This window comes from Blennius ocellaris (genome assembly GCF_963422515.1).
Source record: "Blennius ocellaris genome assembly, chromosome: 1".
In the NCBI taxonomy this organism is placed as follows: domain Eukaryota; kingdom Metazoa; phylum Chordata; class Actinopteri; order Blenniiformes; family Blenniidae; genus Blennius; species Blennius ocellaris.
The window spans coordinates 28006609-28078697 of record NC_137650.1 but is presented as its reverse complement, the minus strand read 5'-3'; the positions used below and the strand labels follow the sequence as shown (position 1 = coordinate 28078697).

The 72089-nt window shown below is 40.4% G+C and overlaps 1 protein-coding gene across 2 annotated transcripts; it reads right to left on the bottom strand.

Moving 5' to 3' along the window:
• Positions 1-17906: 17906 nt before the first annotated feature.
• On the bottom strand, positions 17907-71008 carry pcdh17 (protocadherin 17; the record flags this gene model as incomplete). 2 transcript variants are annotated; one of them, XM_080501417.1, is made up of 4 exons in its annotated part: positions 17907-18601; positions 47812-48008; positions 48638-48696; positions 68513-71008. In XM_080501417.1, 4 exons carry the CDS (start codon positions 71006-71008, stop codon positions 17907-17909), a joined length of 3447 nt encoding a protein of 1148 aa, XP_080357543.1. The 2 variants fall into 2 exon arrangements, with proteins under 2 accessions (XP_080357543.1, XP_080357544.1); XM_080501418.1 differs by having other exon boundaries at positions 47836-48008.
• Positions 71009-72089: the final 1081 nt, after the last annotated feature.

The following is a 72089-nucleotide window of genomic DNA, read 5'->3' as shown; positions in this document are numbered from 1 at the left end:
GGGAAATTCCTATTCTATTTCTAGAGTGCTGGGTCAACCACAGTGGTGACCTGTCTACAGTGGCGATCAAACCTGTGAACATCTGATCCCAAGTCCTCCGCTTTAACCTTGAGGCCTATTCTGTGCATATTATGTGAGGTACTGCATTTTCAATGTAAGCGCAATGGTTAGGAGTCAGCAATTGTCTCTTCAAGTCGTCGGCAATAGAGGAAAAAATAATTCTCATAGACACCTTTCAAGGAATTTGCAAAATTTGCTCCAGTTGACATGAAATAGGAGAAATGCCAAAGTTTTTTTTTTTTTTTTTATATCAGTATTGTCTAGTTTGCCAGAATGTCTAAAATCACTGTCACCTTTTCACAGCTCTTCTATTCTTGTGATTTCAATGGAATCTTGCTGCTGAGAGGCTCTCTTGGAGATGCCATGCTCTTTGAGCATGGCACTGTACCAACAAAGACATTATAAGTTGGATTTCTGTGTCTTGTAGTCACAGGGTCCTAAAACTGGGTCCTCTAGTTGAAGGGTGGTGTCCGGGCAAATGCCAGTGTTCTCCCTATTTAAAGTGATCTACTGACAAGGACGGCAGCGGTGTTCTGAGTTTGTCATGTTTGTGGGCCCATTCCCGACCAGCCGTAGCTCTGTAGTATGTGACATTATCATGCTATAAAAATGAACGATGGATTCATTACTGCTGTTAAGGAATGCACTAGCATGGCAGTGATCGCCACAGACCCTGCATACCCATGCAGTCACTTTACTGAGTCGTGTCCATCGTTAGTTGAGAAACAATGAGCTATTTTCAGTAGCGCCACTTTTCCTCTATTCTTCCTCTAATGAACAAATACACTGACAGAGTCGTGATAAAACTGTATTCATCCATTTCAAGATGATTTTAGAATAAGTAGTTATGAGAAAAATCTCAACCTATTTATATAAATGGCCATCATCAACTTCTATATTTATTCCAAGGTATACATTCATTGTCTGTTACAGGAAGAATATTCTAAGCCATCCTTGTCTCACCAGAACCCATTTCCCGTGGAGTTTACTGTGGCTATTGTTTTCTTGAAGCAGGAAATACATTGCTTCTATTAATGGAAACATGAAAACAGGTTGAAGAGAAAGACTAGTACCATAAAAAATAAATAAAAATACATTGTTTGCTTTCCCTTGACATTTCAGTGTCTAATAGTTGAATTTATTGAAGGAATGTATTGCTTTTTATATCATCGTGTACAGTTAAGAGCAACAATGAAACAAAGGTTTGAAGACACTGCGGTGAAAACCAGTATTGTTGAAACCTTTGAAACCACAGATGGCTTGTTGTGGCATCAATGATAAAATAACCGAACGACAGCCTCTAGGCAAAAGCTGTCTTGCATAGGCTCACTGTTTGTAGAAGATGTTGCTGTCAAGAAAATCAGAAAATAAAATTTAAAAAAACAAACAAACAAAACAGAGGGGGAAAAAAAACTAATTAGATCAAACAAAAATACAGTGCCAGAAAACTGATATGTATTACAAGAGGTTTTCTACTCCAGCAGTGGATGACCTAATCTGGCATTTCTCAGCATCCAGCCTCTGAACAAAGTGAAAGATTTTCAAACAGGCTTTGTTGGTTTTCTAGGAGTGTACACACTTGACTCCAGTAGTACCCCGGAGGTTGGAGGGAAAACGGCATTCTGACTGAAAATATGCCAGATCTGGGCTCACTACAAAAAGCTCAGTGAATATCACTCTTAGCCTCAACATCTACTATCAAAGTGCAGTTGAGCAAGGCACTGAACCATCAGTGGTTCCAGAGGTGCTGCAATACTGCCAACAGAAAAAAAATAATAATAATAAACCATTGTAGTAGGCAAGAGTGGGAGGAAAAAACCCTGAGTGGGTATATCAAGCGTTCAGTTGCTACATCCACTCGCCTTCTATGGTCAACATAAGAAAATCAGATGGAAACAGCCAAAAGTGAGCTCCTCTTGGATACTATACAGTAATACTGTAACTATGAAAGTATTTTATTATTCATTACATCACCTCTCTGGATTTTCTTATATCATTGTGAGACTGGAAGCGGATGTGAACAGAATACTGATTTGTGCCCATTCTGCATGTGAAAGTCATGGCGATTTGTGTTATTACTGCTCTGTCAAGCTGATGGAGGTGGGATTGATGGGACTGCTGAGCTGTTGCCGAACGCTCGCATGAGAATGGAGGTTACAGTCTTTTTCTCATCAGCACCTATGACACTGTGATGAGTGGAGGCTTGTAGTTTTGACTGACAGTGAAATGTGTAGGCCTGCCACGTACTTAGGAGGCAACATGTGACTGGAAATTTACAGGAAAACACATCAATTCATGAAGCACAAGACCTGAGTACAGAGGTGAAGAGGAGGGGCACAAAGATAGAGAGAAGTCAAGAAGAAGAGCTAAAGATTTAATGAAAAATGGTTTAAAGTCAAGGTTGAGCAGAGAGAAAAATAAATAGAAAAAAAAGGAGTGAAACTATAGGACAGGTTCAGAGCAGCAGCACTGTGGCACATGTGTAATGTGTGACTATTATACTTGAGAAGAGGTGGAAAGTGAGACAATCAGCTCGACAGCCAAATAAGTCACATCTATTACATCTGTAAGAACACAATGTGCTCATGAATTCGGAAAGTTTTAAAAATGCCTTTACACTCCACAATTAATATTTGGCTTGGGGGGGAAAAAAATAAAAATAAATCTTTGTCAAGTTCACTGAATCATTTACTTTTCAGAGATTACTATTCTTAAAACTTGAATAAACCAGAAAGCCTTAGTAGTTTTTTTTAGTAAATGCCCCACAACAAGGCAGTGAATTCAACGAATCTGAGCAGCCATGTAATATATTTTCACATAAATGGTGAATGTGGTGTTTAACAATAAACACAACAAAACAATAGTAATAATGATGTTAATACAATGGTGCAAATCACATTAAATGTGAAAATAGGCCACATTCTTCAGACCCAGACAGTCCTAAAAAGAAAATAAATAGGATATATATTTTTAATTATTCAAATCTGGGACCAACAACCAGTGGCAAACTACTTTCTTTTCTATCTTGCACGATTAGTAGGAGCCACAGAGGAGGGTAGTGGTTATCATGGATACCTGAAAGGAGAACTAAGTTGGCCAGACACCGTTGATGTGGTTAACGTTCATTTTATTAGACGTGAGTATTGAAATATCTAAAAATCCCAGGAACACCTAAAACTCGCAAAATGTGTAGATCACACTTAGACACTGAGACACAGGGAAGCAACTCACACAGAAACAGAGCGAATGAGGAGGTGAGAGAAGGAGCCCTGTAGATGATGAGTGAAACAGATGAATATTCATTCATTAATAGTATAATCATCAAATGTCAAAACAATACCTCACAATACCCTGTCTTTCCAACACTGAAAGCTGGAGAATGCTCAAGAAACTCCTGAGCTCTCCCACGGGAGCTCGGCCATTCAATTGACCCTCATGAAAAGAAGACGAGAACAAAACCAGGTGGGGGAAATATTTTTATTAGTGCGAACTGAGAAGTGATGACTGGCACAGCAGTGAGTGCCACGTTTCAAAAATTGAACTTCAGCAGCACAAAGGGGAGCCAGCTATGGTCCAGGTACAAATCCAGAAATACTTTTTTCATGTTTTTCCTCTTCCAGGAGCTGAGAAAACAAGTACTATGGTTAGAAACCACATTACCTTACGATAACAGCAATAGTATTTAGTTATCTTGGTCAGGAGCCATGGCCTTTTCTAAGGGAGCCAACAAAGATGGATGTTTTCAAAGTCACAATGTTCATCTGCTCGAGCATCTGTGCAAGTACAAAACAGCAAAAAGGAGAACAAGAATTGGGACTTGTGAAAAAAAAAAACATGTTGATTATCTGCCATCTCTGTCTCTCTGCCTCTTTTGTTTACATGTTGGGTTTTCTGATGACCTCTATGATTTAGTTGGAATGAGCCAGTAAGCCAGCTAATCAAAAGGAGAGATGCAAAGGTCACGCAAAAAGCCAAGAGAACATGTGGTCAACATGATCCTGCCAACCATCTCTCCCCTTTAATCTATTTGTTGATCTCTCTGTTGAGTGCAGTCTTTTTGCATGAGTGGCTGAATCACAGCTCCCAGTACCTTCTATGGCAGACAGCAGTGGGTAGTTTATCTAACTCCACAGCCCTCTTTCATCACATCAGACATCCAGCTGTCATTCTGGACATCCTTCCTGCCACCACACTGAGGGGAGAAGAGGTTAAGTCCAACAGAGCTGCTCGGGTTCCTCTCCAACATATCAAGCCCTCCTAGGAAGTAGGAAGCTGAAGCAAAGGGAGCCTTTCCTCTTTCCTGTGGTTCACAGTGTGCAAAGATAGTTATTATCAGGAGGAGGGGGTGAGCGCACATCTTATGAGGCGATAAGGTGCCGAATGAATGGATGTCTTTCTTCTGAGTCTTTCTTTCTTCTCGTTTTCTTGTGCCTGCCCTGCAGTGTATTTCTCTTTCACCTTTCCTCTCCCCATGCCTCCTCTGATTCTCCAATTCGACACAGCAGCTGACACCAACACAGGTAATTCTGAGTAATGTGACAAATAAACTCTTCTAATCTCAACAAAGCGGCTGCTGCTTTCTCCTGTGCATTCATCTGTGTTAAATCAAAGGTTTTATGCAAAAAAAAAAAAGCGGGTTTTATGGGGTACTTTTCATCCAAATAAGCAGCTATATCAAGTTGTAAGCTGGACAGCTTTGAATTTACCGTGTAAACAAGTGTCAGGCTTCATGCTGAAATGCAAACCTCTCCAACATTTGCCTGTCAAAAGCAGACTTTTCCCAAATCACACCCTTTCCAATGAGAAATGTCTCCCACAGCGAGGTTTAGGTTTTTAATCAGGTGTGTTTGGTGTGTGATTCACCTTCTCTGCTATTTGAAACTGCTGTGACCTTAAAGAGCTTAGCATAACATCACCACTTCCACCACAGAGCCTCACTGCATATGCAAAGCTTTATGCTGTCAGCTGTGCAAACTAGATAAATAATGTCGGTAAATTCTGCTATTCCACAAGTAAAGACGTCAGATTTGTGCAGCCTGATCAGTCATATTTCAAGTTACATCTCCAAATGCTGCATGCACCTTATTTATTTTTTCATTTTTATCTCTCAGGCTGGTGGGAAACTACATTAGTGTGTGTGTGTGTGTGTGTGTGTGTGTGTGTGTGTGTGTGTGTGTGTGTGTGTGTGTGTGTGTGTGTGTGTGTGTGTGTGTGTGTGTGTGTGTGTGTGTGTGTGTTTTCCATTGGCATGGCAGTAAAAGCATTTAAACATTAACAACAATGCATCAGAATATATGGGAGCTGTCAGGCTGTATGCCGTGTATAGCTGGGAAGCACATTGCCAGAGCACAGCTGTCTTGTAAGCGAGGGTAGGTTCAGTGCAGCAGAAAGACAAAGCGTCACCCTGCAGTATTTATTAACAGTTTTTAGGGGGAGGTGCTGAGTGCTCTCCTTTGTACTCGCCAGTCTACATATCCTGGCCTACATAACCTACGTGTGACAACAAGCAGCCGTCTGTTGAGCGTCGTCTTCTCTCCGAGGGGAAGTCTTGTGTTTTCTTCAATCTTTGGCAGCATCCTGTCTTCTATTTAATGTGCCAAACAACAGATTCATTGGAATACAGGTGTACAAGGAAAGCCTCAAGTAATGTCAGTTGGTCCAGATCAAAAATAGGCAAAATTTCCCCACCCTTTCCAAGTTACACTGAGTGAAGCACATAGTTTAAGTTTTAACTGCCAAAACAGTGTCTGTCAGTGAGGATTATGCTGCAAACACAAAACAATGCAGGTCAGTGGAATTGTTTTGTGCTATAAACATTAACTATTTACATTTTAAAAATTAAACAACTACACGGCTTTCCAGAGTAGTTTATTCAGGATAGTTTTTTCCCTGGAAGTAGCAGGGTGCATCTGACTCTGATATTTATGTGTGGTTTTTAGGTCTTATACTGACACACACACACACACACACACACACACACACACACACACACACACACACACACACACACACACACACACACACACACACACACACACACACACACACACACACACACACACACACACACACACACACACACACACACACACACACACACACACATAGCTATGTTAGGAAAGAGATGTGTTGCTACTGTTGCTTATTTTCTGAAACAAGCACCAGAAGCAACTCTGAGCCTCCCGCCCCAGTCATGTTCAGCAGCCATGTAAGTTTCTAATAAAGGCAGCAACATGAGGAGATCCCCAATCTTATCCTCTTGCAAGAGCAAAAACTGTTAACAAAAACAAACTTAAAGGCTTTCAATCATCTAAAAGTGTACACCTAAGCTGGGCAGGAAAAAAAGCATCTAACTAGCATGACTTGTGTTATCCTTTCAATTGTTTGTGGTTCCTTGCAGCTATTAATAATAATAATAATATAACATAATGTGAATATAGGATGAGGGTGGGTGAGGGATGAGGGTTTTTTTTAATATCAGTTTTTGAGTGGATGAACATCCCTGCAAAAGGTAATACAACACACACACACACACATGAATGCACAAAAACACATTTTATGAATATTAATGATCAAAATGTATGATATAAGAATCATTTTTGTCTTTAACGGTTTTAAGTTACCCCCTCAATCATCACTGGGCTTCAGTCTGTCCCCCTGTGGTTCTACATGATGCCATCAGGAATGGATGTGGTCTAGATACCACACAGGCCTCTCAGTGCCATGCCAGCTGCAGCTTTGCCACCCATGGCACCTTCTCAACCTTTTGGAATTTAACGGTTCATGTACGTCATGGCTGAACCATCTGGCTCTCTAAAGAGTTTTTGCATGTCAAAATGACTTTGGAGGTGATGAATGGACTATCTGATCAGTGCAAATCATGGCAGTTTCTTTTTCTTTTACATTAAATAGTTTCTTTTTCTCACACCATGAAATGTTTCTTTATTACTAATTAGTCACATCAATCACTTAAGGCAAGTTTTCCTACTAATTTCATCATGGTAATTTAAATATTTCAAAATCTTAACATTCAGAACACAATATTTATTTTAAAATTCTCGTTACACTTTCATCACTTTATGTGTATTCCCAAGAATTTATTATTTTGTTCACGGAAAAAATCTCTCATTATAGTATTATCTGATTTTCCATATATCAAAAGAACTACCTGCCGTCATGTTTGACTTTGCCAAAGCTGCTTCAGTCCTAGTTTATCCTTAAAATTAAATGTGAATCTATATTCTCCAGGAATATGTGCAAATATTGATATAAAATATTGACTATTGGCTAATGTTTATCAGCCACCATGTTGGCATATGAAGATGAAGGTGGATCAATAGTTTTGCCACCAACACATTCTATTCAGCATTTAGTTAATAAGCAAAATGGTACATCAGTCAATAAGTTAGAAAGCTCCTGCACTTGATATTTGGAATTAAAAATATATGTTTTTCACCTGATTCATTTGGTTTGGATCCTCTGATATGCAATGAGACCCTTGATTGTAAACTGATGTCAGGCCCATTGTGCCACACAGCGGATCTGAGGCAGCAATGTCACTGTCCTTCTGTCACTCACCTGACACCTGAAAAGAGGGTGTTCAGATGTGCAATGGGCTGTGATCTGAGCTGTAATACTATCTCCCATCCACAACACATGCCCAGTTACACCGCTTGCTGTGATAGCCTGGGTGGTCTGGAGGAAAGGAGACACAAAGAGAGGAAGAAAAAGAGCAGTATATCTGAAAGGTGAAACATTAGAAGGGCTCTCTAATGCTTTCCATTAAGGTAACAGAGATGTGATGGCAGAGATGTTTGACCAGATAAGAACTGAAGCAGACATGAATGGAAATGGATCACAGCTTTATTTTCCTGTTCACTTGATGAAAATGTGACTCCAAATCTCATAGCAATGTTTGCTTTTAAGATATAGTTGTATTAATCCCCCATGACCACCACCACCACCACCACACTAGCAAAATGTATGTCATGCATAATGCATTTTGTTCCACAATATTTAATTTAGTACACGTGGTACGGATTTGTGCAGTGGCACCCCAAATAGAGGAAGGCAGATGGGAGCGCTTACCAGTGTTGAGCCAAATTGAGAATCTTTAAAGACAATTTCCCTGCAGTTGGTTAAGTAAATGTCAGATAGCATTCAAACAAATCAAACACCCAAACCAGGGAGTCTTTGTGCTATGTGGCACACATCTCTAGGGAGTGTCTGTTATTTACACCCTCTCATCCTGTCTAGGTTGGTGCTGTGTGGAGGCATCACATTCTCACTTTGTTGTAGATCAGCTTTAGACTACTTTAACTGTCAGCCGCAGCCCTTTAAATCCCTCAAGGCCCATTCTATTTGCACTAGCCATTAGCCGAGGAAAAGGCCTCTGTCTGTCGCCCCGCTTATTTAGAAAACTCTTTGTTTGTTTTTCCCTTGCTGATTTGTATTTGATGGTTTGGTGTCTCACCCCTCATTGATGCGGACTGCACATTCATTTTTTTCTTTTTTGCTTGTGTTTCAGTCTATAAGTTTCAGAGAATAGATGCGGGTGGGGGTGGGAGTTCAAAGCTCTAAAGGATGGCCTAATCATATGCAGGCATGCTGTCAGAGACTTTAATCGCCTTTGTCAGCCGAGTCTTTGAGTTCAGAGAGGGGCCAGCATCCCTCCGTGATACCCACTGCTCTGTTCATACTGGAGATACATAAACTTTGAAAACAATAGAAGTAAGGGAGAGGCACAGGGCTTTGATCCCACTAAATTCTCCAGTTGCCATTGTAGTACATGCTATACCACACTGAAGCCTGTACTTTTGAAAAGGTTCCAGCAGACAAATGTCTCGCAGATCTTCACTGGACAATCAACTCTCAAGGCCATCAAAGTGAAGGATGAGCATTCATCATGCAAGTGGTCTCGCACTGTGCTGCCACGACTTCACTATTGTTGCCCAGGATTTACACTGAAGTAGCATCTCTGTTGAGTATATTGCACATTGAAAAACATTTTTGCATGTACAATTGTATCCCTTTGCAAGTAGGAGCACAATCCACCAACATATGTCCATAAGAATATTAAATAATCTCTGCTATTGTGATGTGAATTCCCTCTTCCATGGCAGACATGAACTGCTTGAGGATCAAAGTACTGATGAGAAACACCAAACACTGAAAACTCCTGCAATGAATCATATAATTGTTTGGAAATGTCATTTATGTTGGTATTTTAACAAAGAAAGCTAATGCGGCAGATAAAGAGCAAAAGCCATTAAGGTAAATTTAATTATCTGCCCCACTAATTTATTTTCCTATCATTAAATTCGTCATGCAGCAAAAGTAACTGGTGGGAGTGTGGGTGTACATGTCATTATACGTGTGTGTTTATAATGACTCAAACTCGACTTATAAATTGTACCTTTTTGGTTTATTGGGCTATGTTGACCTCGGATCAAATTATAACTCAAACCTCTTTTTATTCTACCGGCGACCTAACCCTGGATGTAATTATAGAAAGATGACACTTCCATAGGCCTCAATTTCAAAAGACAAGTTTAAATATAGAGTAGATGAAATGGATTGCTCAGGATATCTCCTAAAGAACATTGTCAAAATGACATTGTGGTAAAGCTCAGTTAATGAAGGCATGGCTAATTGATATTAGAGCAAAGAATCAATGGTGCAGCACTGCCAAAGGAGAGCGGCTTTGGTAGTAAGACGTTTGTCCCCAAGGTCATATTCTGTTACTGTAATATTGACCTTCCCTCTCCCTCCTGACATTCTGTCCAAATCACATCCTGTTGTTATCGTCCGGCCATTTAGGGATCTGTCTTCCTGTTAATCTAATACATCCTCTCTGTAATGGGCTCTGTAGCAACCCAATAATTTGCACATTGATTGTACTAAAAATTCCCCCCCAAAATCTTATTATACTCCAAGACTTACTGCAAGCAGTGAGTTTGAAGCAATATTTCAATTCTCAGACCACTGCATTTTGCAATGAACCTGCCAATACTAAGAAAAGACACAACCAATAAAGAAGTACCCTTGACCAAGAAAGTAGAATGATGAGAAACTCAGAGACACCAATCTCAAGCTTTACTTGAAACACTGAAAAAAAAAAACAACAACAATATTACCAATAATAGGAAACAAAATAGGTGAAAGGAATTGCTTTAAAAGTCCAGGTGGCATTTAGTGAAAGGTCCTCCTTGCACTCAAGTGTCTTACACACCAGACATTGGGTATTTATGAATTGATTCAGTAGTGTCAGTCAGTCCTGCACTTTACCAGAGGCGCTAATCCATGTGATGGAATTCATATGTCTACTTCATATTAAGTTTCCCGTGTTGCTTATTGACCTTTTCATCTAGCGTTTTCTCTCACTGATGTGAGCTGGCCCCTTCACAGAAGCTGTCGAGAGCCATTATTTTGCTGCTTTCAATTCTGCTTCGGGTAAGAAACACTTGAACACTTACCACAGTGGGAAGGGGGGCTTGACTGTGAAAAAGAACCAACAAACTGAGGTGCCTGGTGCAGTCACATGTTTCTCGACCGGCTCAATGTAATAAACATGTGTTAATTGTTGTTTTTATGGTTTCACTCTGTGTTACCGCTTGAGTTATTTTTGTACACAAGACAATATAACGAAGGACAGACTGCTACTTTCTGCAGGGCTTCTCTGTCAATGATGGCCAGGAAGAAAAAAAAAAGTGAAAGATGCAATATTTCGGTTAAAATTGCCTTAAAGTATTCCATCATCACAACCTATTTTTGATTACATCACACACTACAGAAGTCGGAATAGATTTTGTGGATACAATACGCAAACAGGTTTCAGTTAATCCGGGTTAAAAGGGCAAACCACTGTCTGACATTGAAACAATTAATTAGAGTCTGAATACACATTAGCAGAGAAACACAAAAACTAAACACCCATTAAGGTGGTGTCACCTTATACACCTCCAGAACTTTTGCTTTTTTATATTTTTTTAACCCAATGGTACTTAAACTTTAACTCAGAGAGATTGTAGAGTGGAGTTCAAGTCCCATACAACTTAATAGCATCAGCATGTAGATATTTTGAACTGAAGGTGACTGTGAATGTGGATAATGATCATTTTTATTTTTAGCATCATGACACTTTTGCAGCAAAAATGTCCATTTTTGTTTGTGTTTCGTGTACACTTGTATTGAACATAACATGGTTTCACATCAATAGTAAGGTTAAGCTCAAAGAAAAATAAAAGTATAAAAGTATATATACTGTGTATATATATTTTTTCTCTATTGAGTTCATTCATATTTAGACCCAGCTCAAGTTCCGTATCATTCATTGATACTGCATCATACAATTCAATGACATGAACGCCATCACAAGGCACATTTACACATACTGGCAATTTAGAGTGGTGAATTATTTATGCTTTTGGACTGATGAAAAAACAAACACATACACACACACAACATGCAAACTCCACACAGAAATACCCCCAACCATTCTCAAACTGCCAACATTTTTAATGTGAGGTGAGAAAACCAACCACTACCCCACCATGTGGCTCCTGTATATTAAGAATTTCAGACTCAATGCAGTGAACAAATGGGGTCAGGAAATCCAAGAAGGTCTTTCTGAGGACATGGGGATGTACTGTGACACATACTGTACATTTATGTTTAGAGTCTCACCTCTTTTTTCAGGAACCTTTCGTCTTCCACACAAATGCATGCACATCTTTGTATTTCTTTTAATGTCACAGTCACTACACACATGTGTATATTTCAATTTGCAGTACCTTTCTGAACACTCCCACAAATGAAAGGAGTACCCTTGTCCTTTTAACAATAGAATATGATGAATACCTTCTCTTTTTCATGTTGAAAATATCTTCTCTCCATTTGCCCTTTTAGCCAGCTCAATACAGAACAGCACTTGATTAATCAGCATACCTATTTAAATCAAGGACATTGATTAAAATGCAAAAATCTGATTTTCCTATCTCGTGTTAAATCGTGAACTTAATTTGTATAGGACTAAATAACTGAATGAGTAGTACAAACTTTTTTTGTTGATTCATCAAAACTATGTGAATGTTGTTCTTTATTATGAATTAAACTAAAACACAACATAGTACACAATGTGATCCCCATGAATAATACATCTGTTGATGTTGCATTTCTTCCAAATAATATTCCATATAAAACTTGACTACTTCATATTTTGAAGTTGTGTTCAGGTATGTACAGTAGTTATTCACTGGCTGCTGCATCTGCATTGATATGTTGTTTTTTTTTTCCACTTTCAATAACAAGCTGATCTACAAAGTTCTGAGGAGTACTAAATGAAGGTATGTTGGAGTTTTGTATCCTATGTACTTCTGCAAGATATTTGCTTGAAGGTACGATGTGGATTGAAAAGAAAGTTTCAACATGTGGCTGAATGAGAAAGCCTCAGATACGTAAGCCACGGCAGTCCTCGAAATGGTGGTTTTAAGTAACTGTGCCTTGTGTTTCTTTTTAATTAATATCTGCCTTGAAGCAACGAGCTAGATACAAACAGAAAAAAAGCTATGGTCCTCATACCAATGGTCTATAAATTCTAGACGGGGGTAAAACATTCTCTCTGTGGTCAAAATGAGAAGTAATTTCATAGATTCTCATTGTGCACAGACATGACATTGCACAAACACGAGATACTCATCAAAAAGTCAACATCAACAAAACTTGCTCAGCATTCATTTAACGTCTTCATCACAGTGTGTAAATATTTACTTGCATATTGGCGTTGGGAGGATTTTGCAATAGTTCTGTGTCAGTGTTTTGAGGGACTACGGTCTGGAAAATTACTGACGTTAATCCTGAGACAGCAGGATACAGATTGATGCGCTGAGTCACAAAAGGAAACAGCCATATGTACTTCTGCAATTAAACAGTGATGATGGAATAGTTTCCTTAGATAAATGTAATGGCGTATCATTAGCTTCAATGGTCTGTCATTTTGTATTGGGAAACACTGAGAAACAGACATTAAAAACCCATTTCAGAGCACTAATACTTAAAGCCCCATTCATCGCTACAAAGTTTGTCTGCTATCCTTCTTGAGAAAATAAACACATCAAGGAAGGCTGCACCTGCATGAGTTACCTACTCAGCGCATCTGCCACGTAATTGCCATAAATTAAGGATTAAGCAAACTGGATTTAAAAAGCATATAGTATATCTCTCTAAGCGCAGGGCAGTGTTGTAGGGACTTAACTTTGTCGTCTCACTGCAAATCTGGCTGAAGGATCAAATGCAAAACCTAAGGAACATTAGTACACATAATTTTCAAGCACCGATTTATTTGCCTCTGAGCAATTAGGGGAAAAATAATTCAGTGAGAGCAGTCTCTTTTGTGTGGCAAAAATTTAAGCTAATGTGATGAATGGAGAATTGCTTGCCTGAACCTACACAATGAGTGTTACCGTTGATGTGTATGCCATGATAAGAGTTGCTGGCAACATGTGCCTATAACATCACAAGAGAACATTTCAAAATATTCTTAATTTCTCTTTACCATTTCGAACGTAAGCTGGCGCTCGGAAAGTAAACAACGCGGCCCTGTTTGACGAGAGAAAATTGGCAATGCTTGAGAGAACAAAACTATCTGGTGTGTGAGGTTATCTCTCGGGTGCGGAGATATTAAAGCAAAGTCATGCCTAACCATTCCTCAACCAACTCATACAAGAAGAAGAGCAAACATTATTAGTAATTGCTTTTTTATTTGATCTTTTCATCGTTTTTTTTTTTTCCAGATAGATCACAATGAACACAGCCTTTAGACAATAGCAGTTGAAATAATCCGTACAAATGAATGTCTCTGGTCTTTTCACCAGCTGCCCATTGTAGCGTGGAGCCCTATGCTATCAGTGTGGGCCTGGGGGGGTGAGGGGACAACACTGACGAACATCGGGTGCTTGCTTTAACTAACCAAAGAGGCATGTTGTCTCTATGTGTGTGTGAAGCAGTGGCTGTCTCAGTCTTGTGTGCACCTGCATCGGTGAGCGTGAGAGACCAGAGGCAGTTTGGCCACATTCAGCAAGGCTCTGTCCTAATCAACCAGTAAAATCCAACAGTCTCAAGTGAGCAAAAATAGCCCACTCGTATGCTTGAGTAATGCACTTCCAACAGTGTATGGTGCCAACAGTGACAATGAGGAGCCTTACATTACGCTCGATTCCAACTGATAGCTAACTTAAGCAGCAGCCTCTGCTCTATAATACAGCAAAAAGCCTGAGAGAGGGGCCATGGCTTTAAAGATACGCTCTATCCACTAGACCCAGCTCATTTCCTTATGCTCAATATGTGACTGTAGAGACAGTGGCCAGATCCAGGGAACACCATTTGAAGGGACAGCACTTTAAACATGCATCAACACAGACAACTCGCAGCAAGGAAAGTTTTAAAAGAAAGGAAAAAAATAATTTCATCCTGGGGTAACCTCTGCTCTTTGTTTTAATAAGTACCATAATGAAAAAGATGATCACAGCAGCAGAGGAAGCTCAATGTGGGTTGGAATTAAATCTAAAGAATGAAGGTACCATAAATTAAAGAAGAAAGGTTTTGTTTCGTCAAACAATGAGCATGAAAGTGCATCAGGCATGTGCACGCACATACACATGCAGTGTAGAGAATGCCTATTTTCAGATGAAGACTAAGCAGAATGAGATTAAAAAAAAAAAAAAGAAATAAAGAAAATGAACCATATAGACAAGTGTGGAAATGTCACATTTGTCTGGAGACTGTTTTGCCCGCTTGTTTCGCCTTCACTGTACCTTTAAGGGACTTTGCATTAAAATGAAAGGCAGTGTGTTGCTGAAGTGCCTGCAGTGTGCTGTGGATGTGTGTGTGTGTGTGTGTGCATGTGTAACAGCATTTTTCTCTGCATCACAGTTCTGCTGCACTGTTTGCATAATGTGAATGTTAAGTTTGTCTCATTTATCTATAGATATTTGATCTGATCGATAAAAAGGGCTCTCATTTAAAAAAAAAAAAAGCATGATTTTTTTCTACTGCCAAATCTTTCAAGCCCTCTCTATAAACAGCCGCAGCCATCTCCCAGGAAAAGGGTAAGCTGAAACCAAATACCAAAGAGAGGAGAGAGAGACAGAGAGAGACAGAGAGAGAAAAGGCAACAGTTAGTTTGCTCCTTGGATGAGAAAAGTAAGCAAAAGAAATATTGAAATAAAAGGGGCAAAAAATACGGAATGATTGGGGAATGTCCAAATGGAATTCAACTCAGAAAGACAGGGGAGAACACAACTCTTAAAACCACTCAGATGTAAAATGTGCACAAGACAGGATGTGTTTTATCTGCTGTTGAGAGTCCACTTCAGCTCAGATGGAGTTCAGGAGTCATCACACCGGGGGCCGATATGGATGTAAAGTCACTGTTCCCTCCCATGGCTGCGTCATACATACATTTGGTGATTGCGGTCACATTTTCTAAAACACTTCTAGTCTAGTAGCCTACTGCTCTGCGTATTTTACTGTCAGAGGATATTAGAAAAAGCACCTCCCACTATTATTCCAGAGTGGCCGAAATGTGCCAAAATTTTCAAAAATAAATGTCTGTATTCTTTTCTTTTTTTTCTTTAAGAAAGCCTGAATGTGAAGAAACCTGGTTGTATAAACCACGTACCTAAACAGCTAAAGACATCAAATTCAAAGCAACTTCAGATAGGATTTCAGATGTCAAGTTTCTCTGCAAAGTATGAGAAGTCTAACATGTATTGAAGAAGGAGTACATACATAAAGGACACAGACTGCTGAAAAAGAACCTATTTCGGTCCTTTATAGAAAATGCACATTCTGGTGGACCAGGGCTTTATAAGCAGTCACAAGCTCCACAGATACAACAAGCTCTCTGCAGAGACAGTAAGGCAGTTTTATGATCACCAAGGAAACCACTCCACTTTCCGTATGGCAGGTTTCTTTTTTTGGAAAGAAACTTGAAAACATAACGAAGACAAAATACGCATACTAGTTATTGTTAAAGAAAATAGCTGCCCTGTAAAAAACTGCTCAGTAAAAATATCCAAACTGTTTTCTTGTGGTTGTTGCTTTTTGTTGTTGGTTTACTTTTGTATTCTCAATCAGCTGGCTCATTAAGCTTTCAACAGTTATTGTATGTGATCCAGCTGGATCTCAGGGTAAAAAGAGGCGACATCTCAAAAGCACTGAAGCCAGCCTGCAAAGATGCAGAGTAGAGATGGAAAAAAAAGAAGCACCAACAAAAACCCAAACTAAAGCAAACTCACAGAGTTCGACAGCTACTAAGGCAACTCTTGCCAAATACAATATAAGCCCATGTATATTGCAACACAACTATATATTAATTTAATAAAATACACAATATAGCTTTTGTACACATAACAATTTGGCTCAAATGCACAGAAATCGCAGTAAAATCAATAAAAAATATGTCAATTTTTTGATGTAAACACATCTAAATCGGATACATTTACACATATAATGATATTATGTATAGTGATAATGTGAAGGGACATTTTCTTGTTTATTCATATTTTTGGATAGTTGTCTTCCAAACGGTGGCAGTGTCCTTTTGTAGTTCTTCGAGTGAATATCCCGCTCTTGGCTATAACTCCAGGACACTTTTTTGTGGAGGTTCCTCATTTCATTTTTCTTTTTTTTTTTTTTACAAAATGTATAAATATTTTGTTAATATTTGGACACTATACATGGATTCATACATACAGTCATCTATATATTCATATAGATATCTTTTCACAGTTGAGGAAAAATGTCCCTTTTTACACAACTTGTGACTGCCTTGAGGCAGAGTCACACACATGATAATTCACTGTACACAAGGGACTGAAAGCTGATGATGTAAATGAAGAAGACAATTCCACAGATGGCATTGTGTTGAAGCATTCTTGTTTACATGTGTGTATGTGTGTGTCTGTGTGTATGTGTGTGTGTTTGTGTGCAATCAGTGCAGGTGAAAGTATGTCAGCATTTGTGGTACACGTGTAAATTTTGGTGCGTGCAACTGCACCGATCAGCAACATGAACATTTAAATAGAGGTGTGAGACAGACACAGCTTACACATGTAGCTACAAATGACAGGTGAAACATGGTTACACTGTTAATAATCCTCCTTTAGCAGAGCAGTTATCCCACTCTTCACCCAAGTCCGTGACACACCTCCATGAACACCCCCCCCCTGATTACACAATCTCTTCATTTTCATGTACAGGATCCATCACACGTTGAACACCTATATTAAATTCGAAAAAAGATAAGGTTTTTTTGTGTATTTCGGTCCTTCATTGTCCCGAAAAGAAGTTTCCGCATCGATTGTCATGTCTGACCATTAATAGTCCTTTTTCATTCAGTATTGATGTCCATCACATGTAACAGAACCACCTACACCCGCTTATATGTAGGATTTCACAAGAGACCATGAACGACACACTTATGAGCTGGTGGGCACTTAGATAATAGCTTGCGGGAAGCCAGAGGCATAAACCTCTGCAATTTGCTTAAGAATCCAAAACCAAAAAAAAGTTTATAAATTCTGCAGAATTCAGACGTTTGAAATCGAGTTCCTTTTTCTTGGTCGGCATCTTGGCACGAAAACTGGTGCCAAAAGACTCACATAGTAACTGTCTGTCTGCCCAGTATTGATACATTTCTACAACAAATACAGTGAAAAGAGCTCCTATCATAAGAGCCATTTAACCCTTTTCATGTGTTTTGGTGACAGTTTTGGCGTGAGAGTTTTTGGAATAGCATCCTACTCCTCTCTCTTTCTCCATACATCTTTTTGTTGCAGTACTTTGTGTCACTTCCTGAGAGTGCCGGTGGCCTCGCTTCCTCTGCAGTCCTGCAAAAGTTTGTCGATGTCTCTCACCACCTGGTCAGCGTCCATTCCGTCACGGCTCGCATCTTGCTCCACCTGCTCCAGGACACACTCCATTTCACCTGTTGCCTCTTGGCTGATCCTGGAGCGCGCCTCAGCAAGCACCTTGGCCACCGGGTCTGAGGGAGGCAAGGATGGGTAGACCCCCTCTCTGGTTTGTTTGGTAGGTGACAGGTACTGACCATCGGGCGGCCCGTAGTGGCCGGAGCACGTGGCAGGCGGAGGTTTACCTTCAGCCCCATCAGCTGGACTTTTGACTGAGGAGCAGGGAGACATGGTGGAGCAGCCCTTGCTGGGACTATTTGAGGCTGAAGGGACTTCTTGGAGCAGTGGACTGAGGGCGCGTTTTGCCTTCAAGTAGGGTTTAACGTTGGCAACCAGGATGGTGTGATCACGCCTCTCTTTCCCGAAAGTACAGAATGTTTTCTTGCCATTAGGGTTGACAGTCTCATAGGTTTCTGTCTCAGGCACAGTCTCCATCCCCGCCGGCACAAACATATTGTTGCGGTAGTCGACGCCCTCTGCCTGGTTTCCTCCAGCAGGGAACTGGGGCATCCAGCAGCGGTCAGAATGACCCAGTACTCTGCATTCCTCGGTACAATTCACGCAATCCTCATCTGCAGACAGAAAAAGACAAGGAGACGATATCTTTGTCAGTCAGTGCGTGTGGGATAGAGAAAAGCCACACACAGAGAAGCATGATAAAATCATAATGCTATTGTGAAACTGAACTGAACTGCAAGAGGAGCTGGAGCCCTGTGCTTGATGAAGAAGAGCTAATCCATATGAAATGCTATAAAAAAAAGGAAGAGCCTATAAAGAATGTCCTAATCTATACACACATACACATATACATCCACACGGCTTTCCAAGGGGACTGGGGGACACCTGCTAGCATTTTCCAAAGCTCTGATCAAGAGTATGGCAGAGCATACAGAAAGGATGGGGAGGGAGTGAGAGGAAAAACAACAACAGTTGAGGTTTGGCAAAGGCATAGTGCCGTTATCATAAATTCATGTCAGTGGGCTTTGAAGCCCTCCCTAGACAGAGAGGCTCTGCCAAATGGCTTGTGCTTCTTGCCTGTGTGTTTGTCCCTGTTTATTTGTGTGTTCCTTGTTGTTGCTGCGTGTGTTCACATGTGTGTGTGTAAGAGTGAGTGTGTGTTCCCGTCTTTCATCTCTATTCAGAAGGATGCACACTGGCTGATTATGTGAGTGTTCATGCCTGTGTCAAATCCAAAACTTGGTTAAAAAAATGAATAAAATATTAAAATAATAAAAAAGTGAAGCATTATTTTGTCTCCTCTTGGGCATGAAGTGAAGAGTTGGAAAATATCTGAGCATCTGTTGTTCCACAAATGGAATTTTTCCATTGGCTGAGTTTGATGAAATTCGGGGAAGACACAGAAAGAATTGGTCCCAACTGTTGTTTGGAAATTATTGCAATTATTACAGCCATTTTGATTCACATTCACACATTAGACATTAAAAAGGACTGACTGAGTAGTAGTGTGGTGGATCAAATAACCTTGTATACTACTCGTTTCCATCGTGGCAAATGTGGCGTTGGTGAAGGTATGTGCTCTCCTGTGCCTGTTCTGGTTAAATTAGTGAAAGCGTGATTTTGAACAATTTGAGCAAGTATCACAACAACAGTGTAAAAGGCCATTTAACAATGCTCTACAGTGAAAGTCAAAAGTGTCATGCATTCACTTCTGAATCGTTGCTCAGGCTCATTTGCATGCTGCTTTCAGATATGTGATGCATCTCTGCCTGTTTGTGGAACCAAATGCTGCAAACACAGTGTTTCTAATTCCATACAACACTGTAAACCCTGGCAGCTCTCTTTGTTGAACGGGATAAGTCAGTTCTACTCAGAAAGTTTCGTTTCCATTTGTGTAGTTCAGTAAGAGTGACAGACAGCGACATTTGGCTCGAGAAGACAGTCGTTTTCATACTTTTTCCTCATTACAGCGAGTTGTCACCTCTGTCACCCTTCCTGCTGAATGTTAATGGTGTAAACCTTAATTACTTGCGATGTATCTTCATGCTTGTATGCTGAGTGTGGGACCAAAGCACATTTTAAATCTGTGTAATTTATCTTCCTGTAACAAGCCTCGAGGTTTGAACTCTGAATCCAAAATCAGTAGGTGGGATTTAAAGGAATGTGTGAAAACAGAATTTAAACTACGTCCTTGGGTTTGGGCTTTAAAGGTGGGATGTAAAGTGGTGAGAAGCAACTCAGAGACATAACTTTTCCACTATTATTTTAAGTAAATGTGAGAAGACATCCGCATTACTGTGCGGAGCTATAAAGCTACTCCATCAGCACCATTATGCAATGCATGGGCCTCTTCAGTCTGGTGAGAGTGCTGCTTTAAAGACCACAAACTTGGGACTAATACAATCTTTCGATGATGCGAACGAGCGGGCAGAGTGGATGTGCTTGAGTGCACTTGGCTAGGTTGTCTTGGCCGTGTTGCGGGTCAGCAGCCTAGATTCCTGAGAGATTGCCCTCCTAAGCTGTAGGGATGAGCTTAACACTTCACAAATGTTTGAAGAAGCCAAACAGTGCTGTCGAAGGCAGCCTGACATTTCCCATGTCGAGGCAGTCATCTGAACAGGAAATAGGGTGAGCTGGAGAGAAAAGCCTCGAACCAGTAAAAAGTGGACTACATTTAAATGGCGCAGGCATGAATGAATGTATCTGTCCGTGGTGAGAACTGCGCGTCCGTGCATGCTGGTGTCTGTGCGCTTGTGAAAAAATGAACTGAAATTTGAGTAAGAAAATAGAAAAACATGTCAAGGTAAAAAGATCTATGAATTTGTCGAAAGCTTGTGCATACACAATGCAAACCTGAATGCACAATACAACCAGAGCGTACTGTTACTGTAATCCATCACCGAGCTGCGAAATACAGACCGTACATGTAATCATGCTCACGGCTTGACAACCACTCCTTTTCACACACCCACCTTGCATGAATTCCGGACACAAACAATTAACTCGGCCCCCGACAATGTCTTCATGCTCTCAGAGGTGATTGTCCATTCACCATGTGCATATTACAGCATAAATAATCCATGCAGACACATTTCCCTCTATTTAGTTGGAGGAAACCTCTGATAGATTATTCATGTCTCAGCTGCACGTTCAACCTTGAGGCGTTCCCCTCATATCTATGGCGAACAATATGACATATGAGAGCAGGGGTGACATTCATCTCTCTCTCTCTCTCTCTCTCTCTCTTTCTCTCTCTCTCTCTCTCTCTCCGGGATGGGTATTAAATGCCCCCACCAAGGACACATTTGCCTGTGATGATTTGGCAGCCAGTGGCGTGCTTAGTCTCTCCCTCCACCGTTGCTCTATCAGCACTGTGTATGGTCCAAGATAAATTACTCTGATAGTCACACTGCAACATGCGATCATTTGTCACAGTTTGATTTAGATCTGAGCCAATGATCTGATGATTTGATACAGCACAATGATGACACAAACTAATGGCACACATAAATTGCTAAAAACATTGTAGGCTTTTTCTTATTTGTAATTATTGTCATTAATCTTTGTACTGTTTAATATTGGTGCAAAAGTAGACATTTGTAAACATCAATTATTGTAGAAAGTTCATGTGTTTTGTTGTAAACTCAAAACCTCAAGAGAACTTGGATCTGAAGATATAAATCTGTGTTTACACAACAAACAGAGGTTTTATCTTTCAGGATTCATCCATTTATCAAGTGTGAAATACTTGCCACTGATATTATAGGGCTAAATAAAAACATGTCTTTAAACTTTACCTCGCATTCAAGTCTTGATAAGGATATTGGTTTTTAAAAACACAGTGGCTGGGAACCAAATGGAAACAAATAAAAAGGACAGGACACATTGTAAAGAGGCTGGAAAATATACAAAAGTATGCATATGTGTTAGTATTTAGCATATAAAAAGGTTGAACATGACAATGGAGATGAAAGTTCAAGAGGAATTTCCAAGAAAAATGAGTGAATTAGCCAATCTGGAGTGAGACACAATTGATGTTTGTATCTTTGCAGCCCAATTGTAGACATTTGACCTGAATCACTGATTGAAATCAAATATTTATTACAACTCTATTGCCAACAAAAAGGTTTAATTAACTCCACAAAATCCTTTGTACTTGTGGATGATTTCTTACCAGTGATCAGCCGGAGTTATCTCACTACCTTTTGGCAGGGTTAATTACCTTGCTTTAGGGCAGAATTTCAAGACGGGGCAACAATGACTTAGATAGCACAGCTCTGTAGTTGCCAGTTATCTTTAGTGCTAAAAGCAAATGAAACAGATATAAAAGTACTGGGGCTGCTCGAGGAAACCTTTGAGCAAAAGTAAAAGGACACAGAGTGTCAAAGAAACACTCACCAATTGAACCTCAAGACCCTTAATCCTCCAACATTGCAAAGAGAAGGAAAACAAGTCAGCCATCCTAGCTCACCGTGCTATTTGCAAACATTTGAGATACTGCTACGCCTTTAAACACACAGCGTGAGATGGACCAACACAAGTGAAAATATAAATTAATGAAGACTTTGTTAATTACTTTCTGCACCAATGAAGTGCAAATTCAAAAATGTAAATGTTGGTCCCTGCATGTATCTCTCTAAACTGTCTTTATAGAAGCAGATCTTGCAGAATAAATTACAAATGATTTGAATAACATCAACTATGCATTTCGATTAAAACCAAGTAGAGCATCTAAATTAGAAGGACTACTCAGTGTGCACAGTAGGAGGTCAGGAAGAACAAGCCAGGAATTACATCTACTGTGCAGTCAAACTGCTCACATATGCCCGTACACATGTGTGCTTTATTTATTTACCTATCATTAGGGAACTGAAATTAGATTAGAAAAATGACTTCAATTGGAAAATCTACAATTTTTCTGTGACTCCCGGACACAATCAAGGACTTTGTAACAGCACATATTTCTGTTTTGCTAAAACATTTGATTCAAAATGGTGTCCTCGCTGCCTTCAGTCAGCTGAATGACTCAATCTCAAGGCTCTAGAGCACTCGGATTTTGTTATGCAGTAATGGCAGATTTATAAGAACAAGAAAATACTATTGCCGTCTCGGTTTTTTAAGATCGTAATTTCTAATGCCTGAGGTCAAGGTCAGGGTTAAGGTGACAGGAGGCATGCAAGTGCAGATATAATATAAAATGCACAAAGGATCGGGGGTGGAGGTGTTTATACACACGCCCACACACAGTAAATCTACCATCACAACTCCACTTGATATGTTTCACAACAAGCGCTCAATGTAAAATGTCAATACTAAAAACAATAAAACCTCTAATGACCTAACTAGGTCAGATATAAATGCTGAAGGGACAAGACTTGGAAAAGTTTTGAGTGGACAACAAGATTGTGGATTGATTTATGATTAATTCAGAAAGTTATCTGAGGCAACAGCCACACGTTATCACCATCCCACATATTTTTGTTATCAGTGTCACAAAAACTTACTGCAGCTTTCTCAGCATAACAGTGACTGTGAAGGTGCTGCTTCTATTGAGCCATAAAATCCTCTCAAGTCTGTCCAAATGATATAAAAGCCACTTTTTCCAATCTCAAAAGAGTCTTTGACTAAACTAACAGTTCATTAGCAAGAGCCCAGCCATATGACGATGCACATTAGTGAACCGAGTAGGCGCAAAACTGACAAACAAAAAAATAAAACATAAAAAAATCTACTAGCCACATTTGTGTCTCCTCCTCCTCCTCTCCTTGATAGAATTTCTCCAACTTTTAAGGAGGAAGGCTTCAGCATGGTGAGTGAAGGATGTGCACCTAAACCTGTACATGTAAAACTGTGCTTGTATATCAAGCATGTGTCATAAAGCATTGCGTGATTTCCCTAAACATTTCTTTTCTCCCTGCAGACGCCTGCCCCCATGGCCCAACATCCCCTTTCCTCCTCGCTTTATTACCCAGGCCTGTGATTAATGTCCCTCTGTCACACACTGTGGTTCCCCGAGAGGGAGGGACGGACCAAGAGAAAGCTGTACTCACAGCCTGTGGCTCAGCAATGGACAAACTCACACTGTCATGTTCTTAAAGTAAAAAAAAAAAGAAAGAAAGAAGGTGAAACCCTGCAAACACGCAACAGTGGTTATGAATCATGCACACCTGGATTGTCAGTAGTAAGCTCCATGAACTGGCGACATGACTTCTGAGGCTGGAGAATGATGTGAGATAATGCATGTCTGTGCATTTGTGTGTTGAGATTGTACCGTGGTGAATATATACCCCCAACCTACCCAAGGTGGACAGGAGGAATGGCAGCTGACAAATTGCACAGAGCATCTGTGACAGACCATGACTGCACCTGTTCACCTGAGGGAGCTCACAGTGTGTGTTTATGCGTTCGTGTGTGTGCCATTATGTTTTTAATCTCCTCGCCTACTGCTATCTCGCCCAGCTGATCCATGCAGCCCCCACCTCCTCCTCCTCCCACACACACACACACACACACACACACACACACACACACACACACACACACACACACACACACACACACACACACACACACACACACACACACACACACACACACACACACACACACACACACACACACACACACACACACACCCTCTCTTCCCTGCTCCTGCATCCTCAGCCAATCAGGGTAACTAAATATTTGAACACCATAGATGAGAGAGTCTCCACTGTGACTGAGCCTAATGTTTGGTAAATACCTTTGGATTTCTCAGGTCAGTCTACCAAACTACAAGACTTAAATAGTGAATTTCAGACTTGAAACTCATGAGAACATTACAGTGAAGAGCAGTTATAATAAATAAAATAGGAACAGGAGGCAAGAGTAAATGTTATTGGGATAGCTCAACTGTGATGGATAGGCAGCCTGTCCAGGGTGTACCTGGCGAGCTGAGGTTGGCTCCAGTGCCCTGCTACCCTCAGCAGAATAGAAACCATATCGAAGACGGATGGATGGATAGCGATAGCTCAACAATTTGCTTGAATTACATCAAGGTATACTGTGTTATCATGTCACTGTTGTTTTTCATTTCTCAAATAACGTTGTTTTTGCTATGACAGACTCAAAAAGAAATCTCATTGTTATATTTTGCATCGGTACAGATAATACTTCTCTCTGCTCACACATCAATGTTGTGGTGAAAATAAGGATGCTATTCAAGTGAATTACTGTGCCTGACATTGTTGATTCTGAAGCACTTCTCTGCAGTTAGTCAGTCTGTTTTGCCAACATTAGAGGCTGCTGTACAATAGTATTTCTATAAACCTGCTGTTATGGTATATTCATCACAGTTTGCTGTGGGACTTGTATTTTATAGCTGTTTACAGCTCTGCTTGAGGCCTATAAAGAACAATACATTGTGTTAGTTGTGTAATTTAAATTGATAATTGTTTGGTTTAAATAAAATCTTTGACTTTGTTGTTCTGCTGAATTTATTTATGCTCATGTTTTTTCCATATAAAAAAAGCAGACAGTCAATAAAATATGCACTACAGTGGATAAATTGATGTTTATTAACATTAATTCAATGCTCTACTGTGGTGTTTAGTTGTGTGTTGATGGAGAAAGCCTGGACTGTTTTGTGCAGTGGGTGGCTTCGCACAATAAGAAGGATACTTCTCTCCAGTGTAATAGATTTTATCTCAGTGGGAGGCAAGAGAATACCGATGCAGAGCAGGAAGTGTTTGGCAGAAACGGTGGGGAGTACCAGTGGCTGGCAATGCAGAAACTGAATCAAGGACACGTATCTTAGGATCAAACATGTCCTCTCTTCAGGCATTCTCTATAGACCCTTCCGTCAGCTAATGCCTGGGTAAGTTCAAAGAACACGTTGAGGAGAGAGTCTTTACATATGAGAGAGAGAGAGAGGGAGAGAGAGAGAGAGAGAGAGAGAGAGAGCGAGAGAGAGACAGAGAGTGAGAGAGAGAGAGAGAGAGAGAGAGAGAGAGAGAGAGAGAGAGAGAGATGCAAACCCATGGCGAGGAAGAGGAACATAAGCTCATATTCACACTTATACAAACACACAAAGCCTAATCAATGATGAGCAAGCAGAGATGTGTGCTGTGGGTAGCTAGAAGGCGCTGTGGGTTGTAAAGTTGCATCACATCTGGATTGCCATGCTGACGGTCTCAAGTTGACACACTGCAGCAGGCAAATCTCTAAAATGCGAGATTTGGTCTTGATGAACACAATATTGTTTGCAAATGACCTGATGCCTTATAAAAGACGGCACATTGAATGCACATACGTGGGTGTGTGTGATTTGTCTGCTCATGTGAAGGTGCGTCGTAGGCTTCGAACATTCGAGTGTGTAACACTGGAAGGCATATTGATTGTTTTTTTAATGAACACTGTTCAAATATGAATAGCCTTTCCTTACTTCGAATGTGCTTCCACAAGATGCTTTCACACTGCTCACCCACAGCATACCGATGCACTACCTGCCAGTCTTTACTGGCTGAATTTAATTGACCATTAAGACAAATGTGTAGAAAGTGAAGAAAACAAGATATCAACAGTGCTCTGCTATCTTTTGACAATCAGACCTGAGAAAAGAAAAGAAAAATAACAAAAAAACAAAACAAACTTGAACAACCTCAACGGACAGGTTCAACTGAAAAGAACGGCCATGGGAATCTACCCGAAGGACAGAAAGTGCTGAGAACAGGGCAACTGATGTTTATCTGCAACCATGTCTGTGACGTGTGACAGCATTTTACAGAGAGTTCCCACTGCTGTGTTTGAGCAACCTATTCAGCCGAGCTTTTGAGTGTGCTTCATTGACACATTTTAAGTTATAAGGACAGAAGAGGGGGAGAAAAAAAAAAAACCTAATTACAGAGTAAACAGAGACAAAAATAATGTTATTCATGCAAGAGTGCTGAGCTTCCACTGTTCACAACAGTCAGAATTACATAAATATTGCAAGGTCAATCAACGAAGAGTCTGGCTTCAGTCAATCAAGAAGCTGGAGTCTCTCTTTCAACCTGTGACTTCAGTCCGTGTAGAATTCACATTTCCGCTGGCTATAGACTGTCCTTCTTTTTTTCACCCTCTACGTGTTTTAATGGTGGAGCAATTTCAGGGAGGCTGCCACAGGCAAGCTATTAGACATAGCTGTCTTGAAGGGACAACCATCACGTCACCTTTGCTGTTATCAAGTTATTTATACCTTGCAAACAATTAACTTGAAAGAGCAGTAGCATTGTACAGACATAAGCATTCATTTTGTGCTCGTGTGAATTCAACACACATATTTCCAGATTAACTGTTATATTTAAACTTCCACAAAAAAGGACTCAGGCTGCAATGAAAAAAAAAAATCCATATGTTTGAAGTAGGTTCCTCGAAATATTCTCAGAGCTATTTTTGGTTATGAAATATGTTTACATCCACACACACACAAAAAAAAAAAAATCCAACAGTACAATCAATTTACAGTGTTGAGTGATTTCATCACAGGCTGCTTTTAAGTCTTTATACAATAAAACATGTGTTTCTGTGATTTCAAGTTCTGAAGATGTCTTCAACAACACATTCACACAGATTTCCACTTTTATCAAGAAACCTGGAAAAGTTGCCACATTTGTGTAGATTTAGTCTCAATCGCTTCAGTCTATTTAATCCCAGACTGACGTAATAATGTTGAGATCAAGGCTCTGTCGGGACCATACCATCTGCTGCACGACTTTTTCTTCTCCAATTGCTGTGGACAGAACTTTCTTACTCTGACTGGATGAGAAGTTAAACATCTAATATGATGGCGTTTTTATGCACGGCATCGTGAACAGCAGTTTTGAATAAAAACTACACAATTTTTCACTTGATGAGGGAAAAAAGTAACAATAATATTTTCTTTTCATACAAACACAGACAATCCTTCATAATTTTGATGGAAACACCATTTCGTATCCAAATGGTGGACATTGAATGATTAGAAAGCCAGGGAGGAGGAACAAAGGCCAGCAGAAAGTCACAGGTCAATAGTATCTTTCTACCTTTACCTGGTGAGAGACGCGTGGGGGGGTGGCACAAAGGGTGGCAAGGAGACAAGAAGGGGACTTATTAGAAGATGAGGCGAGAAGCGTGGCGAATCAGTCGCTAATCCTCCGTTTCCTCTAAGCCTGTGTAATTAGGACATGGGGGATTGCACCGTGACAGGGGATGCTTCTGGACCGCCTTGGCTTTTTTTTTTTTTCCCCCTAGTCTCTTTTGTATACTTTTTTCCCCTTTAGCCTGGGTTCATGGCTGTTTGTCATCTAAATATAGCGTGCCTGTGTATTTTTTGCCTTTACTGTGCACGCATCGCAGCATGTTCACTCATAAGCAAAGCAAATAGACACAGCATGCCTGCACCAAGAATTATTTCTATTCACTACTGCTTACCATTTGCGTCGTTAAGAAAGCACACTTGCTTTGTTCGCTGCTTTGGTCGCTGTGTGACATTCTTAGATTGTATTTGGGCATATGTGTGGGAATCAAATGGGGTATAGCAATCAAACAGCACTTTGTCCAACTCACACTGAACCCCAAAACACAACGTGTGAGAAACCTGATGTTGAAGAGCTTGAGAAAAAAAGAAAAAGAAGAGCTCACAGTATGGACCCGACATTAGACCAGAGACCAGAAGAGCTGATCAGCATCCTTCTGCCTGTTAATAGACTTAATCTACTTCCCTCCCCCAGCAGACAGCAAAGAGAGTTGCCTTGGCCCATTTAGAGACACAGCCAGTACAAGAAATGAAGTGAGAAAGAGACGGAGAGAGGGAAAAAAAATGGAATGGGGGGAGGGAATTTAAAAAAATTAAGCCAAGAGAATCTGAGTCACCAGCTCATTACCGAAATCCTGTTTCTATCCAAGAAGAAAACTGGTTTAAAACACCCCATTAAAGAAAGAATGAAGGGAAACCTTTTGTTGCTAATTTGCAGAGGGTCGCCTTTTGAAGTGTTTCACTCCACACACATTTTAACCATGAGGCTTTGATGATGCGGCCCACAATTGTGGCATCTTAAAGCCAGTGGATGTATAGCCCAAAAATAAGGCACTCTGGTCCCGTCCTGATAAGTGGCCTACAACAACAAGGATAGTGCAAAACACTGAGAACTGTGGAGGCTGCGCTCAGACAATCCATACAATAACAAGATCCACCACTCACACACAATACTGTCACATTTGCTGAATTAATTCACTCTCTTTTATTGTCTCCCTCTCTCTGTCTGCCTCTCTGTTTGTCACTCTCTTTTGAACAAAGGGATTTGAACAACTCAGGGTGTCATGGCTTTGTGCAAGTAATCATTCCCATGTGTGCTGCTTTAGCAGGATTAGGGAAAGTGCCTCTGATTCTCTGTCTCAACAGGAACGTCACTGTAATACAGCTGCACGTACAGTATACAGTATGCAGTGCAGTACTGCTTTCACTCTTAGGATACTGTGGTCATTTGACAAAGCTATATACTGTAAGTAAATCTGACTGCTCGATCTTTTATCTTTGTCGATGGATCGGGAACGTCTCAACAAAGAACAGAGAGTTCATTAGTTATTCATGGACAAAGATTGATAATCCTAAAAAGAACCAAGAAGAACAAATTGACACTTGTGTTTGAGCCGATTCCAGATTATGATGAGAGATAAGCATCATTTTATTTCATATCAAAAGAAAAAAAATATTTCTCTAGAAAGTGAAACCACAGCAACAACCTTTGGCTTCTCTAAGTGACACTTGTGAACACATCTTTTACATTAATTTAGCTGAACTAATAGCATCAGTGCCTTGTAGAAATATTGTGAATTAAAGCATGTGCCTGATATGACAGGATTCAGGTATTTCTTCATGCAGACTAATCTTACAGAACAAGCCTGTTTACGAGTCTATGCATACTTTTTTTTTTTTATCTCCATGTGTATATTATTAAAGGGTTGTTCGAGTTAAGTTTGATTATTTTGTAAAATGTGCATTTGATTTGTCAAACAAAGGCACATGTCAAGATGTCAAAGGATGCACAACACGGTTGATGTATTTGATACTGCACATGTCAAATGTCACTTTTACTTTGTGCCAGAAACGACAACAGCCCAATTTCATGTGTCAAACAACCGGATCAAATTCTGCGGTGACATACTGTGGTGGGGCTGAATGTTATGACACCGGGGTGCACACCGCCTCACAACTCAAAAATCGTCTTTCCGCACATGTACTCATGAGACTAATATGTGCGATAAGAAAAGTGTACACTTAAGCATGTAGGCATTTGATCAATTGTGCCGATGAACAGCAGTGTAACTCCCCCAAGGATAACGGCGGGTGTTGAACAGAGGCTAAGTGGAAAGGTGGAGAGAGGTAGGTTGAGTCGATGGTGTTGGCTTTCTCAGCCCCGGGGCCTAACACATTTAGAGAGCTAACTGACACACTTTGGATGTATTAGCCACAGTGAGCTCTGCCAACCTCTTCTCTATTTCTGCTGCACCACCTCCTCCTCCTCCTACCGCCGTCTGTCTGTCACTACAATCTCCTCTCCATGCAAGACTGGGGAACATGCCTTGTGTTTCAGCAACATTGCTTTAGCATTGATGTTTCTCAATGCCCAAGCCATTTGGGTGTTTGCCGTCTAGACACTGGTTGCTTATGTCTCCGTATGGATAAATATACGCGCACACCAACACTCCCGCTCATCTGTTTAGAAGTATGATTAGATTAAAAGAAACTGACGGAAATGCAATAACAGTCTATTAGTATACCTGTCAGGGGGGATAATCGTTTCAAATAGAAATGTGTTTTCCATCTCACTATCTAATTTATACTTTCTTTGCCTCTCCATCTGGTTCACTCCTGAGACCAGTGGGTTATGAGTGAGTCTTTTAAAAAAGAGGCTGGGTTCAAGTCAGGGCCACTGCAATAAAACACAAATAAATAGGAATATATGGCAATAAATGCCTTTTCAGCCTGAGCTCATGAGGAAGAAAAACCCAAAGGCTAGAGGACCCCCGCTCCCACTGACAAATGCATGCATCGAATTTGAAGGTGAGAAAAACAACTCCCCTCAATCTGCACCGCCTCATTCTATGTGGCGGTTTAAGATTAGGGTCAAAGATTAGAAGGCTTACACAAGATAAGAATGGGATTAAAAGAGCTCAGAGATGTAAAATTACAGATCAGAGAACTGGTAAAAACACACCTGAATCGTAAATAAACTCATAACACAGCAGCCACCTGTCCTGCTGGGCAAAAACAGCATCATGGGTGGGAGGAAAAACAAAACAATGTATTCCTGATGAGAGAAAGGGAAGTGAATATTATGGAAGCAGCATCCAATATTCCAGAGAGGGATTCAGCACACATCAAAGGCTGCCTCTGCAGTAAGTCTGTTAGATTTGGGATTAATGGACTCCAGAGGGGCCTGGACACACGCACGCACGCACGCACACGCACACGCACACACACACACACACACACACACACACACACACACACACACACACACACACACACACACACACACACACACACACACACACACACACACACACACACAATCCACTACTCCAACACTGGCTGATAAGATTCACTACCCAGGCTAGCAAAGCACTGCAGTGCAGAGTATCTATCCTAGTAACGCTCAGTACTTGGCTCTCTTTTCCAGTACTATGAAGCATTATGTGATAGAAGTCCAATGGAACAATTTGCACAACTTTTTAACATTCTAGTAAATTCTAAACAGCCACAGTTTCGACGGTCCAGGTGGTTCAAGTGCAAGATTTCCATGAATGCCGTGCAGGTTTTTCCAACCATGTTGATTAGAATGTTTGGACAGAGTCCTTATTTTGCTTGTCAAATTACAAAGCACATGCCCAGACACACATGCATGCCTTGCATGTGTGCACGCACAACCGTAAGTTGCCTCCAAGCTCCGATGACTTCATGCAAATTAGAAAAATGCAAATACAGGTGGTAAGGCTCAGCTGTCCTCTGATGCAGTTTGAAAACACAACAAAATGAGAGGAAACCCACAATGAATCTATTTCGTTTAATCTCAACAGACAGAAGGACAACCTAATCCCAACTCTGACTGTCTTTCCACCCCACTGCCCAGCCTCTCCCTATTCCACCAGCCCCCCCCCCCCCCCCCCCCCCCCCCCTTCCTGCATCCCTTCCCTGAGGGCTAAAACCACAGGTGCAGGCAAATGCAAACCACTGGGTGGAAAATGCTCGTTGACAGCATTCTGGTGTGTTTGTGATTGGTCAGTGAACAATGAGGGAGTTTCCTGAACCACTTGTCGTGCTGATGGAACAGCTGGACACCAACACCAGACATGGATCAGGGTGGGAAGAGACCATGCGGAACAACAAGTAACTTAAGATTAAAATGAGATTCAGTCGAGCTTGAGCTCACTGTCATTTCACAAACTGTGATTTCGGATGGAAGGCAAGAGTCACAAGTAAATACAAAGTCAAAGGCAGCTGTGGGAAATTTGTGTTTTGATCATGTTTCACACTGTAAATGTTTTTGACATAAACAAAATCAATAGAAGACAAGACATTTAAAAAAAAGAATGTATTGACTTTTTTTTATTACTGTATATGTGTAAACACTTGATTCTGCTTAAAACTGTGCTGACATAATGGTTTTGAACAAATGACAGGAAAAAAAACGACGACATTCCTTTAGTCTGATCTGAATAGAATAGAAAAAAAAATCAATAATTTCAAAAAGTACAGCCCACCTTCAAATCCATATAATAAAACGAGATGTTCTAAACTAGGTGCCAATGATTCCACAGGGAGTGAAAGGTGGAATCTGCCTCATTAAAGCTCTGAAATCTTGGGCCTGCTTTTCATGTTACTGTTGAAGAGAGTCTCATCACGATGGCGTGATGTAAAGAGCCTCTCTAAGGCCTTTTGAAAAAAAGATTGTAGATGACTGTGTGCAGGGATTTAACCAAATCTCCAGATGATTTGAAATAAATCATCCTACAATGAGAAAGATTTACAATTGATGAAGATTTCAAATCCCTTTTGAATTCCCTTGGGACTTGCCACTACAGTAATTTCAGCCAAAGATCAGAGTGTGTGACGCAACAGAAGTGTACAGTAGTGAGGCCTGATTGAATAACCGGACAAATATCCGGTGTACTAATCATCAGTTGGACTTTTCAAGTGCCATTCAAGAAGACTCAAAATCACGACAAAATGATTGTGCAATAAAAAAAAAAAAATCAAAAACTAAAACTAAAACTAAAAACACAATATAAAAGCACGCCTCAGCAAACCGGAAGCACCAAAGTCAGGACAAAAATTACTTTCAACAGTGTTTGCAAATTATTAAAACATTTTATAAAGGAGATTGTTGGTTGGTGAGTGAGCATGTGTTTAGGTGGCCACCTGATGGAGTCACTTAATGTAGGGTGAATGAGAGCCAAGTCAAAAACTAGATTCTACCTCTTCTTTTAGAAGCTGCTAGCAAAGACATTCTCCATGTGACACCGATGGCCTTGTATCAAACAACGCTTGAGACCTCTTCAGCTTGTCTTTGCAGCTTAATGCTTAGCAGAGATCTCAAGGTGATTTATTTGCATAATCAGAGAAGAGCTGTGTCGGCTGCCTATAGACCGGAGTGCAGCAGCATTTGGGACTTCAGCTGTTGGAATTTATTAGTCATCATTTATAGTTGGGTTGCCAATGACCATCTCGGAACTAGTACTACGTTATCCATGCGTCGTCTTCAATAATCTTCATATTTTATCCAAATCTACCATCAACTGCCAAGTACAATGCACAAGGATCACAAACATTTTGTTATTTGGTGACAGTAACAGTCAACATGTCCACCATTGATTCTATTTTTTAATAGGAAAACCTCTTATCAACTTGGAGTAATATTGAATGAATGGCCCATCAGCTTGATTCTGCTATGAACAACATGATTAACTGCCAAAGAGTCAGTTTTAAACCACAAAAACACCAAATATTGAATTACCAAGCCAAAAACCAAAACTGAAATCATAATGTAATTTTGAAACGTGTTTATAAAGTGAAGGGATGCTGCACAAAATAGTTAAATTATGTTAAATAGTGAGGGACAATTATCGAACATGATCCTCAGAAAGCAAGGTTGTTTGTACGTATGCCCTCCCAAGGACAATATTACATCTTATGATATTTTTTTGAGAGAAAAAATACCATGTAAATGTCTGAGAATAATGTAAATGGAAAAACTTCATGTTGTGTTTGTGTTTTTTTATCAACTGAAATATAAAAATGGAAACGAGCGGCAATCACCCGTTATTTGTATGTCTTGCTTTGTGATGCAGTTGCTTAAATAATAGAGCAAAAGCAAGAGTGTGCATTTTTCATCAGCCTATGTGTGGGGTAATTCAGTGGCTTGCTCTGCTATTGTCTGCTTCCTCTCTTTTGAGCGCCAACACACAGACACACAAGCACATGCAAGTCGCACAAACCCAAAGCCGTGAGAGCGCCCAAACCCGCTCTCATCCACATGATCATCCCGAGCAGCATTATCACAATCTAGGGAACTAGATTATCCCTAGGCTCAAAACTTCATCCTCTTTGATCCCCACTTGGGAGGGGATGAGAGGCAGCGCAGGGGACCATTACCAAGATTTCCCACTTGTTAATCAAGGCAGATTTTGATCACCTTCAACAACAGATGGACAACTGTTTTCAAAACACCATCACCGAATGGGTATTACGCTCTCAAGGAAACTTCCTCCAACAACAACCTCATGACTCTTCGAAGATCACGTACTAATCTCGGGAGTGCTTTTTTTTTTTTTTTTTTTTTTTTAAATAACATCAGATACAATTTTGGGCTTTTATATATTATGATGAAATGTGTGTGTTCAGAAAAAATGCTGCCTTCCCTCAAAATGCGATAACATTCAGGTTGAATGCATTGGCAAACTCCAGGATACACGGGTGGTTGCTTATTAACATTTCTATAAAAAAGTCAATTGACAGAAGCAAAAAAGTACAGAAAAATGTGGGAGGACTGTTGATAGGCGGATTGGATGAAAATCTTTCTCTTTAAATACACTAAAAGAAAAAACAAATACACCCATCTTGCTTGTCACACTCTGAATTGCAATGAAGTGTGCATGTAAACCAGAAGAGGAGGGGCGAAGAGCCATAAGCACTGTAGGGAGATCCATCACACTTAGTTGTTTACAGTGCGAGCCTTCTAAATCTCCATAATAGATCTTTGTTGTGGTTTGAGGTGGGATGGTGAGGTCAGCTGTTAATTGGTTGCTGGTAATTACAGATGCATCTTAAGCTTGCTGACATTGTCCATGGGGCTTTGGAGACCCCCACAACTAATGCACTGCAGAGGCAACTGCAATGTACAGAAAATTACACAACTCTCATTCATGCATACTAAAGCAGCAATTAGAATTCTTCATGTTGAGTCTAATCTGTTGTTGATACTGTCATGATGCAACTGAGGGCATTTCATGTGAGGTATATGACACACTTAATGGGCTCAACAATGTTTAGGTTAAACATGTTTGCAGTTTTTTAGGCATTTAAGATAGGATCACACTATATTTGCCCCGTCTTTCATTTAAATGTTCACATGCATCTTTCTTCAACTCCTCCATCCTCTGCCATTAACCATGAGGGTGTTTTTCCCCCTCAGTGGGGCTGCTTCATGAAGACGAAAGGCAATGTAGGGACAATAGCAGCCACCCAATTAAAGCTGTGTTGGCCTCGCAATTCCTCAAGGTATTGCCATGTGACAGTTTAATTAACCAAGCCCCTTATCTTAATTTAGCAGGATCAAAAAGTAACAAACTGAGGTTATCGGAGAAAAACACTCCCAGTCGCCATCCTCACATACTCAAAGCCATAAACGCATGGTCTCAATCACCATCAGTAAGGGAAGCCATACTAGAAATGCCTGCCGCTCTCTCTCTCTCTCTCTCTCTCTCTCTCTCTCTCTCTGTCTCTCTCTCACATGCATGCATGCACGCACGCACACACACACAAGATGCAAGCACAAGCTCATTACGTCTGCAGGGGTTGGCCTGATGACAGCCTTTTATACCACAGCAGTTCGTGCGAGCATGTGTCACAGTGCAGTTACATGTGACGGAGTTCAGACATGTCTTCACAGGGGATGTGTTTACTTTGACAGGTTTTTCTTATGCATTTTGTCACTGTGGGGAGCCAGGCACCATGCTATTTAAGCCAATCTCCCACAGAGGCTGCCTGCTGTCACCCAACCCCCTCACCCTCCTCATCTGTCCATCCATTCATCCTTCCATCCATAAGCTCTCTTTTAGTCATCTGATCGATGAGTTGGTTCCTTACTGATATCCTTACTGCCTTGCAGCCCATTGATGTAGATTTCAAAATGCTAAATACTTTTGAGATCATATGGTTCATAAATTCAAACCTCATAGTTTCTTCATCTACTCTTTCAACTATCTCTGACATGTCTGGTCATCCTAGGCCGCTGTCATCATATAAACCATACCCACTCTCTTTGTTTTAATGTTTCCTCTTCTTCAAATACTCCATTATCTATAGCACTGCAGGCAGTGGATGAAAGGACATTACTAGTTATGGTTGAGCAGAAAAGAAGTCCTGATGCCTTGGACAGGCTGGGCCCATTTATCTCTCTGGTTCCTGATGCAGTGTAACATGGGGAAACAATGCCTCAGGGCACCACAAATATTCATTCACATCAGCCCAGAAAACAGCCAAGACAGAGGGGTTCTCCACTTGTGTCTTCATGATTCAAAGGGTGGCTGTGCCGAATTCATTGTCTATAGACGTTTTTACTATTCAACATTTGATCACGACTAAGAAATGTTAATTTTCCCTGTCATTTGCTAGTTAGGATCCACTTGTTTTTATAAGCAGTACGGTGTCAGTGACATATTCAACTTGTAATGTTTCTGGATAGAAAGCACTTGGTGTTTTCGACACTCCAGTTTGACATCTCCAATTAAATTGTATGTTTTGTTCCCAACTGAAAAAGATGAGAACGATTACCTATACAAAATAAAAACATCGGGGTTAGGGTTCGTAAAAGATAGAAAAATGCATATGCTATCAAGCCATATGCAAAAGATCTGGTACTATCCAACACTGAATGATGTTAATGATAAGAAATACTGCTTTAGATAGTCAAGATACTGTTGCAAAGCCTCAACCTTTAACGAGACAAGAATTCATTAATGAGCAGTGGGTATAAGCAGTTGAGAGTAAAATGCATATGGTGAGTTCAGGTACAAAGTAAGGTGAAATATCTCTCTACAGCCTCTCACTTCACCTCCCACGATACCGTTACCTGTTGACGAGAGAGTGAACTCCTTCACTTGTGTGAAGTGGCTATAGGTGCACAAATGATATGTACTACAACACTGCTAAAAAGTAAAAGCCTCATCTCTCCCACCTGCTTCGCTATAATGAAGTCAAATTTTGTCGATGCTTCAGGTTTTACTATATTTTTAGGTTTGGAGTTATGCCGTAGTGCAGCATTAAAACTGTCAGCCCATTAAAACTACAAAATGTACCCAGCCTATAAGAAGTCCTGTTGTGGCAGTTTGTGAAAAAAAGTTGTTGTTTCAAGTTTCAATATAAAAACACAGTGTATAAGTCACAAAGTCCAAATCTATGTTCCAACCCTACAACATTTTCATATTTTTTGTACTGTTCAACACTTTTTATGACACTCAAAATGCTAAATTATTATATAATCTGCACTCCGAATATTGTGTTTTGTATGTTTGCATTTATGTACTGGTTAGGTTTGATACATCACACTTCATATCTAAAACTCGACATGAAGCAACATTTGCCCCCCAGCTAGTAAAATACAGCAGACTGCAAACTATGCACTAGGCTTGTACAGATTGTCACATCTGTAAATATATTAGCTATTTAAATGATTTTTTTTTCTTTTTGTTAGTTTGTTTTGTTCCCCCTCAGCAGGGTTTAAGGTGAATGGATGTGAAGTGGCATAAGTAGATGCTAAGGTCATGCTAAATGATGCTAAGCAGTGCCTTGGAAAAAGGCGCGATCGCATCGCTGCACACAGTTTGATCTGCGACAATTCTTCATGTTGTGTTTCGACCAGTGGCAGCTCAGTGATTCACACTGCAGACAATGCTCAGAACACGTGCTTTTAACGGAAGCCCTGTCATGACGAGCAGAGATAACCAAGCTCGACAGGAAGTAACTACACAAAAGAGATACTAAAACCAGTAATTTTCAGAAAAAAAAAATACAATGTCAGTGGATCATATTTAACTTCATTATACGTTATATCTGCTGGCAAACTCCACAATTTAAATGTGGAGTTGAAGGAAGAGTTTAATGGGATCTGTTGTTTTTTGATTATTTAGGCATTTTGGATTACGTTAATTATAGATAAAACTCACACTTAATTCACAAACATCTTTTAAGCTTCAGGCCCTCAGTACATCACCATCAACTCCTTCAATGCAAAGGACACTGGAGACTGTGGGAGACTGGTGTTTTGCTTTCGAATGGAAAAGTCTATCACTAAAGCAAAGTAAACTGCTGACTTGAAGGATCTGCAGAACTGGTCAACAAATTGGATAGCTCACAGAGTGTGCTGCAACACTTGCCCTATGGAGCAACAGAAAACTTGTCAATCAAAGCATATTTTGTATGACAATCAAGCAAGGTGTCATAACATTTTTCTTAGAAATCTATATTTGCACTTTGTGTAAGTGCAACCACATCAAAACTGAGTCAGTACTAACTACCGTGTGTGTGTGTGTGTGTGTGTGTGTGTGTGTGTGTGTGTGTGTGTGTGTGTGTGTGTGTGTGTGTGTGTGTGTGTGTGTGTGTGAGACAAAAACACACGCAATATGGAAAAATGGACTAACTTATCAAAACCCACTCATGCACTGAAAGTACAAAGAAGTACAGATGGTAACACCAGCGCGAGGGCACAAAACAACACAGAAAACGGCAAGGACATTAAAGCTCCAACTACCATTCATCTTTTCTTTTTGTCCTTCCACTAATCAACACATTTTTTGCCTTTAAAACACTGCAAACACTAAATACTAACAAGCTGGTTCAGCTACATTCAGTTGAAAAAGCTGTATACAAACAGGAAGAGGAGCAGAACGAGCAGCGCTTTGCTCACAAGCTGGTTTTTCAGGTAGCTTTTGGCTGACATGTATCAAATATGAAAACCACATGAAAATGAGAGGCGGATCAGATGAGAGCAATCATGTATACGGCAGAAAAATAATAGGGAGGAAGTAAAGCAGGCTATCAAAGCATATGTAAAAGAGCTTGGTTAATGTCTAGAATTACAGCCGACGTGCACACACACACATATACAAATGCACAAATGCCCAGCTGTCCGTGGACAGAGGACAGATGGCCGCGGAGTGGCTCTGATCCAGGGAGTGACGATGTTCTGTATCATTATAATCTGCGCCGTAGTTTCCTCCCTACCGCTGTGCTGGACAACATGTTTCACCCACTGAGAGCAGATACTGGAACAATTTTGCTGCTGGTCTCCGAAACAGAGTCTTAGAGAGGTGCTGTAACAACAAAGTAACATATATTGTGGCTGCTTCTTCAGTTAACTCTTGAAAACTTGGGGTGAAAACAGTCAATTCCCAGCCTACAACTCAAAACCTCACGACAATCGATGGTTTTCTCATTGAAGAACCGCTCAAGGACAATCCAATGCCTGTTTTAAAACCTATCCATTCAGCCTTTTACAAATGAGTCCTGTTCACTGGAGCTATCATTGTCCAAGTTTGTTTATCTAACAGACACACGGATACAAGCACATAGCTGCACAGCACTTTTTCTGATTGATTGTTGAGTTTTTAGAAAAAGCTCACTCGGCATCACCCGCAAGCTAAAAGCTGGAGCAACATCTCCACTTGCTGAATTCATCGCCTGTGCTTCTATCTCAGTGTATCCCCACATCAAAAGTTGTGATAAGATCTTAATTGTGTGTACTGTAATCACACTTTTTACTGAGCTTTGCAAAGCTTTGCAGTGAGAGGTTAATGCCTGCGAATAGAAAAAATAGCTGCACTGCCAGGGGGCTCAGACACACTATGTTAATTAATTTCATTTATAGTACAGATGCCACATCTACAAGCTTGTTCCTCATGTGATAACAAAGCCAACAACTGGGAGCAGATAGCTGGGTGTCTCTCCTGCTTGAGATTTGAAGGGATGCATCTTTAATGAGTGGGGTAAAAACCAGTTCGACAAGGTATTGTTTGTTCTGTTTTGGTTTTTAGTTGTTCAGCAGAAAGAAAGCACCCTGGCAGGTAATGTGGGTTTAAGTGTATTTACAGCAAGCAAGTCAGTGTGGGTGTGTAAACTGTAAACGTGAAACATGCAAACTCATCAAACCACCTTGACTCACGTTCTGAAACAATGACGAAAGCCTCCCAGCTCACCATTTAAGCATGCAAAAGTGTGTTTATTTCTGTCCGAGCAAAATCCACTAACTGAAAAGCAGAAATAGATAGATAGATAGATAGATAGATAGATAGATAGATAGATAGATAGATAGATAGATAGATAGATAAATACTGTTATCTTACCAGACCTCACACTAGATGAAGCTTTAACAATATGGCTGTAGAGTGATTACCTTCAAATCTCCATGACGCTGGACTAATCCTCATACTCAGTGCACCTTCATTTTACAATGGGCTTTGAATAATATTTCCACAGAGTTTAACAGCTTTGTGTGTTATTTCCAATATAATGTGATTGAGCACACTCCTGGATTAACACCCCGTCATGTTCTCATTACAGAGCGGTGCTGGAAGAGAGAGAGACCTGGGCGTCTGTAAGTGTTTAAGGTCAGCAGCTCTTACTGGAAGAAAAGAAAAAAAAAAGCCTTCTCAAAGGCTTCTTACACTGACTTATAGAGATGAGAAGAACAACCATGCTATGCTGAGACGTTAATATAATGGTGAGAGTGAAGTAAGACATATTTTCATTCGTGGCTTCCATAAACACGCTATAATTATTCACTGCGGCTTCCAGGGTAAAGGGATAATGTCAAAGATTTACAAGCCAAGTGGTAAGAGTCAAAGATATTCATCAATCCTCTCCAATACTGTGGTGCCACAGTGCTTGAGATAGCTTCACCAGCTGAATGAGGATCAGGGGTGATCCGCCATGCAGGCGGGCTGAGGTTTAGAGGTGGAAATCACTCCCCACAGCCTGTGCAGGCAAAACTCACATACTTAATGCACAAAGGGAAAGGACACGAGAATAGACATTATACTTTGTGACCCACAATAATGATGTTGGAATTTATTATAACTTTGAGCATTAAAGAAAATAGACTAATCCTTTTAAATCTTCCATAATGAGAGAGAAGAAGTCCTAAGACTGTGATATTTCCCCTCCCTTCACCCCATAAGATTTTAGGCTTTTCCACAGGATTCCAGTAGCTTAGCTGCAAATCGCCTCACTGCTGTGCAATACAGGCACATCCTCTAAAAACGGGGTGAACACATGGTCTGGCACATGTGTATGGGCACACAAACACCCACAGATCTTTTTGACTTTGAGTAATGCATCCTGGAGAAGTCCAGATTGCTGATGGTTCTCATTTCCCCCACCAGGAAAGTAGCTGGTGATGTTGCCATGAATCAGGCTATCACCCCTACCAGGGACAGACCACGGAAAGCCAAAGAGATGAGGGGCAGGAGAAGATGACACTCTCAGAAACAAATCCTCTCTGCCCGATGGCTCACATAAACGGTGGGAGGAAACGTGAGCATATGGCTGCTGTTTTCAGACGCCGCTTGTTTTTCTAATCCACTCCCCAAGGCTGTGCTGCACACTTTGAGATAGATTCTTCTGTGACCTAATATTAAAACGTGACAGATAGTTCTTAAGTGGAGGTCAAATTTGATCCTTGGTTTCAGATTGATGACTACAGATGAAGAGATCTAACGGCAAAAAAAAAAGAGAGAAACACAAAGTCTTGTTCGGACCGCTATGAGAGAGTCGACTGAAATGACACACGTACGTGTCTCCATTGGAGCAACGGGTGTAAACAAGTTCTGATGGCCTCAATTAATCATGTTTAAACAGACCGATGTGATAGCATCACATGAAACCATGACTGCTCCATATGCTACCTGTTTAGAGCAATGTTTGTGAACGGACTAATTGCAATGCTCTCAGACGAAGCTTCCCTCTCAGCAGATGTTTGTCCATTAACCTGCACAACAATTACTTTACCATCATGTGAACAATCCCACATTAACAGCGCCCTCTCTGCGATGGAGAGTGCACCCTGACGGATGCTTACAACGTGTTCATTATTGTAACTCACAGTAAAACAATGATGTTTCCTGCATTACGCTTTGAAATAGCAGCAGTTCATAACCACCTCATTTGGCATTCACTGAAAGTGTAAATATTTCGGAAATGATCATTCTTTAAATGGTGGAGTTGTTTATAATTACTTACCAAGGGCTAGGGGTTGGATTTGCAAAGGTAGAAGAATTTGTCTTGATTGCGTAGGTAGATTCTAGCGGGATAAAATATCTTTTACAACTGTACATACATATTGTTTTCACATACCACAGCTACGGAGCAGCTAATGCGAATAGGAAGTAAGAAACACACTTTTCCTGTTGGTTTTGTAGTTTATCATGCAATAAACATCATAAGCCTGCTAACTTGCCCACAAGATTTGATATAGCCACTTTCTGGCTGTACAGCAGCTCCTTCACAACTCCACTTTGGATTCAATGCTCACTGGAAAAGTTTCAGAAGAATTCTTTCAGCAGACAGATTTTGTGTTGCTTTGTTTTCATTTGTTTTATTTTTTTTTTCTTGTCGAATGGTGTTATTCACTTCTGTCTGGCTGTCTTCCTGTCTATATTTCTATAGCTTGAAAACATTCATTATGAACAGCGGTTTACCTCTTGAAAGGAAACCGCTGACAATATTTACTTCAAACAAAAAAGGCATATATCCTTTGATCAGACCGTGAAAACCACTAATGCACTGCAATGTTTTGCTGGTAGTGGAACAATTGGTTTGCAAAAATATGAATACAATATGATTCATGCAAAGGACTTTAAGGGGAGTTTTGGATTATCCTCAATAACAAAAAAATAAAAATAAAAATAAATATGACCACTGTGACAACAAATATATCATGACATAAGTGCAATAGTCCCATCTAAATGTTCATCTCAGTAATGAACTTGCAACATGCTTACCGCGGTGCATCAAGAATACAGTTCTGAAGCATTCAAATTACAGATATGTTAAGCATCTACCCACACTGTGAGACTCGTGTCTGCCTTTATCTGTCCATGAAATATGAATGATGTTGAATGGAATGCCCTTTTCCAAGAGTCAGATAAAGGTTTATTGAAGGCCAGAGTGAGGTTGCCATGGCTACAAGTGTGAAAAGGGCATCTGAACTGACTTCTGACCAGTCAATTAATCTTGGAATTGCATTTTTTTCTTCCTTAATCAAAGGTTCACTCATGATTCAAATTAATTTCTCTAAATGAAAAGAAAACTGGAAAAAGTGAGATTGCAGGGACTAAAGACACTTTGGAAAAGTACAGTTTTACCAGAGTCTGAAGATTAAGACCACCACAAGGGAAGACGGGTGAATATTTAAGATGGATTAAAGTCTGAATATTAAGTTTGTTTGGTCTCAGTGTGGACGGGAAGAGAAAACGCATTATTCAACAAAATAACTGGGAAGGACTTAATTTTCACACGATTTCACTCATAAACAAATGTAAAGGCATGTCCTAGTTTTGCTTGGAAGTGTCACAATGCATAATGAGGACTTTTTAAATCATGCACTGTTTGAGCGCCTGGTAATTCTAGCTATTGTTTTTAATTGAAAATGCTAACGACAGAAATACAAACAGTGCTGTATAAAGGGATAAATAGGATTTTCATGCACTTGTTATTCACAGAGGATAAATAAGTATTTATCCTATTTTCAACAACTTTGCCTGCTTTACTTGGTATAACATGGTTTCTCAGCTTAGGCTGAATAAACTCGAGTACACTTCCTATAAGATCCATGTAGGTCAAACTAAAAGGTCCATACAGAAGCAAAGACTTCAGAGATCATTGGTTGTTTGTTAAGCTGCTGAGATTATATGTAAAGAAGTGAGGAGGGATTAATACACATGGAGAATCTAAACGTAACAAAGATGAATCATCAATTGCTAAACAGTGCACTTGAAATGTTTTAAGCAATCTGAGCAGAGGAGTAAATAGACAAAATATCCAAGATTACATATTCTCTACATTGTATGTGTCCCAATTAGGATGACTCATTAACATCTTGAAATCTATAAACTACAAAACATCTAAAGAAAATCTATAATCAGCGCAGGAGTTATTTGTGTGCTCTATAACGTGAAGTGGGTGCATGGGGTGTGAGGTGGCACGTGTAAAAGCAATTGAAAAAGTGTGACATCTCCCTCATTTAAGATATTCACCAAAAACTGAAAAGTGAGGGACGAGGGGAGATTTTTATCTCGCTGCCACAAATAACAGGAAAAAAAGTCAATTTCACCGCCTTCTACGGAACACATTTCATGCTGCCTTTCCTCCCCATAGCCACACTGTTCTTGTCGTATCTCCTCCTCCTCCAAACCTCCCCCTCCCTCCCTCTTGTGTCCCACTCATGCCATCATTTTTTTTTTTAAGAAGGCAGAAGGAGCATTGATGATCATAATCCAGTCGCAGCTAATTAGGGTAGGTCAGCTGGTACAGTCAAACAGTATCCGTCCCGCTCAGTGCCTCTTCCTCCCCTTCTTCCATCATCTCTCTCTGTCTCTCTCTCTCCCCATTTGCTCGGACAGCCCTATCAGTGAGTAACATCTCGCTACACCACTGCCGCCTGTCTGTTCGTGATAGCGACTGTAGCAGTCATCTCCACAGAGGCGAGCGATGTGCTGCCAGCCACTCCGCCAGAGCCAGACGAGCCTGTATTAATGTCTTCTGCAGGCGCGTTGGCGCATCAATTAATCGCTGTTTAAAACTAGGGGGAAAAAAAAAAGGCATTTGATATACTTAAGCTTAATTAATACATTGCTACCCATTTCACAAGGCTAATTAATCAATTTGAGACGGCTCCGTGGCGCGAAGATGTCCAGATTATGTTGTCTGTAAGGACAGCAGACTGTACATCTGGGAGATAACTTGCAATTGTGGTATGAGAGAGTTAAACGCTTCTGCTGATAACTGAAGAAAAAAGGAGGATAGCTAAGTAAGAGAAAAGTAAAAAAAAACAGGTAAAGTTAGACAACTAAAAAAGTACCTGTTGTGCCGACACAATAAGCTACAACTTTGCGACAATAAAGACGAGGAACTGAAACAGAGCCGGGGATTGATTGGGACTTGAACTACATGCTTTGTGCACATGTAGTTCTGTTTATACTGAGCCAGTGAATGAGGCTGCAGTGTTCTCGCAAGGGAAGCAGCGAGAGCTACAGAGAGTAATTGGGAGGGCTCTGCTGAAGAGGGAAACAGAGGACCTAAGATAGGATGAAGGAGAAAAGGAAGAAGAGGGGGATTCAGAGAAACCTATGAAGTAGACACTAAGTGCTGAGATGTGAAGACAATAAGCCTTCAGAAAAACTACCAAAGAGGTAGTGACCAATGACCCTTTTGTTTTGTTTTTTGTTTTGATCTGATAATAGACGTGTTTGTATCCCTTCACGTATGTAGCACATGTATGACTTCACAGGAAGCTTATATGATAACAACAGAAAGCAACACCCAAGTCCATTGCAGCAAAAAAAACCAACCAAAAAACCAACTTCTTTGACAGGTCATGTTTCAGTTTCCTCTGTTTGCTTTCTTCTTTTTTTAACTGAGCCTCATTAATTACCCATGAAATGAACTATTTTATCTGGACATGAGTGGGTCAGCTTCAGATGAAAAATGAGATGGGGATATTCTCGAGTCCATAGGGAACAAGGTGCTCAGTTTACAACTTATTTCAAACTACAAGAAGACATTTGAGCAAGTTTTCAAGTGAAAGTGTGAAGCCATCAACTGGTATTTGTGGAAGTTAATAAAGATGCAGTGAAACACAGCCAGAGAGATATTCACCACCCCTCACTCCTCATCACTGCTCTTGCACCACGTCTTGACCTATTGCCCCTTCCCTCCCCCACAGCTTAGCTAAACCTGCATGTTATTGGCTAAACACAGGCAGCTGCAGCCGGTTAACTGTCTAATCTCACATCAATCGATTTCCCCAAACAAGGAGCGGTAGGGAAGTGCAACGAAAGTCGTGGAGTGGCGGGGGAGGAGAAAACAGTGGAGGGTGACAATAAATGAGAGTGCAGCGATGAGAAAGAAGCAGGTGAAAGCAGGTTACAGGGAGTTTCCAGTACTGCCAAGTTTGTACGTGTGTGCATATTGACCCCATGTTGAAAATCAAAACAAAATGGTTCAAGAAGAACACAAGAAGGGTTGACAAACACAGTGTAGCGAGGCACTATCCACACATATCCACACATATCCAGCAACATTATATAGAGACTGACGTTTTACCGACTGCTGCCCAACACACACGCTCTTCGCTCCTCTTTGTCATATACTGTATCTTCTGAGTAATGTGATCCTTTCAGTCCCGCATGGACAATTAGATGAGAACATTTTGAAAATGAGAAACATATGGGGCTTTTTAATTGGCCAATTTCTCTTGCCAACGTGTGGCTTTTTTCCCCCATTCTAAAAACCAATGAAAAGGAAAAAAAAATAAAATAATACAATTTAGTCAGACATGCATATTGCAGCTCATAGTGTTGCACATACTGTCATTGTCCCTCCGCAAAGAGTAAAACAGGCCTTCTGTTCCCTGGATTAATAGCACCATTACCAAGAATCCATGTTCAGGATACAGAACTGTACTTCTGGATCCTCTCAAGTGAGATACATACTTTGCACGGAGACTTTAGTGAATTTCTGTTGCTGTGGGGATATCTGTTTTACCGAGCACGAAATGGTTCACATTAGGTTACATGGCTAGTTGACAATGCTTTGAAAAATCAACCTCACACCTCCTCATCCCACCACTTCCTTCTATACCTACAGTATGTAGTGTATAATCGTGACTTGCTTGCCTTCCCTGACCCAGCACTAATCACGCGAAGTGGCAGGGGTGAGCGGGACTGAAACAACCCATATCTGGGAAGTTATTGTTCTACACATGTCATGTGTAATCTGCCCGACCCCCAGTGCCTAGAATAATTATTCATATTTAATCACCACACTACGAAGCTACATCGCCTGCCGCTCACTAAGTCATTTTCCATGTTCCATTATCAAAGTTTCAGAGACGGGTGCTTGGGGAAGGGGGACTAAATGGAGAGGCTGAAGTAGTTGGGCTTATAAAAACATAATGGGCTTGTCTGCTTTGATAAACTGAAAACGTGTATAGAATGCACACTCGCTCACACCCTCCAACACACACACACGCACACACACACACACACACACACACACACACACACACACACACACACACACACACACACACACACACACACACACACACACACACACACGCACACACACACACACACACACACACACACACACACACGCACACAATGCATTTAATGAGAAAAGTGTGGCAAACAAAGTAGCGGAGAACAAAGTAGTCACATCTAAGTTCAGACTTTGAAGATCCAGGTGAGTCAAAAACACAACTGTTACAAAAATATCTGCAAGATAGAAAAGGAATCTTTGCATTCATGGTGTATTTGATTTCTCATGCACTGAAATGTGCCAGGAAAAGCTGACCTTGTTCCAACGGTGGTGGTTTGACGCCTGCTGCCTTCAACTTGAGGGCTTCTTTTGCAGACATGTCACAGCACGAGCCTTTGTTGGTGTCCTGGTCACTGTCAGCCTGGTCGCTGTCACCATGACCACTGTCTCTGAGGCTCGCTCGCTCCGGGTCTTTGAATGTTGAACTACTAGACACACAAAAAATACAAACAAAAGGGTGTAACAGCGTTAGCGCTAGTTTGTGTGTCGATATTCCCTCCAGGCGTTATCACAGTGCAAATACAGAGACAGAAAATCACACTAAACCCACACACACATGTACAGCAAATTTTTTTGACAAGTTTTAGGTTTTGAACTTTTTTACGTTGTGTTTGATGGGGATGGGGGTTTACAAGAAAAGGATGCAATTTGTAAAAAAATAAACAAACAAACCAAAAAAAACTAAGGTTGCTTGTCTTTTTGGAGAGGGGGATACATCATAAGAGGATGGTTGGAGTTAAATATAATTGCTATTATATGAACTAAGAAAGATTCACAATTCATAATATTGTAAATAATACAAATATTTCAGTAGCAGTGGATATGAAGAGAAGTATTATATCCCTGCTACCTTCTTGGGATAATCCCACAGAGGTTATAGAGTATACAGTTAGTGACATTTTAAACACAATTAAATGTACATGCTTCTGCGCTGCTTTTTCCTCAATACAATGAATTGTCAATATAGTTACTGTTGTGATAAGACTGTGTAGGGACTATTGGCAAAATACAAACAATGTTCTAAGATCTAGTGAACCTTATAGATCCCAACTCTTACCTTTGAACAAACTGTTGTCTGCTACCCATATAATTAGGCTCAGTGGGGAAATTGTCCGTCTGTAGAGAAGAGAGAGAAAAGAAAGTATGTAACACACTATTATGTAGTGAGTCCTGCTGTGAAACAAGAATTCCTACCGACATATGATTAATTATGCAGAAAAAAGGGAAGCAGAGGACAGAGAAGGGGAAAAAAAACACACACAAAAAACCACTGGAAATGTGAGCTCTATATCACCAATGTTTGAGCATCTCATTAACTACATAAAACGGGCTAATTAGGCATCCAAGCATAAGTCACAGATCCCAGCATCAAATCTGGTGGACATCATACAATCAATAACTACAAGGGCAAGAATCCTGATGGAAACAGAAAAACTTTCTATTTACAGTTTTGTAGAGTTGCATCAACTAACCAAATTACAGCATAATTTGTAGAAAAAAATTAAAATGCAGTTTTCTCCTTGGGCCTTTCAACAACCATTCTGCTGATTCCCTGAAACTACACTTTTTTATCCTCCTCCCAGTTTCACACATAGAGATAAATTGTTTTTGAGAAAATAGGGCTTCTATGTGTTGAACCGTATGGTGCTTATTCGATATGGGCAACCTGATCATACACTGGGGGCTTCAAGCTATGTGGATCGATGCAAGAAAGAACACTACATGCACACACAAAATTGCACAAACAAGATAAAGTCTTACGCACACGCGTTCTAGAACAAATATGACACATTTGACAAAATACAGTGGCATAATAGAATAATAGAACAAGCCCTTTTACAAAAACTGCACATACACGCATGCACGCACACACAATATCTTGTGGAAATATGATGCAGTTCTTTTCAGTCTACATCAATCTAACTGGTACTAGACACGTACTATCTGCTGATCTAAGTAATTATATTAATGTTTATTATATGAGTGCTTTAATTCATGTCGAAGGACATAAAAGGTCACAAAGATTCTATTGCGATGTCTGACATTTAGAGAAAAAAACATTCATTTTGCACTAAATGAAAAAAACTATTGAAATGAAATACACAGAGCTCTTGCAAGAAAGAACACAAGGAGCAAATATTAAATTTTTTTCAGTTATAAATTCTTCCAGGCATTTAAAAATAAATGTGTCCACCATCCGTGTACACAGAGGTATCGGCATGAAGGGAACAAATGTCTTCATAGAGTTGCACTGGCATTCATCACAGCAACACAAATAATTACGCTGTGTTGTGCACAACTCTGTCTTGAATTCATAGCTGTAAAATGTCATGTTTAGTGAGTAATGTCTCGTTGCGCCAGGGTTTTTCACATGCACAGCTTGACTCACAGTCAATACAGTATTTCAATGTCATCCATGCTCTGCGGCGGCTCATTCTGAAAAAGGGTGTGTGAAGGTCAGACAGGCCACCTCAGTACTCTGACCTTCCATGCTTTTGCCAACACCTTTATCGCTACCTAAACACTTTATTCCCCCTCAGCCTTCAACAGTATTAAACGAAAACACCTTCAAAATTGATCAAAGGCAGGAATCTGACCACAAAGTAAAAGAAGAATGAATTTTTGAAATCGTTTGGCATTGAAATGATAAAAGCCCGAGTTTTTTTTTTTTTTTTTTTTTTTTTAAAGAGATGGAAGTTTTATATTGATGTGCCCCTTCTGTACTTTTATAGCCAAGAATCAACCTTGGACATATTTTTCAATCAACTCTACACTGTTCGCACCAAACCTGATCAAGAGGGAAGGACATTAACAGAAAGGGTCTTCCTTATTATTGTAGGGTTTATTTTCCACACCTGTGCTTGCTAAAGCGAATGATATCCTTGTGCACATAGGATTTTCTAATTCATGCCAAAGCACAAAACAGTTTAATATTTTTTATAACTCATGGTAACACTTGCCATTGTTAGCATAATACCCAAATGGTCCAAAATAGCATTAAAGACTATTTGATACTGTGTTGGAAGTTATTATGGTATTCATTAATATAAAAGTGGACCCTGGATACCTCCAAGGCTTACTGCAGGTTGCTATGAGACAAAAAACCTGTAACAGTATCTACTAAATATGCTAATGATTCTCAAAACTATTTCAGGATCTGTTTCTGGCTCCCTTCATGGGACTGGGACATGTGATGTGACATGAGGTCTGTTTTAACAGCTATACTGTAGAGGACATACACCTAAGTCTAAACAATGTGTGTATTGAGGCATGTATAAGGCTACAATCCAGTACATAGTTCAAAACATTTGAACTTCCACTCTTAACTATTCCTAGAATATGGCAATGTATTCGTCAAGCAGTAGTGGATGTGACAGCTGTAGCCATTAGCAGAGTATTGCTGCGGTTTGACAAATGAATATTTTTTCAGCCATAGCTCAATTGTCGGGAATGAAGAAAATATTGGGTACAATGACTGCTATGTATGTATAACTATGCACTCTGCTACCTTAGACATGCCCATATCGATCCTATTTTTTGTCTGTTTGTTTGTTTGTTTGCAACAAGCAGAATGCATGCAGGTTGTGAAATACATCTTCTTAATAATAAGAAAACTCCATTATGAATGTCAAACCTTGTTGTAGATTGTAATCATGCTTAAGAATAATCAATATGTCCCTCAGGACTGATCTTATACGTAGACCAAAATGGCTATGAGCGCATATACATATATATACAAACAATGTCCGCTGGTTATTTACGCCTCATGTGCACGAGGTACGAGATTTGCTCCTACTTTGTTCTGAAACTCACTGAGATAGAGCTCAACAAGTCATGGTAGTTTACCAACTTTCTTTATTTTCCTTCAAAGTAGCATTTCATTCATTAAGCCTATATTTTGCAAAGTTAATAAAAGTGAAGAATTAGTCATGGATTTGGTCTGTGAGTTATTTCCATTCCATAATGTAGTATTTTTGACTAATGTCATGATTTAAAGACAGTCAGGCTGGCAGTTACGCGGCAGTTTTCTAGATAAATAGACAAACTGCACTAAAAATCTCCTCCATGGAGGTACAAATGCATATCACACTTAAAGTAGCTTGTGCTCCACCCCTCCACATGCCAATAAAGAGCACATTACGCCACTTCATAGAAATCTCTTTCCTGCCAATTAGACTGCAGCCTGATCTTAAACGTCCATCTCTTCCTGTCTGTCTGTACTGCCCAGCCCTTTCACTACAATGGGCCTCTTTCCAATTAAAGGGTCGATAACGGCCAGTATGTGCTTCTTTGTAGTGAACAATTCAGTCTGCCACGAATGACAGGATAAATTGAGAAGTGGTGATAAACAGTAGATATATAAGCAGTGATCACATTAATATATATATAATATATTTAGTTGTATTTATTTATATATATTCTTTTTATTGACTATTTGGTTGTAGCTTTTGCGAGAACCATTAAATATTTACTGCCACATGTTTTGCCAGTGTGGAACTTCTTGAAATGACCTGCAATGAACTGAACTAAAGTGAGCTAAATCGAACTATATGTTCAGCCTTTGGAGTCTGAAAACTTAACTAAATATAAATATATATATATATATATATATATATATATATATATATATATATATATATATATATATATATATATATATATAGTACCTATAGTACCTATTCAATACAAGAAAATCCTTGCCGTTTTTTTAATGTAAATCTATCTTTTTCTATCTATCTGGAGTATACATTGGTGGTGAAGATGGGAATTACAAAAGCACACATTGCTGTATTTTGGGCTATGATGTCTTGTACACAGTCCATGTAGCAAGGCCAGAAAGGTCAGAGAGACACTGAGTAGAGTGAGGCTGAGTAAGTGTAAAAAGCTGCACTCTATTCTGTATTCCCATTGAGGCCCTAAGACTGACCGCTCCGACAGCCAGCCGATTGAGACAAATGGGACGAGCATATTGGAGTGCTGTTCTTCTCTCAGGCCATGTCGGTGCATTTTAGGGCACTGTTCATTTCTATGGGCGTATACTTGCGTGTTTCCATTGCCGTGTGTTTCTGTGTATGTGTATTTGATATCGTACATAGGGGTGGTGAACAAGGACAAATTGCTGCTTCTCTTTCACACATCATTGGACAGCTCTCTTTTATTCACAGGAACATGAGTACGCCCCTCCCCGCTTCTTCTGCTCCTTCGAGGTGTGATACATGCATTTGTCCTTTACTGTCTACCTGGAAACATACATAATTCTCATTCAGTGAGTGCATACACGTGCGAGCACACATTTCTTCAGGTCAGATGGTGTGAGGGGTTCCTAATCAAGCCTTGTCACTAAGCCATAAACATCGATGCGGAAGGTTTTAATCTGATTTAATCTGACACTACAAAGACTGGATGTCTTTGTAGTGTCTTTGTATGTGAGTGACATTGCCACCAAGTAACTTTAAGTTTATTCCACTTGGACAACTCTCAAAGTAGATCAGCAACAGCTAAATGGGAATAAAGGATGATGAGCCAGAGAAGTTTAGAGGACAGAAGGTGCGCTGGTGAGGGAAAGGACATGAAACAAAAGCATATAATAAAAGGACAACGCAACGGACAAATAAGGGCAAGATAGCAAAGTGAAGGGATGATTGAGGGAGCGGAAAGATAAAATGGGCGGAGTAACAAGACAATAATTAGACTGCATTGACTAGTTAGTGGCTGTGGAGCAATTGCAAGTGATCAGATCTAATTAGCATTGAAACATCTTTCTGGAGATAACGGAACAATCAATCTGTGGGCTTAAGTGAACTTAAAGCCATCAGAGTCTTCTTACTGCCTGCTAACCATCTTCCACAGATAAGTGAGTAGATGTCTAATACAAATAAAGTTCAGAGAAGCCAGACAGTGGTAATGATGGCCACTAACATCGACGAGTCAGATTTAAAGGATTGTGAGTTGTCACCAATCCTGATGGACGTCTACTGCATCCAATTGTTCAGGGCAGTACTGAATCAAAAAGTAGACTTACAAAGACTCGATGTAAAGGTGATGTGGTAAAGACATTATTAGTTTTATATCCTTTGTTAGACACTGATTTAGCTAATATATCATTATAGTTTTTTGAGACTTTTCTATTTGTGACACGTAATCCGCAAAAACAACAAGTATATAACAGGTCAACACTGCATTCTGTGCAATAAGCCCTGAGAGAAATTATTCTGAAGTACGTCTTCCTGAGAATAAACAAAAAAAAAAGGAAAAATGAACCTTGCAAAAGTCTAGTCTTCTGTTTGCAATTACACTACATGTCAACAACACTCAAACACAACCTCTATCATAATTCCAGGATGCCTGAGTGAGCTGTGTTGTTGACAGTCATTCAAAAAAAGTAGTTAAACTGGCATCTCTCAAGTGTGCACAAATGCAACTGTATAAGTGACAGCAGGCACAGCTCAAATCAAGCATGCATACTCAGCAAATCTCTGGGTGCAGAAGGAAAAAAATAATACAAGAGAAATGTGTCTTTTTGCAGTGCAGGAATTTTTAGTAAGGAGCCTTCACACCTACTGTGTTGGGTTATTCATCTAAACTGTACTGCTCGAATTGTAATTCTTTAGTTCTACTACTTTTAACTGGAAGTCTGACAGTTCGGTCTTTCCAACACAAAGGCAAGATTTAAAGACCAAACCTCTTTTTGGTTGTTGTGTGACAGTGCCGAACTTCCAGATATATTGACAGTCAGAATGCATCATCATCATCTGCAGTTTTCTGATTATATCCAGTATATAGTAAGCAAACCCTTGCAGCAAGATCTTGTTCTAAATGATTTGCAACATTGAGTCAGCCACATAAACAGACTGACTATACTTACCACCAAAGTCTTCATCACCCAATGTCAGTTTACCGCAGCAGTCATATAAACAGCTGTCCTGATATCTATATAACAAAAAACGCATCTTTTAATGCATACTCTACAAATAAAATATATTTTTTTTCTAATGGACAATCTACCTGAAGGAGGATAAACCTCAGTAAAGTGAGATAACATGCTGGGAAATCACAGGCACTGCAATGATAGCTTATCACTGGCGACAGTATTAGAATATTGATTATTTGTCTCTTCCCTTGTGATTAGTCATTTCAAGTATCTCTCTTACTGACCGTCTCTGTTTTACTCTACATACAGTTAATTGTAGTGAGCTCAAACTTAGTCCCACAAATGTACAAATCCGCAAAACAGCTGAACATGAATAAAGTCGCCCACATCTGCACATGTGAGAGTGGCTGCTTATGTTTTTGGGTAAAATTGGTGGTTTATTATGAAGCTGGTGACTCAGGCAGCTCTAATCCAACTCAATAGTCTCATCTTGTTAATCATGGTTTGCCATAATTCATAATTCATAGTAGAACTGCATTTTGTTTGTTTATTTATTTATTTAGTGTTCGTGTTCATTTGGTGGGGAATGGAGGTTTTTCCCTTCATTAAATTGGGCTAAGTAGCACTTTGGAGGCTTTCACACTTGCATAAACAGCATGACCTCTCCCTTGCCTGTTCATTCCTAAACAGCAAAGACACAATATCCATAATTAATATGCAACCACTCTCATTGATTGTCTATTATTTTGGTTGACCGTACAGTGCCATTAGAGATGCTTATTAGGAACCCAGGGGAAACCATCAAGTCGTCTTAGTGGCACGACATTTTTCATTTTCAGTCTCAGTGAAGACACACTTCACATGAAAAAAAAAGAAAAATTACAGAAGAACATAAAGTCATTGGAAAAAGTTGACTTGTTATTCAAGCCACACACTGACTTGAGGACTAAAATCAAACAGGTGAAAAGCAAGAAGACAGCCTGTGCAGTTACTGATAATTTATTATTCCTTGTGAAGCGTGGATATAATTTTCTCTTCTGTCTACGAAATGACTGCTTTGGTCATATTTCTAAGGTAGTTTGTCTATGTATCACAAGGATAGCTGCATTTACCTTAAAGGTGCAGCGATAAAACAGTCTATCAGTTCCAAGGGCTGCTTTTGTGAACACATTCATCGATTTGTAATAATGTTTATCATTTGATTTAAGAGCCTATATTCCTTTTGTATTAAGTATATAAAAAGAGATAAAAGAATGCACAGAGGGATAAAGTCCTGAATCTGACAGACGGTCAACAAAGCATTGTTAAATGTACTTTCAAGTCTGCCATTATCATCTTGAGAATCAACTCACGTAGAATATAACAAAAATTCAAACTTCTGAGAAGAGTGCATATCCTTGAACTTTCTTCTCTCGCTTACTCTCTCAACCACACATAAATAGACTATAGACTATAAAAGGTACTGAGTATGGTCTCAGCTTGCCTTTTGTATAATGCTTGAAAACTTTTGAATTAAGAAGCCTTGTCTAAATGAGCATGTGGCAATATAGAATAATCTGTATACCAAAAATGAGAAAATTCAGGTAATAATCTATTGTTAACTCCTTTGCATGTAATTGATTCATTAATCGGCCAATTAAGCCGTGATTGACTAAATCATCATTATCTGACTAAAATGAACATTACTTATATACTATTATAATGTTGACCAAAATCCCCTCGGGCGAAGATTACAATAAGCTGCCACATTGGGATCACATAACCGAAGCTCAACAATGGCAAACATTCATATCTTAGTTTCTCTCAATTTGAATGTGACCTATTTTACACTGCACCTGTGGTACAAAATAAAATGAACAGAAATCAGCAGTGCTTTACTCAAAAATCCAAACATTTCTAATAAAATTAACAAGTTAACTAATAACTGAATTTCTGTTGTACAGATTGAGATGAGACAAGTGTCATCATTAGTATTTTACAATACTACAGTGTATATAATGGTACATTTCAATCAATAAAAATTAAACAAATAGTTTTTTGCTGCAAATAGTAGCGACGTAGTGCTTGTGCCATTGTGGGATTCACTCTGCCAGTTTTTTCCTCCACTAATACTAATTACAGTGGTTCATGTGCACTTGAGGGGTAGCAGTGTTTAACAAGGCAATTCTTTCAAAGGACCTATTTTTGTATTTTACATGTTTAAACAACGACACACAGAAAATGTAATCACCAGATGTTTTCAGATGGAAAAAAAAAGGCTCTTAGAATACATATTGTAAGTTTATATTGCTTGCTCGCCAGCTGCTGTACATTTGTCTTTAGGCAAACTGAACATGGGACAGAATAAAATGCCATGTGAGTGGGATATTCAGGCATCAAAATTAATTCCAGTTTCATAAGGGTGGCATTGGCAGAATTCATATCCTAACAAGCTGCAAACTAAATTCAAATTGAGTAAATTCATAGGACTGACCCTGGGGTTTTTGGAACTGAGTGAGCAGTCTGCCATAATCCTCTTCTACCAGACCAGGGAATTGGTGTCTACATGTGTGAGGGTGTGTGTGTGTCTGTGTGTGTATTATTCATGCAGTGGAGACACAAATCTGTTTACACAGTCACTTTGTTGGAATCCACCACTCTTTTGCAGGAGATAAACATCAATTGCTAATTTTTAGGGGAAAATATTTGAGGACAGGTAGTTTTAGGTCAAAATGAGGTATCAGATATGATAAATCCTGCAGTGATCAGTGGCCAACAAAAGCGACATGCAATTCAATGTATGTCCTTTGAAGGGATGAAAACACTGCCTGTGTGGGTGGTCAGAGTGAAGGGGGATACTTAATAACTGAAAAGTGAGTCACTTAAATCAAAAATTATGTGAAAAAATGTCTTATTTGATAGCTTTCCAAAAATGTAACATTACTGCCAAGCACAGTTTACTTTATCTGTCAAAGCACATTGAAAGACAGCATACATATATAATTGATGGTGGAGACAAAAAATAAGCTGGTGACTGAGAGTATGTGTTATTTTCCCCTGAGCCAGTATTGTGAAGAGCTGTCACACCTGTGGGCTGTGCAATGAAATGAGGCAGTCTGTTCGTGCACTGGCAGTCAAAACAGCACCAAACCACAGATATTAATTAAATAGGAGCTGGACATGAAATGAAATTGCCCCAAATCACAATCTCCTAGACAAAAGAGTCTGACTGGAACAGGCTGTGACCCCATCTCTGTTTTCCAAATAGCAAAAAAAAAAAAAATCCTTTTCTCTCTGTCTTTTTTTTTTGGTCTCCAGTAAACAAGGGCAGAAAAACACGTCATTTTAATCACGTTCAAAAATTGTACAACTTGTGAAATTTTGCATTTATCTCTTACTCTGTTATTTAAGGAAGTCTGCCATTCTTACAAGGATAGCGATAAAAAAAAAAAAAAAAACACAACAACACAGAAAACAATTGAGGAGTCAGTTCACTTGTGGCTGCCATTTCTGAGGCCAGCTCAGAGGAAACTTCTCTACTCTGAAGAGGATGTCTGCCACAGAACACCATGTTTGTTCTACTATCAACACAATCCACAGCTGTGGCAGTTTAGCCCCAGGAGTAAATGATAAATGTAGCTTTTAACATTGACATCTATTCAGACACACAAAAATCCTTCACATAAACAGTTTGCTGACACTCAGCGATCTTTTCCTTTATTACTTGAGATATTTTCTGTAGACATTTACCCAGCTGTTGTGAGTTTCTAACAGCTGGAACAAGTATTGTGATCATTGATAAAGGGAATTGAACAAACATTGAAGGAACTGTATACAAGTAATGTTAGATAATAGAATTTGAGTGAACTAATGCCACACTTTGGAAAGTGTGATTGAATACTACAAATGATGGTTGAAGTAGGTGACCTTTGTACACAGGCTGCTAATCACTGAATGCCTTCAACAGCTTCGAGTCAGCACTGACCTTGCTCCACTCTCTATTATCCAAAGACATGCAGCAGAGATTATGCATTTATCCATTAATTAAATTTTTTTTTTAATCTAAACTATACAAACAGCTGCACTGTATGTACCTTTCTCTACTGAAGGCAAAATCAATGTTTGATCTGAAGAGTCCATTCAAACTGCTTGTTTTGTGGATTAAGTACATTGTTCTGTGAGCGCTATCAAAATCTGACAGCCCTTCATACTTCATGTCAATGTTATTAAAACAAACAGTTATTATCCAAAGCGCATACAAAATTTAAAATGGACAGTTTTGTTCTCCGTGTGTCTGAAGTGGGTGGACTGGTGTTTTCTCTATTTAAACGGTGGCGACTTATAGAAATAACTCTACGAATGGAACCTTTCTGAACAAACCTGAGTGTCACTCAGCAGCTGCCATCTGATATACCCCCATAATAATTATAAATGTCCACAGGAATGGCAATGTGACAAGTTATGTGTCAAACATCTTTATAAGAACCTATTAGAAGATGCTTATGGAGAATAGTAAGGCCCTTACTTGTTTTCCAGGATTACTATTGCAACAACACATCATCAGTAGGGTAAAACTAACCTGTGTGTATCCTGCAGGGGCAGGTCTTGTACCAAAATACCATTAAATCAGCTGCAGACATAATGTTCACCCACAATTACATAGACTTCAGATAGACTTTACCTGTATAGCACACTTCACTGCTTCACCGACCATTCTCACTGTGTTTTTTGTGGTTTGTCTTGGTCAAAAGGTTGAGGAACAAAAGTTGTCATCACAAGTATGTGAGTTTGATTCCCACTGCCTCGGTTAACACTGTACGCCCCTGAGCCTGGCCCGAGATCCCCAACAGCTATGTGTGTTGTTTAACTATGAATATGATTGTTTAAATGGAGAGAAAATTTCCCCAAGGGATCAATAAGCTATTCCATAAAATCTTTTACACTGTTAGTTACATTCAGCTGATCATGCACACGCACGTGCGCGCGCGCGCACACACACACACACACACACACACACACACACACACACACACACACACACACACACACACACACACACACACACACACACACACACACACACACACACACACACACACACACGTACACACACACACACATGAGGATAGGTGCCATGCCGGTAACTCAGTTGCCAAAAACAGTTTTACTGTGAGTAAAAGTCTTATTGGTAACTGAAGCAGCAACCTTGGAAATGAAAAATAACCCAGTCTACCAAGTGAGCCGCAGCTGTCTGTTACATTGTTAAATATATTATTAGGGCATCTTATCTTTTATCCATTTTCATGAAAAAACAACTTCATTTGAATGTAATGGTGAAGAGAAATCATAAAACAATAATAGAGAGGTTAACAAGACAGAAGCTGAGACCAAGTAAACAATCACATAAAAGAGAAAAATTATTCCGTTTGAATTGATGGAGGAAGCCCCATCCTGTAGATGAAAGGATTTTTTAGATATTTCCCAAAAGACCCAGAACCAAGGCCAGGCGCATATCTATACAGATACACAAACATGAGACACACAATGAGCACATATGTGTAATATCAATGCATGCACAAGTGCACATAAACACACCTGGGTTCTCCTCCTTTGCTTCTACACATAACCACACTCACACCCACATCCACACACATGCCCACACAGCAGATGGACTATGTTTCACTTCAAGGTCACCTATCTACTGTATATGTATCAGATCAGAGGGGCTGGGGTATATTAGCAAAGGATGAACCAGATAGGGAGGGAATGGAAGACAGGAAGGATACTGTCCATACACCTAGCTAAAAGCTGACAGGAGGCTTTAAGATAATGCTCCGTTGTCAAAGTGTTGGACGCTGGTTCCTCTCTATCTCTTTTAAGTGTGTCTATCGTGCATTAAGGATCTGTCAGACCAGCTTTAGCATTAATCAGCCAGCCCACTGAAGAAACAATCGCATAATCTCAGGCTGTAAACCCCGCTGACCTTCTCTTCAAATGCATATATATACTCCCCTTCAAACCTCAGTCATTTAAAGGCACACGCAGGCCCCTGCTTCTGTGCTGGTAATTTGTTTCCTCCCCATCTCCCTCCCCTGCAGTACATCGGATTGGTTCCTCCCTCAGCAGCACCCAGCCGATGTCTCTCCACCTGGGAGTACATCGACTCAGCATGTCAACGTGACCTCAAAGAGGACGCATTTCAGACAATGTGTAAAGAGAGTGGTTGTTTTACCCCATCAATCTGGAGAGAGGAAAGGTGAGGGTGGAGGAAATGAGAAAGGGGAGAGGGAAGAAAATGGGAGACAGAAAGACAGAAGAGGAGAGACAAATCAAAAAAGGAGGAAAAAATGGGGGGTAAAGAGAAAAACTTCTATTCATCATTTCGGCAGTGTTGAGTGTATAAATAGCAAGATCTGTTCAGAGTTATCACTGAGCCGATGCTTCCATCGTGGTACTTCATTTATTAAGACTGTGCACAGATCAATACAGCAGACATATACACCCTGTACTGTTGACAAGATAATCTCATCATTATGAATTTGGCTTGGATCGTCAGTAACATGAGCAATTGCAACGCTTATCTAAGATGACAAGAGCGGTGAAAAAAAAAAAAAAACAGAATCCAAAAAGGATAGTCGGAGCATGAAGAGGGGGAAGCCAGGAAGAGCAAGCAAGCACTAGCTTTTTTTTTTTTTCAGTAAGCAATGCTCTGAGCAATAGCAAATGAAAAACAGTAATTCAGTACCAAACAGAGCAAAAATCAATAAGAAATGAAGCAAACCAGCAATTGATCTGAATGCTAAAGGCCCCCAAAAAGATTTCTCTCTTAGACATAAACCCAGTGAGGGGCCAATTGAGTATGTCTGCGTGGTACAATAGAGAAAGATGTGACCAGCCAAATATACCATTTTCAAAACACCATTAACGCTCGCCATTGCCACTGCGACCCTGTAGAGCAAACACAGTCAACATTTGACGACAAATCTTGTGTGCCCACCACTTAGTGGACCTTTTGTTTAGGCAATAACATCTCAGAGTGCCGACTCAGTCGCCTCTGTTGCCACAAACACATAACAGCCACTGCAAAACACAGTGGCTGTCAATTCCCTTCAGACACACACAGGGCTTTAGACATGGGAGTCAGATTTCAAACTGTGCTATAGATATAAGCAAGAATAGAGGAGCCAGTTGGATCTCTCCTATTAGAGTGTCAGACTTTCTTGAGACACACTCTTACCATTCACACAAAAACATACACCGGCAGGATTACAGCTTCAAAATAGAATAAAAAATACTGTTCAAATTGCAACACAATTTGTAATTTCCTGTATGGGGGAAGTATCATGTGGTCCGCTGATTGTACAGGTGAAAATAAGTTGTTTTATATCAGTTTGTTTTGACATGTGGTTAGGTGAAATTAGAGCAAATGAGATGGTATTCATGGTATACCCCTCCAATCAATTAATCACATTACTGATGTAGCTGAAGAAGTGCTGATCTGTAAAAGGCAAGGACAAGTAGAGAGAGATTCAGGCAGAGAGGGATAAATCATTGCTCTAATACTAATGAGATAGAAGGTGAGAACAGATTCACATAACTCATTCTTTGAGCTGCGTGTTGTTTCTACAGCACATGCCTAGGGGGCACAGTGAAGGAAGATGTGGCAGAAATAAAGGCTCTCTCATGTTGGACTGGTGCCAAGACACAGCAGAGTGAGTTCTACTTTGTTTGACTTTGAAAGTGTTTGGTTTACAGCAAGGAGACCCAGCTGCTGGCAGGTAAAAGAATACATCATAATGCCTTGTATACCTATGCAGTCTTCTATGGGCTTTGCATCATACTGCACAATACAATGTGGTCATTCTCATCTTCAGCCACCTACTGCTGCAGGTAGAGCACCCCACCGCTTAAAATGTTAAGTCTGAAGACCCCAGGTGGGATCTAAGAGCCTTGAGGGGGCAGCTGGCCCCGACAGGGAAGCCCATTTCAACCTGAGGGAACCAGCAAGACTGGTGCTTCAGAGCACAGCTGGTGGTCTCGGAGCAATGTGTGTATATGTGTGTGCGAGTGCATATACATACACACACATATACTTGCAGACACATGGCAGTGAAATCTCATATTCCTCCACTGTGAAGGTTATGTTTTCATCTCTTGTTTCAGCGACCTCTGTTAATGCTCAGTTGGCTCCTTGTAACTTGACTTCTTTCATCGCAACACAAGCAGCACCAAAGTTACTGGAAACATGCACATATATGTATTTTCTTTTGGGGGGGGGGGGGTCACAATCTTCTTTTCTCTAAAATATATCATGCATTGAAGGGAGTGAGATTGAAAAGGAAAAAACTGCATTTCAGTAGTCGAATCCTTAGGTGAAAAATGCACGAATCCATCTGGTGCATTGGTACAACTGCAGTACAACAGAAATATGGGACCCTGTTGAAATATATCAGCGGAGTAAGAAAAACAAGACTGTCTGACAGGGAGCAGCGACAAGACTGACAGTCAACACAAGCAGCAGCAGTCGTGGCCTCAGCAGCCTTGTAATGACACCGTAGGAAATTAATTAATAAGTCGCACAGTCCGGACGTCTTCCTATGGAAAGTAAATCAATCAAAGAAACAGACTGGTCTGCTCGACAGACTGACTTGATATTTAGAAGCTGTGTTGTTAGTGAATTATTCCTCATCATCCATGTTTCTTCTATAACTCACAACACACACACACACACACACACACACACACACACACACACACACACACACACACACACACACACACACACACACACACACACACACACACACACACACACACTAACTGAAAAGTGAATGTCTACTGACAAGCAGCAGTCTTATTATTATGCCCATGTCATCTCCAATGGGCTGCTTCCTACTGAACCAAGCAAATTGGCTTAAAGTGTCCGGCCAATCTGGCTATCACAGAGGTCAACTTGTGTTCTCATATCCTGTCTGTTTCTGTGCACAAGCAATAAATAAAATTCTTTTGTTGCCCTGCATTGCCAGTTCAGGAGGTCTGTTAAAATAATTGAATTATGTTGCACAGCTAAGTGCTGTGTCCATATGAATGCACAGCAGATGGCTGAGCTAGACGGAAAAGACTTACTTACTGTTGTCATACATTTTTTTGTCCCACTTCCTAAACTGGCTTACATTATAAACAAAAGTTGAGTTAATTGCTCATTTAAAAACTTTAAATGTAAAATTTTCCATTTTAGTACACATAAATACAAAATAAGGCCTGCTTGTGGAATGCTGCCTCCAATCTCAGATTGATTCTCTTCTTTACTACTTAAGCAGATTGTCTTGCTTAAGTTTCTTGAAACTTGAAAAATGCCATTGAGACAGATAAGAGCTGAAAACAACAGACTATTTGAGAGGTTACTACAGCTTTCACTACTCTCTATGATGCTGTCTCACATTACACACAGACAGAGAGAACAGAGTGACTGAATGCCTCAAATTCTGCTTACATCAGATACTAAGTAGCTTCTGTTTCCCACTTATCCTCTGTTTTACCCTCCTCTTTGGACCATGTTCACAAATATGTGGTGAGAGACCGCTGATGTTTATCGTGACATCTTCCACTTTCCTCCGATCTGTTAAATGTTATGATTTATTAATGAGGGCCGATGCAAATATAGCTACTGTTTTGTACTGCGCTTTACTTAGCTGCTACAGCTTCAACAAACACTCGCGCTGTATTGAAACGAGCACTTCTGAAGCATCAGATATAAAGCCAGCGATGATATCTAATGAACAAAACATGCAGTAAAAATGTTTTTGTAACATTTTAGTTAAATAGATGTAATGTAATTTGTTGTTCCCTAGAGCAACGCTCTGTGGTCTGACTTCACTTCCTCTCAGTTGTCTCTCTCATATGAGCTTTGGGGGAGATGAAGAAAAATAAAACTTCCTATTAATAATTCAAAATTTCAGCGTGTAGTGTTATGTACAGTAGCAGCAGGATTATTTGAGGAAATGTGAAGATACACCCTAAGGCAAGCTGGGTTTTCTTTTTTTTTTAAAAATACTGGCAAGTTCAAATAAAACAAATCAAGCCGAGTGACGCCAAAGCTCAAGTGGGAGACAAATGCACACAAATTACAATTGGTTTTCTTGGAATTGCCGCTCATTCCTGTAAACGACTGTTTGGAAATGCAGGGTCTGAGCTGCCACCACATTGCTGGCTGACGAAATTGTTTCAATATAGACAGGTATACCGAACTTGTTCCATAAAAAGCTTCAGAGGAAAGAAGTTATCTAAAGATGAAGGGGAAAAATGAAATAAAGAGTGCTTTTCTATTCATTGCCTCTGTGGCCACTGAAGTGTGGGAGCAATTTCAATACAATATACAGCGGAGGCTTTGATAAGACTTTTCGGTGGAATCCTCAAAAACAGCCCGAGCCTGGTTACATGTGCATCAGTATGTTTGTGTGCATGAGTGTGTGCATTTCTTGGAGGAAGGGTGTTTCAAGGTTCGGACAAATGCAAGATTGTCACGCTCATAAAAGAGAGGGGCTCTGTCACGGAGCCTGCCAGCTAAAGGCTTAAATCACATGCCTGGAATACACAATGACGTTACACCCCCACACAACACACACACACACACACACACACACACACACACACACACACACACACACACACACACACACACACACACACACACACACACACACACACACACACACACACACACACACACACACACACACACACACACACACACACACACACACACACATCCACACACTCCCATACATACAAAAACAATCTGCCTAATTTATGCAGAGTAAGACCATTCCTCGAAGCATCCATTTTCAACATCTGCTCCAGCAACATTGTTGGCATGCATATGCTCAACCTAAACAGATCAAACAAGCGCAAATTCTATCTCCTCTGTAGTACACGCGCTTCTTAAATGATCACAGTCACACACAACAGATTTTTTTCAGAAATGTTTAACTTCACTGAATAGATTTGTTACTACCAATTATTTACCGAATGCATTCCAAAGCCTTGATGTATTGAGAGTACTTCCAGTGTTGTTTGTATTGATTCTCCTTTAAATATAATGAATTTGGTGTTCTGACACATTTGAATATTATTATTTAACCACTAGGGGTATAATAATGTGAGACAGGAACTTTAAGAGAAACAAATGTTTATACACGCACGCTGTTTTTTTTTTATTTTTTATTTTTTATTAAAGCAGCAGGAGACAGCAAAGAGAAGGACCCCTTTTCTCATCACCCTCATCTCAGTGCAACACCACACAAGGCAGAATACCGCCACCTAAAGGCAACTTCCAGAGACACTCAGACACTCATTTTGCCCTTGTACCACTTGCACCTTATTAACTTGGACGATATCCCACTGTGACAGGATTCTGGTTAATTAGTGTATTATGGTGAATCAAATTACACCACTCCAAACTTATCAAAACAAATCAATATGATAAAATATGGCAAGAACATTTGAATGTTTGGTTGCAAAGGGATCAGCATCTGAAAAAGGTAAAAGAGAGAAGCAGACACCTACGAGCCAGCCAGTTGAGCGCACAAATTGGCACAGCTGATGAAGCTAACAATAATGTGCAACAAAAACCCTAAGATGTATTGAAGACCGAGTGGGCACAGGCCAGCATTGCTGAGCGTTTTTATTGCAATCCCTTCTTCCGGAGCACTGAGGAATTTTGCTGCAGATTGGTTTAAACCTCGATTCCACACTAAGTAATTCCCTTCAACGCCTTAAGCGGAATTAGGCATCATTACGTATCATCCATTTCCTTATCCCAGGAATTCTCTTTACAAATGAAATGAAGCTCTCCACTTGGCCGGGCGCTGGCACGGTGGTGACAATGATAAGCACAGTAGAGCTTGGCTGATATGTTCATATTATTTCTCTCTCCCGGCTCGAGACCAAGTCCAGCCTGTCTGCCAGTGCCCCGCTATAAAACATCATTAGAGACCAGCAGCAGTGTGGAAAAAGACTTGGATCTGCAGGCAACTCCAGTGGCTCTACTAGTTGCAGATGGAGATAGGAGAACTAAGGTGCCCTTGTGCAACTCAGTTAGCCGGTGATGTGCTCTCTCACTTTGTCCGTCTCTTTATTTATTTTTCCTATTTAGCCTATGCTCTGTTGCAACTGTAGTGACATATAGGCTGAGAGGGTTTGGGATCGATGGAAGGGGAATTCTGTCTTTGTTTCCTGACATTTTTCCCATAGCCACTCTCCTGACTCAGGTTACTTACTGTCCACACGAGCGGAGAGAAGAGGCTGAAGTAGGGAGGAGGGAGGAAAGTGATACGCTCCTGTACAGCTTCTGAAGAAACTTAATGCCTCAGGCTATCTCCTTCTACACAGGTTTCTGTTGAATAATACAATAGAGCACCCTGCGCGCCTGATGCGTCAAGGGGACCCTCTGTAAACAAGACACCAAGGAAGGTGTTGTCTCTACTCCTGCTTATTTTCCCTTTGAAAGTCTGACTAAAAAGAGAAAAGGAAATTCACAAAATGGCTGTGCGGCAGCCTCACACAGTCCAATTCATCATCTCTACATTAGTAAAAGCTGCCCGCAGAACGGACCGGCGATTACTCTGTCCTTCTGTTTAAGAAGCCTCAACGGTCTTCGTGCTGACCCTTGCCCTTTGCAGCTGGTTCATAATAAAAGCAGAGCAGGGACTATGAGTGAGAACAACACACAGTGGTCATCCTCCCTGGTGGGAACACGTCGCTTTTGATCACAATCACCGAAACATGGAGCATACTGAAGTGAACGGGGACCTTTTAATGTTGGAACTATGAGGTTGAGTACATCAGGATGTAACTGGAAAGAATGTCCTGATTAGAGGCTGTTAGGTTTTAGGTAAAAATTATAATGTTACCAGAGCTGTCATCAATTCTTGCAGTAATAGTAATCACAGTATAATTTATGCACATTCATATAATTAGCTGTTATTTATACAAGCGTGAAGTTATAACATATATCATCCCAGGGCACTTTCCAAAGGAAGGTCACAATTTTTCAGAAATATTTTATGTGCACGGACTTAACAGGGAGAACACGCACGCACGCACGCACGCACGCACGCACGCACGCACGCACGCACGCACGCACGCACGCACGCACGCACACACAGGAAAAATTTCCAACAGAACCAGACTGACGGTGGGTGGCTGGCTGCCATGACCAATGATGAGGTTAACATCAGAATAAGGGTTAACTTTGCTTCGACTGCCCATTATACCCATTGTTACATACCACTGTCTTAAGCAGGCTTTAATCCTCTTCTGACACGACAGACTTTTAATGGGCTTAAGGCCAAAGACACAGGGAAGTTATCGCGTTAGAGGCTTATAAAGTCCTCGTACTACAAAGTCGCCTAAAGTAGCCGGGAAAATAAGTACAATCACTTAATCTCCAGGAATTAAAATCACTACAATAAGCCAGAAAAAAAGCCCCAGATTTTTTATTTTTTTTACAGTACTGAACATGCATCTGTCATGCACTGGAGGGAAGTTATTTAATTTTGATAACTGTTTGGATGTATATTAAAATAGTACTCAGGTAAATATGTTTAAAAAAGTAAAGGTTTAATTATTGGATTAAGACTAGAATATGTGTGGTGATTTAAAATAGTTTTGGCCCTGAAATGAACATATACCTGCTTATAACTCAGCCACAGGCTAAAGGCTTTACTCCAGAGGAATAATATGACAGTGATTGAGTGATTAATGAAAAATTTCAACAGGAAATCTGATTTCAAAAGCCTGCCGTGACATATTTCAGGCACAAATGATTTGTGTTGATGTCACTGGCTCTGTTGTATGAGAGCACCAGAATGACTGTTTAATCCTTCTAATGCTCACCCCTTCCTTTCTTGTCATTCTCTCAGTGCTCCTGGGCCTCGCTGCCTCTGCCTGTCCTTGTCGTCTTTTTCTTTCATTTCATAAAACAGGGGGCAAACGCTCATATTGGAAAATGGGAGCATTATGAGGGCTGTGACGTGAAAACAGTGGCACAACAGTGAAGGACAAGAGTGCAATTTCTCTTACCTGTATGATGGACATGCGGTTAGTAGGTGTGTCTGTAGTGCTGGTGACTGGGCCTGTGAAGCTGGTGTGGCATCCCACGTGGCCTTGGGGCACGCTGAGGTTATTGGCAGTGGGCTTTAGGTACATGACCTCTGATCTTGGTGAGCTGAGTGGCAGGCGTGTCTGGTAGTCAAAGTACATGGGAGAGGTGGCCAAGGAAGGGCTGCTTACCACATTCATCACATTCATGGCATCCCGCTCCTCCACCTCGCTCTGCACCAGCATGATGTCGTTCTTGTTAATCTTCTTCTTCTTGCCTTTTCCCAGCTGAGGATGCGAGTACTCTGCAATACGACAATTATAAGTACGAATCTCCTTGTTTTCCCGCTTGCACTTTATAGCTATGGTAACCATGGCAGCGAGAAGCATGATGGATATGATGCTCAGAGTTACAATAAGTGGCAGAGACATGTCCCAGTTTTGATTGTCCTTCATGTGCGGCAGTCCATCAGGAGGACGTCCATTGGATGCCTTGATGATGAGTCGGGCAGCAGCAGTTAGAGTTGGTTTTCCATGGTCCGACACTCGAATTATGAGCTCCACAATGGGGTTCACATCGTCCCAGAATGGGTGCGCTGTTCGCACCTCTCCAGTCACTGGATCAATCTCAAAGAGGTGCTCTTCATTGCCATCTGATATTTCATATGTGAGTCTTCCACTCTCACCATAGTCATTATCCACTGCTCTCACTGTAGTAACAATATAACCAACACCAACATTTCGTGGGACATGAATCTCAGCCGTGTCATTTTGGAGGAGTGGCAAAACAATGACAGGGATGTTGTCGTTGACATCCAAAACACTGATGCGCACAGTAGAGTTGCTCTCGAGATGAGGTGATCCTGCATCTTTAGCAAGAACTTTGAAGTCAAAGTACTTGATTTGTTCATAGTTAAACGATCTTACTGCATAGATGGCTCCATTAGCAGCATTTACGTTCACATATGTGTTGACATCGCCACCACTCACATTAGAGTTGATTATGCTGTAGTACACAGTGCCATTCTGACCGAGGTCCGGGTCATGTGCCAGAACTGAACCCAGGTACTCTCCAGGGATGTTGTTCTCAGGGATCTGAAGAAGGTAGACTGACTTTGTGAAGCGGGGAACATTGTCATTCTCATCTAAAATCTTTACAGTGAAGGATTTTGTGGAATTTAGAGGAGGAATGCCATTGTCCTTGGCAACAATGGTGACATTGTACTCATCCTGCACCTCCCTGTCCAAAGGTCTGTCTGTCACCACGGTGTAGAAGTTATCATAGTTCTCCTCAAGTTTAAAAGGGACGTTACCTAGCACTCTGCACTGAAGCTGCCCATTTCTGCCTGAGTCCTTGTCTGTGACACGGACGAGAGCAATGACAGTGCCTGGAGGTGCTGCCTCACTGATGGCCCCCTGTCTCACAGACACAAAGCCTATAGATGGCCAGTTATCATTCCTGTCAAGCACTTTCACTGTGACTTTACAATGGCCTGGGATTGGATTGGGACCGAGATCTTTTGCCTGGACGTCAATCTCAATAACTGGGCTCTCTTCGTAGTCAATTTCACCCTGAATCTTTATGACCCCCGTTCTGGAATCTATGGAGAAGAGCTCCCGGATTCTCTCCGGGGCATACCCACTAAAAGAATAGACTACCTGTCCGTTGTTGCCCTCGTCGGGATCTGTGGCATTTAAATCGATCAGCACTTTACCGGGAGGCGAGTTTTCAGGAATTTCCACTACATAAGAGGGCTGATCAAACACAGGGCTGTTATCATTGGAATCAATAACTTTTACATTTATCTGCATGGTACCTGACCGAGGATATTCACCACCATCAGTGGCTGACAAAATAAGGGTGTGATGGCTTCGCTCTTCTCGGTCCAGTGGACGTTGAATAACTAATTCTGGGAATTTAGTCCCATCACCACGGGATTTCACCTCTAGGGAAAAGAGATTGTAGTCATCGCGTGTTATTTGATAAGTTTTCAAGCCGTTTTCCCCTGCATCTGGGTCATGAGCACTGGTCAAGGGAAATCGTGTTCCTGGCACTGCATTTTCTGAAATGTCAATATCAATCTGGTCCGAGGGAAAAGTAGGCGAGTTGTCATTAATGTCCTGAATATCTACTTTGATCATACATATTTCTTTGTCATTGGCAAACACCTCCATGGAGAGCTGGCACTTGGGGTTTCGCTTACACAATGTTTCCCTGTCGATGCGCTGCTTTGTGTACAGCAGTCCGCTTTGGGGGTCCACGTCGATCAGATGCGGGGCTGAGTTCTCCAGTACTCTGAAGTTGGCTTTCTTACCCTGTCCTCCTTGCCCACTCTGTTCGAGTCCAAGTCTGGCATCTTTGGCAATGTTCCCAATCACTGTCCCTGGACCTTGCTCTTCTGGGACAGAGTAATTCAAGTTTTTCAATGTCAGGGCTTGAGCCCATAAGAGGAGAAAAAAGAAAATAGAAAGATACATCTCCACTCAGTAAAAGCTGCTGCAATCCGTGTCGCGTTTACGCCTCCTTCGACCTGTTGATATTTTGTCCAAATTTGGTGTTTCTATTATTCGGGATCAAATGAAGAGTTCTGTTCATCATGTGAGGCCTTGACATTTGTCTTTATAGATTGTCTTTGCTCTGTCGCTCTCCTCCTCTGCAAGCAATCTGTGGTGCTGAATACCTAATTTATATTCAGCTGAGCACCCAGACTCATCTGAGCAATAATCGCAATCCAGTCTCCAAACAGAATAGTCATTGTGAGTGTTCGCTCTTACCACCTAAGAAGACAAAAACAGAGGAGAATATATTTATTATGACATGTACTGTATATCTATGTGTCAATTTGTCATTGAAATGAAACACAGTGAGCTACAGGATCCATTTATCCCGAAAGAAATCAGATCCGCTGCCAAGACAAAAATGAAACAGGGCTCATGTGTAATTCATCTCCACGATTATGGGGGAAGCTTGTCAATTAGTTAACCTTGGGAAGACACTCTGCGCAGCCCAGATGCACAGACGAATAACGCTTCCCCTTGAAGCTTATTTACAACATTTACTATTATAAAAACAAGCTCCTGAAAACTGTCTCCAATCACTATCTGACCCTAGCATGAAAATGGCACTTCGACACATGATGAGGACGCTGACTGAAACTGTAATAGGGCAACTTTAATAATGTGATAACACTGCAGGCATACAAGTGGAAATGGCCTATTGTGGCAGCTATTCGAATAAGTGTGTATAAAATGAGCCTCTTTCACGCATTAACAAATCCGCATAATCCGGATATTTAAAATGAGCCTTATAAAAATTCAGAAATGAGCTGCCAACATCTCAGCACAGCCGTGTAATTCTCTCTGTCTCCTCTTTCCCCTCTCTCTTTCTCTCTCTCTCTCTCTCTGTCACTGAGACTCCTCGGTACCTCAAAGAAGAAGCTGTTGCATTCGCACCCAAATAGCGAAAGGTTGTGAAATAATAACAGACGGAGAAGAGAATGTGCTACCAAAAGAGGAGAATGTAGATTGCGAACTTACCAAAGAGAAATTGCGGCTAATA